This window comes from Cornus florida, unplaced genomic scaffold (assembly GCF_030987335.1).
Source record: "Cornus florida cultivar Cherokee Brave unplaced genomic scaffold, ASM3098733v1 CherokeeBrave_3.0.0_Hap2_Chr05, whole genome shotgun sequence".
In the NCBI taxonomy this organism is placed as follows: domain Eukaryota; kingdom Viridiplantae; phylum Streptophyta; class Magnoliopsida; order Cornales; family Cornaceae; genus Cornus; species Cornus florida.
The window spans coordinates 52,784,610-52,856,698 of record NW_026775575.1 but is presented as its reverse complement, the minus strand read 5'-3'; the positions used below and the strand labels follow the sequence as shown (position 1 = coordinate 52,856,698).

Here is a 72,089-nt window from a genome sequence, read left to right as displayed (position 1 = left end):
AACCTTAATTCCACTTTGCATCAAAGTAAGAAACAAATAGAAAAATACTTCCCCAATAATTAATTACCAAAAAGATAATTTATAAGTTGACCAAATAATAAAATATTAATTTGATATCTTATTTAACTACCAAATAATAAAAGTAAATCACATGTCCAAATCATATGGCCACAAATATAAAAAAATATCTAACAGTCTCCCATTTGGCCCATATGACAATTTCCGTAGTAATTTAGTAAAATAGTCATTAGTGTGCATCATAAATCAGATTGAATCATTAAGTTGATCATCATAAATACCATGGTAAATAAATTACCAATGCGAGTCATGATGATTGTATACCACTAAATGACATAGTCCCTTCCATGTACCACAATACTAGTAACCTATTCAACATAGTCTATAAATGAGAAGTATTAATAATGATTTAACAATAATATCTTTTCCAAGATTATTCCTATTACCACTTATTAAAGCAATACGTATATATACATTAATTAATAGGAAATATCATAAATTCATTTAATGAACGCATAATATCAAATATATATATATATATATATATATAAGCACTGTTAAGTAATTCACAATTAAAAAATAATCATCATTGGCTACATTCAAGACACATTCTTTCAACATGTCTAAATGTCTTGAGTGATAGTCTATTCGTAAATGGATTGCAATCATAAGTTGTGTATTTATATGTTCAATAGACATTCGTTGTTTCTAAACACATCTTCTTTAATGATAAAGTATTTTAACTTTAGAATACCTATCATTTTTCATACGATAAGAAGATCAACAATTGTAGCATAAAATTTCAGCATTCTGAAAATATTACCCGTAACTCCAAGTCCTGAAATAAATTCTGCAACCATAAATTGTAACCTCAAAGCATGCTACAATTTAAAAATTAATTCATAATAGACAAAGTAATAATAAATTACTTTGCACTTTTTCATAATATTGTTCCTCCAGCCAAAATGAATAAATAATCAATTGTGAATTAATTATTATCCACATATTCATAAAAATATCCTCCTAAGTGTGATCATATAATCTTTTATCCCTTACTAACTTGTATATATATCAAACTCCACAATATATGCGTAAGGAATATTTTTCGTTTCTTTATCTTCTACATAATTCATTCTTTGTGATTGCATTAGGCTGAATTTATCCCCTTTTATGTATGAAACAATACTGGTTGAATAATATTTCATACCAAATCTTTCTAGAACTATTTCAATATATGCTTTCTGAGACAATCCTAAAAATCCACGTGAACTACTATATAATATTTCTATTCTTATCACGTAAGATGCCTCATCCATATCTTTCATTTTAAAGTTCTTAAAGATAACTTTTAGTTTCATATAATAAATTAAGATCACTACTAACAAACAAAATATCATCAATATATATAGAATCAGAAATATAAACTTACTCCCACTAACCTTATAGTATATGCACCGATCAACAGCATTTTCCTTAAAAACAAAATAAATAATGGTATCATTAAACTTAATATACCATTGTCAGGAAGCTTATTTAAGTCCATATATTGACATCTTACGTTTATAGACCATATATTCTTTACCCTCTAATGTGAAGTCTTCAGGTTGTTCCATATGGATTTCATCTTCTAAACTTCCATTCATAAAAGTTGTTTTCACATCCATTTGATATAACTCTAAATCATAATAAGTTACTAATGGTATGATATTTTAAAAGAATCCTTCTTAAATACTGTAGAGAATGTTTCTTTATAATCTCCTCATTCATATCACTAATCCATTTAGTAAAATCATTATTATCAATGGCTTGTGAATATGTAATTGGATCCTTATATATCTCACTATCAAAATCAGATTCTTGCAGATATATCACATAGTCATCCGGAATAGCAGATTTCCTTTCTCTTTGAGATCTTCTTAATATTATTCCTCTGTGGTTCTTCTACAATCTATTTATTAGTGACAATCTCATCTTGGAGTTGTTGATCATTTAATTATTCTTCGTTGTTATACGGTTCAACAATTGAAGAAACAATTATTTCCTTAGAAATTATGGGTAAATGAATTTGTACTCGAACTTCTTGAATGATCACATTCTTATTTTTATCACTCCCACCTACTTCACCATTCTCAATGAATCTAACATTTTCGGTTTCAACAATTCTAGTATTATGTTTAGGATAGTAAAACTTGTAGCTTTTAGATTATGGGTAATAAGAAATTACTTAACATACTCCTAACCATATCCATAAGAATACGATTACGCCTTTTAACTACACGCTTCTACTGTGTCATGCCTAGCATAGTGTATTGAGCATAAATGCCATACATTTCAAGGAGTTTAATAAACGGTTAAAGTATTAACCCTTTTCATCATACTTTCCATAATATTCACCACCTCTATATGACCTTATAATTTTCACTTTTCTATCTAGTTGTTTTTCAACCTCATTTATGTATATTTCAATAATACCCACTGCTTGAGATTTTTCATGCAATAAATAGATATATCCATAACGTAAAAAATCAACTATAAAGACAATAAAATAATTTTCTCCACCAAAAGATGGAACATCAGAAGGTTTACAAATGTCTATATGAATAATTTCAAGAAGTTATGTACTTCTTGTAGCTCATTTCTTTGTGTGTTTGATTTGTTTACCCTTAATACAATCCACACACACACCAAAATTAGTAAAGTTTAGATTCAAAGAATCACATCATTTACTAATTTTCCTAACCTTTCACTAAATATTGTTCTAATCTTTTATGCCATAAGATAAATGAATTTTCATTAATTAAGTTACGCTTAATTCTAACATTATGATGCAAAGTCAAAAGGGTTTTAATAAATAAACTATCAACTTTGAATTTACAGAAATTATCAACAATAATACCATAACTCACAAATTAGAATTTCTTGAATAAATATCATTATCAAACTTAAAAGAAAAATCATTAACATAAAGTTTTGAAATTAAATCAAATTATAAAAAATTGAATAAATACAAAGAGTTTAAAACAATTTAAATAAAATTCATTGTCTAAGATTAAACAAAATGTCTCAATAATTTCAACAAAACTTTTTTCCAATTTTCATAAATAAGAAATTCTCATTTGAATTTGTGGTTTAGGCCATAAGTAATCCTTGCATCTATTAAAAACATAAACATTAGTACTTAAGTCAACTTATCATGTATTAGAAAGAATTTTAATAAGTAATTTGAAATATACAAAAGCCAAAAGCCTAATATTCTTTTTCGAATCATACTTTATGTTTCATGTAATCTTTCTAAAAGTGTTCAATACATAAATAAAACTTTTACATTATTACATTCCTTTCTTTTAATAGATTGACCAGAGTGTTTTTTTTTTTAATTTTGGGTGTTGCTCACTTAATACCTTTTCAGGCTTATTCCCAAATTTTTTTTCTAACTTCTTGAGTCATCAGATGAATATAATGATTACCGTATTACTTAAGCCTTGTCTCCTCTCAAATTAACGTAATGGTCAATTTCTTTCACTTTTCATTTGTCTTAATAGTGTTAATTTGAAATGACCCATACTGAGTAGACAAAAAATTGAAAATAAATTGAACGAGAAAATTCTCATCCACAATCATTCCTAAAGTTCTTAATTTTGCAGCAATATTAGTCATCTCAAAATTATATTCATACATGATACAAGTACCAACAAAAATGCATAGCAGTGATATCAATTAATAATTTTCGTTTTAGATATTTATTTACAATATGAAAACATTCTTATAGTCAATTATTTCTTAGTACTATCACTATGGGGAACAATTATTCGCATAACCAAAATGCTTAATCTGTTTGATCTCTTCCAAGCTTTATGGAGAATCTTTTCTTCTTCATTGTCTTTATCAGTAATAGCAGTAGGTTTCTCAATTTAAAATGCTAAATCAAGATTTAACACATCTAAATTTTGAACTTAACTTGCTTATTCCATTATAAAAAGTTAGTCCTATTAAGAATCAGAACAGATGTAACATGCAAATTAAGGGATGTAATAAAACAAACATAATAAGATAAAATATTCACAACATTAATGTTTTGAGTTAATAACACGTATATATAACTTAAAATATAAATACAATGTATAACTATAGTACCCCTTTGGGTGGTAACTATAAAATACTAATAATGATGTTTATTTGTATTTATATGTATACCTTTTTATTGATGATACATTATTTAATTAAACAGATAAGTTATATTTGGATATTCTATATCTACCTAATTAAAAAATACATTCAACCCCTTAATTTTCATTTAATCAGTTGAAAATTAATTCCCATTGGGCAATTATTTCTCATAATTAAATAAACTCAATATTCATGAATATCACAAATAATCATACACATCGTAATTCATGAAATATTGCAATTATGTCTACCGCTAAAATTAATATCCATCAACCATTATGATTGGGCCACTTTGGCAGCTACCAACCTTTACATAATATGAATATTAAATTAGCTAGTGATTAATTCATTTTAATTATATTTACAACTAAAATTAATATTCATCAATCATTATGGTTAGGCCACTTTGGTAACTACTAACTCTCATATAACATGAATATTAAATTAGCTAGTTACTAATTCATTATTAATTTACCCATTTAACATTATACACACATATTCATACTGATCGATCCAAATTTAGATAGGTTCAATCTCAGAAACTTAATAGTCCAAAATTCAATAAAATATCCTTTTACTTTATATACATAATAAAATATATTATTTTTATTTTCGGACTTGAAGATCATAATTGAATCAATCTAAAATTGATTCTTCATTATGTATGTATGTATAGGTACAAATACAATAATTTATTTATATGTCCAATAAAATCAAATTTATAGATTCACATTTTATTCTAAAAATTTTAATAATAAAATAAATAAATACATATACTTTATGTATTTAATAATTTATTAACTTTTAAATAATTAAAATAGAATCTTTGTATTCATTAGACATCAATTAATATAATAATAAGTTTCGTCAGAACAATAGTAAACATAATTCTATTAAAACTTTCCAATTCAATAAATTATTTCAGTGATGCACAAATATCAAGAAATTAACGCATATCTTGTTTCTTTATTAGTTTACCATTGCATTGCTCACGAAAATCAATAAATAAATAAGAGTACAATCCAAATCCAATTTCATCGTAATCCGCTAACCGTACATGATCTAATAAATAAATAAATTATATAATTATAATTTTTACTTACACATATTATTTATGTAATCTTTAGTGGAAAATAATGAGTCCCTAAACCATAAACTCTAATACCACATGTAAACTTTAATTATTCATGCAAATCATTAATCACAAATAAACATGAATCCTAAATCTTGGAACTTCATTATTCTCACATAACTATAATGCATAAATAAATAGTTAGATATAAATACTTCAATTCATGATAGTAAACCTTGTTGAGATCAAGTCCAATGTCGGGATCCTTTAACAACGAATTAAGCCGCAACTCTGAACAATAGGCAAAGCGTGAAAATTGATTTATCTCTTTTGACTTTTTGCACATATAAAACTTTATACATATTATTTTATTAGCGTACATAATTGATGGGATATATACATTTTTTTTATAAAGTCAGAGAGAGTATCAGTTTTCCTTTAATAATCTTAATTCCACTTTCCATCAAAGTAAGGAACAAATAGGAACACACTTCCTCAATAATTAATTACCAAAAAGATAATTTATAAGTTGACCAAATAATATAATATTAATATGATAATTATTTCACATGTTCAAATTATGTGGGTCATAAATATAAAAAAATATCTAACACCATAACATAACATAGCCAATAGATGGTTTTATATTACTAAGCGGTAAATTTATTACAAGGTAATTCTCAATTCATCATGTGCGTACAGGATATACTCTTAACTTCTTTCTAGTTTGTGCCCCATAACAAGTGGAACCATTAAAAAATTTCCCAGTAGTACTTCGCTCACCTATGCTACTATGTTACATGGACTTTTCAATGGTAGTGAAGTACTCGTGTCGGATATATATTATTTGGACATAGGTATAGAATATGTGTCCGATATTTTTGATTGGACATGTACTTAAAAAGAATATCAAATTATTCAAATGACTGCAACTACAGCCGAATAATAATAAAAAGAAGAAATGACTGATTTAATGCGTTCAACTCTTCCTGCCAAAGAAAGACTAAAGGCATTCCAAGCTTGCAGTTTAGAGGAGCCTATATATATTTATTTATGTATTATTGCATGAATGCATGTTTTCTAAGGTTTTAGATGTTTTGTTATCACAACTCCTCTGTAGCAAGATCTCACATAGAATGCAAATCATGTTGAAGTTATATATTTTTATTTTCATGCACCATTTTCTTTTCAGAAGCATTTAGTTTTCAGAAAAGATTTAAATTTTAATTTCCTTTATCTGGAAAATAGTTTGTTGGCAATTTTGGCACCGATATAAAAAACTGCCATCATGTTGCAAGTTCTGACTGCCCCTTTGTTGATGTGTTTACACGAAAGACTTGTAGTACTTTTCGGTCAGAAACAATATTAGTGAACATTAAAATTTATCCGCGGTTCGTATTATATCCGAAGGGTCAGCTCAACAATGACAAAGATGGTTAGTTTTGGTTGTTTGTAGAAGACCACAAAGAGCAGCGGCAGCTCGAGCTTTGTATGGATTCAAGAAGGCTGTGTTAATTGTGATTGAGGTTTGAACCTGGCCTTAGATCAATTGAAATTGTTCTAATGAATTGAATTCAGACCTTGCTGTTAAACGTAATAGAAGTTGGTGTAGATCACTAGCAGATAGTCACTTAGATAACATTTGATGACTGATTGTATATTTAAGTTAATAATAAATGATTGTATATTATGAAATTTGATGTCCTCCCCTATTTTCAATTCCACCATGGATAACCTAGGAAAGCTATTTTTTTTATTATAAATATCTTGACAAACTATGGGAGGGGGACTCGAACACGGGCACACCCGTTCGGGAAGCTGAGCGTTCTACCAATTAGGCTACTGGGTGATGTCCAAGAAAGCTGCCCAGTTATGTTCTGGTATATTTAGGTATAAAATTTGCAGATAAACTAAAGTTATTTTATAATGGCATTTGTAACTATTATCTGTCTATTGGACAATACTTCATTCCAAAATAAATGTCTCTTTAAATTTTGGATTATTTAAAAACAATTGTAGGCTTCTGAACAGTCAATTTTAAACAATCTCTCCTCCCTAAATTAAATGCATATATTTTAACTAAATTATTAGAGGGTTGGTTTTGCAATATCAAAATGTGGCATGCATTAATCAGTTGCATATGTTTTCCTAAAAGGTTGGAGTGCCATGTAGGGCATAGTATGAAGACAATTGCGTATTTGCATGCTTCTCAATTTCAAAAAGAAACCAAGAGAAATTAATGAATTGATTGCAATAAAGTTGAAAGAAAACTAACAATTACGAAATTACAAAAATAAATCCATTCATTTTGAACAAAAAGGGCACTTAATCAATTCAGACAATGCTATTTCCAATAAGCCTAATACTAATTAGAAGAAAATTGTTTAAATTTTTTATTAAATTTTCTCGAATTTAATTTTTAAAGCAGTGACTTGACTCATGCTCTTAAATACAACACAAAGTGTTTGTTATATTTATTCCAATGATCAATAAGGTGGTATAAAGTGATTGCTTTCAGAATTTGAACCTATATTTTTAAGTTTGTGAACCTAAATCCAAGGATTTGTCCTAACAATATATATATATATATATATATATATATATATATATATATATATATATATATATATAGTTTTAATCAGATGGAAACTATCAAAACGTATTGTAAAAATGGAGGAAGATGCCATATATTAACTTGGGGAATGGGTATGATGGTCATTATAAAATTTCAGCCATGAGTATAATGGAGTAAGTAACAAGTAGAACCATAATAGTCCATGCATCATTTGATGATCACACTAGATAATTTCTTATGCAAGCATTCCACTTTTATTTCTATCACTGTCATTAATACAATCCAGAGTTGCCATTAATTTATTTAATTTGATTTAATACGGTGCCTGGTTGCTGTAGAATGTAGGTTGACATTTCATACAGTTCATATCTAATGCAAATATGTTTTACTTTCAAAATAAATTAGAACAATTCGTTCAAATGGAATGGATATCTTAAAAATGGTTATTTCAGGTAAGTATTTTGAAAGAGTCTTTATATAAATTTGTTAAGTTATTGAGTAACGTGAAAAAAAATAACGAGCTTTTTATATTATATTTAACGACTCAATTGAGATAGTTTTTCTTATATACATAGAAATTTAAATGAATTATTTAATATATTTTTTATAGTTAAAATAAAGAGCTCATGGTAAGCGGGGATGGATTTAGGAGGGGGGTAAGATATTGAGGAGGCCCCGGACGACATGGGCCAGATCCGACTCGCAAACACAACATTCAGTTCGTACAGCTGGGTCAGCCCATATAAAGACACTGCCATATGGGCCGAACGGGAGTAAGCCCATCAAAGGTGACCAGGGCTTATGGAGGAATAGGCCCAGATCCAGCAATCAGTAAATATCTTGTAAATATCTTGTAAATATCTATAAATAGGATATGGAATGGAAAGGAGAGGGGTTTTTTTTTTGGGTTGAGGTGTAAGAATTCTAGAGAGAGAAAGAAAAGAAGGAGATTCTTGCATCTTCAATTGGCGCCGTCTGTGGGAAACGCATGGAAGTTTGGTTGATCAATGAGGAATATCGAATGGATTCAAACCAATTCGGTTGATCGAGACTCGATCTTTGGGATTTGAATCCAGATCTGAGCGATTGTGACCTGCTCTGGAGGAATCACAATTCTTGAAGTTTTGGCAGGAGTGACTTCAGATCTACGCAACAACGAGTTGTTCGATTGTGGCAGGATCTGACGGATTTAGAGTTCAGACAATTCAGATCTCGTAAACAGTGAGCATAATTCGGAGAATTAGAAGCCAGATCTAAAAATTCCTACTCACGAAGCTCGGATCTACTCGCGAACTTGAGATTAATGCCTTTACTCCGTTCGGGAATAATGATAGGTGAAAGCTCCAATCCGATGGAGACTGTCCAGCAAACAAAGCTTGAGGAATTGATGAACTTGATCGACGCTCTCAAAAAAGAGAATGCAGAATTGAAAGCTGGACTGCAACATCGGCAAATACCTGCGGTTTCGCATCCACTTCCAGTCGGAGAAGGAGGTGTTCAATCTAATATCGCGCATCAAGGCGAACAGGACGAGAACAATCAGTCAGCTCACCACCGTGATGAAAGGATGATGGACAATTTGCCGCCAAATGTTCGTCGAGTTGAAGATCACGAAGGATCGACTCACGTTGATCCGCAGCGGGAAAGGTTCGACCGAGAGGAAGTGATGGAGGCTGATCGCCGTCGAATAGCGTCGCCTTGGCAAAGAGAGTTCATAGAGGAACGGTCGTTCGATCCGTCTTACCGGCCCTCCATGGTTACTATCACTCATCACGGTTCGGAGGGCAGAACCGTAACTCACAGAGCTACCGCTGGACTCCAGAGAGAGAATGAAGCTCTCCGATCCGCGGCTCGGACGGTGGATTCACCATTCACCGACGAGATCTTGAATGCCCCGCATCCAAGGAAGTTTGCTATGCCAGTCTTTATTCTGTTCGACGGAACGACCGATCCGATCGATCATGTGTATCATATCCAGTTGAAAATGGCCCTGAATACGGAAAATGACTCTTTAATGTGCAAATGTTTCCCTACAAGCCTGGCCGGACCGGCGCTCAGCTGGTTCAAAAACTTGCCTAGGAGCTCCATTGGTAGTTTCAGAGACCTGTGCGATCGGTTCATAAGCCAGTACTATGGGAACAAACGCCCGCCGAAGGACATCTCGAGCCTATTCACGATGAGGCAGCACAAGGATGAACGTCTCCAGGCCTTTCTTACCAGGTTTAATCTCACTAAGAGTATGGTGATCGAATGCCACCCTTCTACGGCAGTTCAAGCCTTCAAGTTAGCCATGACACGCGGAACTCCGTTTCACACCAGTCTGGTAGTGAACACGCCGACTACTATGGATGAACTCAATGAGAGAGCCGATGGCTTTGTGCGCCTAGAAGAAGAGGAGGCAGCTAATGCTCGGACAACGTCGCTGGTGTCGACCGAGGAAAAGTCCAAGGCAAAGATCAGGCAGAAGCAGGCTCAGCCGCAACGTCAGACCTCTTGGAAGGCAGAAAAAAGGTCCAGGGAGGAAGAGTTGATTACTCCGCTGAAGGTCACTCTGGCAAGGCTGTATCAGGAGAACAAAGACAAGTTTCATCCACCACTGCCAATTCGGCAACCCCTCGAACAGAGGGATCAAACTAAACATTGTGCTTTTCATTCTGATTTCGGTCATCAGACTAACGAATGCAGGAACCTGAGGAGGCAAGTGGAGATGTTGATAGCTAGAGGGGAGTTCGCGAGTTATGTTCAAGGTTCGGCGATGGAGCAGAATCGACCGGTGGAACAAATAAAAAGGAGTCATAAACAAAGCTCCCACAATTCACAACCAGTTCGTATAATCAATGCTATCCATGGTCGACCCGAGCCTAGTGAAGAGTCAGATGAGCTGCTCCGGGTGCGCCTGCGGCAGGCGCAGATGAAGAAAAGGGTCGGCAATGTGACTACTCTACACTAGCAGAGCCCGTCGATGCAGATAAAGTTCGACTGGACAGACCTGCAGCGTGTTCAACTGCCTCATGACGACCCGTTGGTAGTCAGTTTGACAGTGGCAGATTGCCTGGTGCGCAGAGTTCTGATCGATCCTGGGAGCAGTGCGAATGTCATGCCGAGGGACACATTTGACAGGCTCGACATTAAACCAGAGAGGCTCAAGCCCACCGGAAATCCCTTGTTAGGGTTCGATGGGAAGAGGGTGGAACCCGTCGGGATGGTGGAAGTGGAAGTTCAAGCTGCAGAACGAGCTCTTATGGAAACTTTTGTGGTTGTGGAAATTCACCCCTCGTATAATCTCCTGATGGGAAGAGGATGGATTCACAGAGTCCGAGGTGTACCCTCAACTCTGCATCAGGTCATGAGGTGCCTCGGGCCCGATGGAGATAAAGTGATAGACATTCGGGGGGATCAGGTCGCAGCCAAAGAGTGTTATTCCGTCACACTAAAGCATGCTGGGAAAGGAAAGGCGCCCGTCCGTTCGGCAAGCCCCAGATAGCAATTACAGGAACCTTCGTTCGAGCAGAATAGGGTGGAGGAGTCAGTCGACTTGACCGAAGAGCCCCTTCTAGATGTGCAGATCGATCAGTCCAGGCCAGAACGAACTACCAGAGTAGGTATAAGACTGACCAGAGAAGAGCAGCAAAAGCTAGTGGATTTCTTGTCCCACAATGCCGACGTATTTGCATGGAGTCACCTAGACATGCCTGGAATTAGTCCCTCTGTATCCTGGCATTCCCTGAATGTCAATCCCAATTTCAAACCAGTGAAACAGAAGCAGCGAAGATTTGCTCCAGAACGTAATCAGATCATAGCGGAAGAAGTCGATAGGCTGCTTGATGCGGGATTTATCAGAGAGGTGCACTACCCTGAGTGGTTGTCCAACGTCGTTGTTGTGCAGAAGAAGAATGGGAAATGGCGAGTATGCATTGATTTCACCAATTTGAACAAAGCCTGTCCGAAGGATAGCTTCCCGTTGCCTAAGATTGATCAAATGGTGGATGCCACCACTGGGTATGAGCGTTTAACCTTTTTGGACGCATATTCAGGTTATAATCAGATTCCTATGGACCCCGCAGATGAAGAAAAAACTTCTTTTGTCACCGAGCGAGGAACATACTGCTACAAAGTTATGCCTTTCGGGCTAAAGAATGCGGGAGCAACTTATCAAAGACTTGTTAGCAAAGTTTTTAAGAATCAAATGGGTAAGATTGTGGAAGCCTATATTGATGATATGGTGGTAAAGAGTAGGAAAAAGGATGATCATCTGAAGCATCTGCAAGATGTATTTGATGTACTAAAGCGATATGGGATGAGGCTCAATCCGACCAAGTGCTCGTTCGGTGTGAGTTCCGGACAGTTTCTGGGACACGTGGTCAACCGCAGGGGCATCGAAGTTAGCCCCGCTCAAGCAGAGGCTTTGATTAAGAATGCCGAGCCAAAGACGATCAGAGAGGTACAAGCCCTCACAGGACGAATAGCTGCATTAAGTCGATTTATTTCAAAATTGTCAGATCACTGCAAACCATTCTTTGACACGATTCGGAACCATGGAAGGCAGGTCTGGGGGGATGAGCAACGACAAGCATTGACTCATTTGAAGGAATATATGCAGAATCCACCAGTCCTGTCAGCCCCAGAACCGGAAGAAAAGTTATTTCTATATCTTGGAGTATCTGGTGTCGCGACGAGTGCCGTTCTGATTCGTTGCAAGGAAGGGGTGCAATACCCGGTATTTTATGTAAGCAAAACACTGACGGAGGCAGAAAAAAGATACTCAAAGGCCGAACGGGTGGTACTTGCCCTTGTAAATGCAAAAAGAAAGTTGAGGCATTATTTCGAATCCCACCCCATAACTGTTCTAACAACTTTCCCAATCAGAACGCTTATGCACAAGCCAGAGCTCTCGGGCAGAATGACAAAGTGGGCCATAGAGTTGAGTTCATTTGACATAACGTATGAGCCGAGAACAGCTGTTAAGGGGCAAGCAGTAGCCGATTTCCTACTAGAATGTAACACCGAAGATACGGAAGAGGACCTTAGATGCGGCTCTTGGAAACTTTTTGTGGATGGCTCCTCTAACCAGATGGGGGCTGGGATTGGGATCAAACTGCAAACCCCAGAGGGTACTTCCTTGAGCCAAGCACTCAGACTTGAGTTCCGAGCCACCAATAATGAAGCGGAATACGAGGCGTTGCTAAATGGATTAAAGTTGGCCAGAGAGCTACAGATCAAAAGTTTGACAGTGTATAGTGACTCGCAGCTGATTGTTCGACAGGTAAACGGTGAGTACGCGACCAAGGATGACACGATGGGGGCATATCGTTCTGCCGTTCTGCATAGAGCCAAGGACTTTGCAAAGATTGAATTCATACAGCTGCCGAGGGAACAGAATGCAGATGCAGACCGTTTAGCATGCAGTGCTTCGAGTTGCGGTGAAATATTGGCGAGGGTGATTCCAGTAGGAATAGTGACCCAGCCATCTATTTTCGAAGAACCGTTGGACTCTGACCCTTGGCAAGTCAACGTCATACCGTATGAACCGAGTTGGATTGACCCCATCATTACCTATATTCGAGATGGCGTTTTGCCTATGCAAAGGGATGAAGCTAGGAGACTCAAAAAGAATGCTACCAAGTACGCCATCGTGCGGAACCAGCTGTACAGAAGGTCCTACTCTGGCCCATACTTGAAATGTGTCACCCCCGCGGAGTCGCAGCAGGTATTGCGAGCTATTCATGAGGGTGTGTGTGGCAATCATTCTGGGGGGCGATCGTTAGCGCATAAAGCAATGACACAAGGGTATTTCTGGCCAAACATGTCAAGAGATGCGGAGGAGTTCTCTCGAAGGTGCGATAAATGCCAACGATATGGACCATTGATCCACCAACCACCTGAGGAATTGCACGTAATGGCCTCGCCATGGCCTTTCGCGCAATGGGGGATGGATGTGGTCGGTCCTCTGCCAACTGCAAGAGCTCAGAACAAGTATGTGTTACTGGCCACGGATTACTTCACTAAATGGGTGGAGGCAGAACCGTATCCTAGCGTGACTCAGACTCATGTGAGACGATTTATTTGGAACAATATTATCTGCCGTTTCGGTGTTCCCAGATCAATAGTCATGGACAATGGCACAAACCTCGACAGCGGGCAAGTAAGAGAGCTGCTGGAGGAGTATGGAATCAACCAGAAGTTGGCTGCAGTAAGTCATCCTCAGGCCAACGGACAAGCAGAAATCACAAACAGAACCATTTTCGCCTGCATTAAGAAGAAGCTGGAAGATCATAAGGGGAAGTGGTTGGATGAACTCCCGAACGTTCTATGGGCTTACAGAACCACCCCAAGGCGGCCGACTCGAGAGAGCCCGTTCGCAATGGCGTATGGTACCGAGGCAGTTATACCGGTTGAGCATTTAGTCCCCACTATCAGAAGCTTAGCATGGAGTCGAGATCAGAACGACAAGATGTTAAGATTGAACCTCGATATGATAGACGAAAGGAGGGACGCAGCGGCTATAAGGCTAGCATCGTATCAGCAAGTGCTGGCGAATAGTCACAACAAGAGAGTAAAACACAGGGATTTTGCCCCTGGCGATCTGGTTCTGAAAAGAAAGGTGGGGATGGTCAAAAAAATGATGCCACCCTGGGAAGGCCCATACAGAATTGCAGAAGTCATTGGCAAGGGGGCATATACGTTGGAAACCATGGCGGGAAGGTTGGTCAGCAAGCCCTGGAACGCCACGTCTCTGAAGAGGTACTACCAGTAAAAGCTAAGTTCCGGCTTCAATTGGATGTTGTTTGTTGTCAATCAAATACATATGAATGAGCAAGTTACTGAAATTTACAAAAAAAGAATTTTCTTTTCCAACGATCTACTATAAAAACTTAAAGCCAAGTGGCAAGTGGCATTCTAGCCGAGCGCCAGGCACTTAAGCAAGATAAGTGGCAGCTGGCACTATAAGCCGAACGCCAGACACTTGCTAAAAACTTAAAGCCAAGTGGCAAGTGGCATTCTAGCCGAGCGTCAGGCACTTAAGCAAGATAAGTGGCAGCTGGCACTATAAGCCGAACGCCAGACACTTGCTAAAAACTTAAAGCCAAGTGGCAAGTGGCATTCTAGACGAGCGCCAGGCACTTAAGCAAGATAAGTGGCAGCTGGCACTATAAGCCGAACGCCAGACACTTGTTAAAAACTTAAAGCCAAGTGGCAAGTGGCATTCTAGCCGAGCGCCAAGCACTTAAGCAAGATAAGTGGCAACTGGCACTATAAGCCGAACGCCAGACACTTGCTAAAAGCTTAAAGCCAAGTGGCAAGTGGCATTCTAGCCGAGCGCCAGGCACTTAAGCTAAATAAGTGGCAGCTGGCACTATAAGCCGAACGCCAGACACTTGCTAAAAACTTAAAGCCAAGTGGCAAGTGGCATTCTAGCCGAGCGCCAGGCACTTAAGCAAGATAAGTGGCAGCTGGCATTATAAGCCGAACGCCAGACACTTGCTAAAAACTTAAAGCCAAGTGGCAAGTGGCATTCTAGCCGAGCGCCAGGCACTTAAGCAAGATAAGTGGCAGCTGGCACTATAAGCCGAACGCCAGACACTTGCTAAAAACTTAAAGCCAAGTGGCAAGTGGCATTCTAGCCGAGCGCCAGGCACTTAAGCAAGATAAGTGGCAGCTGGCACTATAAGCCGAACGCCAGACACTTGCTAAAAACTTAAAGCCAAGTGGCAAGTGGCATTCTAGCCGAGCGCCAGGCACTTAAGCAAGATAAGTGGCAGCTGGCACTATAAGCCGAACGTCAGACACTTGCTAAAAGCTTAAAGCCAAGTGGCAAGTGACATTCTAGCCGAGCGCCAGGCACTTAAGCTAAATAAGTGGCAGCTGGCACTATAAGCCGAACGCCAGACACTTGCTAAAAACTTAAAGCCAAGTGGCAAGTGGCATTCTAGCTGAGCGCCAGGCACTTAAGCAGGCACTTGCCATAAACAAACACACGGCAAAGCTAATATCAAAGAAAAAGAGAGAAGAGATATGTATGTATTGAAGATAAGTCGAATAGAGCACAACACATAGGGAAAAAGAGTTCTGTCGTTTCATTAATATTGAGCATTGAGTTTACAAAAGAGAGATGTCCATCATTACAAAAAGATATGGAATGGAAGAATTCAAAGGAGCCCTAGCTAGACGCCTCAGTACCAACAGCATCCTGGTCGTGCCGACTCGCTTCCTCGGCCCCATCAGCCGTCTCACCTTCATGAGGTGGGGAATCAAGGTGAATGACTGAATCGTTCGGCTGGGGTTCAGCGTCAGCAGTGGCTATGGAAGGAACCACGGTTGACGATTGAGGAGCGGTCAATGGCAGAGCGGTAGGAGGAGCTGTGATGATCCTGGAGGAAGCAATGTCCTGGCACTCATCAAATATACGCTCCGCTTCGGTGGGTTCTGGGTCGACATAGACCCCCAGAGGTTCGATCCCCAGATCCTTGTCTACCTCATCCGGAGTGGAGCTGGTCTGTCCCTCATCCGGAACCCGGTCGGCGAAACCTTCCCGGAATCCTTGAGCATACCTAAGAGCACCGACCCTTGAGAACCGAGCGTGAAGGGCCAGCATCCCACCACCCACTCTGCTGATCGCGTCGATCAGAGCGGTACGCTCGTCCAGAGCTCTTTTTTCAAAGGCCATCCGAGCAGACTGTTCATCAGCTAGAAGGCGCTGGAGTTCTGCCTTCTCTTCTCTAATTGATTCCCGCTCGGTCTGCCAGACGCTCTTCTCAAGCTGGAGGGCGTCCTTCTCATCCTGAAGGGAATCATTCTCCTTCTTCAGGACATCTCTCTCCTGCTCGGTTTTGTCAAGCCGAGCCAGTACCTCGGTATTCTTCATGGCGAGGAGGTCGTTTTCTTTATTAGCCACCTCCAGGCTGTCAGAAAACTTACGGGCCCTGGCGTTCCCCATCTCCACCTGCTTCTGCATGGCCATCATTCCGAACAATGTCTGCATAGGTGCACATTAAAAACGGTTAAGCCAATAGTCAGGTCGGGCGAAGGCAAGACCAAATAATATGAGAGAATGCATGAGTTAGAAAATAAAAGTCACCTCCATAGCAGATTGGGGAAAGCGGCTGAACACATCCTTCTGGGAAAGGCCCTTTGCCGCCTCAAGGTCCTTCGGAGTCCACATGCTCCTGTAGTAGGCCATAGCGGTCTGGCCATCCTTCAGCATGGTCTCGTTCGGTTTCACGAACGTCCCATCCGTTCGGGTGTACCGAGGGGCCCATGGCGGTAAGGTGGGGATAGAAGAGGGGCCTGAAGCAGAAGCAGAGCCACCTGCTGCAGCAGGCCCAGAGGGAGCAGGAGCTCTGACCGCTCGGTGCAAGAGAGCACCCGGCCCGGAGACCCGGGTCCTTCTAATGAGAGGCTCCTCCTCAGGATCGACTTCACTATCAGGATGAGGCCTTTTGCCTCGTTCTTTGTCCCGACCGCCCCCCGCAGCAGCAGGAGCTATGGTAGCTGGGGGGGACGCGTTCTGGTTGGCAGCAGGGGCGCTGACAACAGGGTTAATAGCCACTGCGCTCGGGACAGTGTCAGATATGGTGGCTGAGGAGGAAGCTGACGCTGGAGAGGAGGTCGCCCCAGCAGCAGGAGTGGCTGCGGGAGTATTCTTCTTCCTGCCAAAAGAAGGAATCTGAAGTCTGCTCATGTTGTAGCCGAGTGATGAGAGCGCTAAGAGGTTGTCTGAAGTGAGGAGATCTGAGCAGGAAGGAATATCGTTCAGAACGTATTTCTTCAAGTAGTTACTCCTATCCCTGCAAACACTATAGCTCAAGTCATCACAAGGTATTCCCAAGGAACGGCATAAGAAAGTGCAAAAACGAGGAACGCATGTTTCGCAGGGGCAGTCATGTTTATGAGATTTGAATTTTTTATAGGAGGAGACAGAACAGACACCAAAGGCGCTCGGGATTGGGTAATCCTCTGCAGCCGGCGAAGACCAAGCCCCACTAATGCCCACTATGCTATCCCTCCAACCCTTCTCAGATTTTATTGTGTCAGTACATATGGACATCTTCTCGAACGGGTAGAGGTGGTAGAAGGGTTTGTTAGTACGGATCTTACTGACCTTATAGCACAGAAGGAGGTCTATGAGGTCGAGGTCCAGATTTCTGTCACGCATCAACAAGAGCATAACAGATATGATTCTAAAGAAGTTGGGGTTGACCTGCAGAGGGGATATCCCCAATCTATTGAAGACATAACTAAAGAAAGGGTGCAGAGGGAACCTAACAACATTCAATTGAAGGTTCGTGAATAAGACTTCGCCGGGCAGGAGGCCGGCGCCGGTCATAATGTTAACATCCTGGGGGCAAACCCTAACTTCGATGTTGTCAGGAAGTCTAAGTCTCATACGAAGAACATCCAGATCTACAACCATGGTGGAAGTGCTAGAAGAATCTAAAAGGGGGTAAATGGAAGCCTGACGAAAGTAAAAAAAAACGAAACTAACCTCGGAGGACTGCAAGATCGCTGGAAGAATGACTCTTGAAGGATTTCACCAGAAAAAGCTTAGCACTGTTCTAGAAAGAGAGAGACTTGGCTGATGATGGAGACGGTAAAGGGAAGTGAAGTGGAATTCTAGAGCATTATAAAGGCGAGGGGGCCCGAGGGCCGAAGCGTCGGGAAGGCGAGAAATTCCTCGAGCCCCGGAACATTGATTCTGGATCTGACCGTCCGCTCCCCCACGTGGTTATCTCGAGCCGTCAACATCATGATGAGACGCCATCAATAATTACCCCTTATTAAATAGGGGGCAATTATGGGGGCAGTTGAGGAGGCCCCGGACGACATGGGCCAGATCCGACTCGCAAACACAACATTCAGTTCGTACAGCTGGGTCAGCCCATATAAAGACACTGCCATATGGGCCGAACGGGAGTAAGCCCATCAAAGGTGACTAGGGCTTATGGAGGAATAGGCCCAGATCCAGCAATCAGTAAATATCTTGTAAATATCTTGTAAATATCTATAAATAGGATATGGAATGGAAAGGAGAGGGGTTTTTTTTTTTTGGTTGAGGTGTAAGAATTCTAGAGAGAGAAAGAAAAGAAGGAGATTCTTGCATCTTTAGATATAGAGGGGTTTTTTCATAATTTCAGTAGAGGCAATTTCATAATTTTATGGGTATAAGTGCAAAAATATATAAATTTAGGGGTAAAAAAATGCAATAATAAAAATTTTCATGAGTTAAGTCACAAAAAGCGGTGAGGGAATTCGAGAGAGGGAGCATGAGCAGGTTAAAAAAAAGAATTCTTAAAGTTAAAAAAATTCTTAAATTCAAGAGAAGGGGCGGGTTACTATGTAATTAAAGTTTTTTAAAAAAAAATTATACATTAATTATAAAAATTCTTAAATTTGAACTTTTAAAAATATATTTAAAAGTGTCCAAGTTGAAAAATTACTAAATTTCAAGGAGATACAAATTAAATTTATTTTCAAATTCTTTATTTTGGGTCAATATATAAGTGTTTTGAAAAAAAAAAAATGAGGGGGCCAGTTGAAATTTTTAATGAATTTTAGGGACGAAACCTACAAATTAATTAATATTTAGGGGTATAAATAAAGACTTTAAGAAAGTTTGGGAGGCCATGGCCACCCTTAGCTCTGCTCCTATGAAAATAATATAATTAAATCATAAATAGTGACAATTTAAATAAAAACACACACGAAACATGAAAATGAGAGTGCACTTAAAACATTAATCTCACGTGACGTCGTGAACCCTTTCTTCACCTTCCCAATCAATTGCATAGAAGCATTTTTAAGCTTCTTGATGAATCCTACACCTATGGGTTGGGTGTTAGATTAATTGTATCTGCATTGGGCCAACTTTTGGACAACATGGATTTTGGGCCCAAAATGTGGGCGCTTTGTTTGATTTTTTCCTGGCATTTGGGCTAATGGCCCATGATGCTATCCCTTGTATACATGTAAATAATTTTCAATTAATTTTAGTCTTCTTACTTATAAAAAAAAAATTAAAAAATAAATAAAAAGCATTTAATCTTACAAACGGGTTAGAAATGAAAAGAAAAAAAAATATAGCAGTAACCTTTATTCATGTTTGGATAAATTATGAAAAAAATTAAAAAAAAAAAAATAATATTATTCTTATTTGAAAAAGATAGTGGAGAGAAAAGAAAAAAATATTAATAAGAATTAAATTGTTTTCATAACTTTTTTATAAAATCTTATAAGATGAAAGTTAAATATTATATGAGAATAGTTTTGAAATTATAAAAATATTATTTATTCACTATTCTTTTCCTCCAAATCTTCTTATTTTTGGAAGGAGCTATCCTCCAAATCTCTTTTAATCCTTTAGTTTCCCTCTACTAAAAAAGTATCCAAACTTAATTTTCTGTCTATCCAAATCTGTCCCAATCCTTTCGTTTCTCTCTACTAAAAAGGTATCCAAACATACTTTTCTGTCCCTTCAAATCTCTCGCAATCTTTTCTTTCCTCTGTGCTAAAATAAAGTATCCAAACATAATTTTTACTGCCTTTCTTTTGCCTTCCAAATCCTTTTATCCAAACGATGCCAAAAGGTGATGCTAACACCCATGTATTTCGAATTACTTCTAACACCTAGCCAAATGCTTCCAAACGCCGGTACAGGGGATTAGTCTTAACCTTGTCATAAGCACCGAACCCTATATGGCCGTTGGCCAAATTTCTTTGGTTTTCACATTTCCAACGTCTCTTATGTGTGCTTCCCAGCTTTGTGAACTCCGCTAACTTCAGCACACACACGCACACCACAAATATATACACAAACACACTTTCTATGCATGCCCTCTTCCATCTTCCACCGATTACGATTCAATCCCTATTCCTCTCTCTTCCTGACTCTCTCCCCACCGTCTGATTCGATCACCACAATGACTTCTTCACTCTCACTCCCTTCCATTTCTGCCAAGAGGGTCGTATTCAACACTCCAGAGTCCTCCAGGAGCTCAAATCTATTGGGTGTCAAGCATGGAATTCGAAGCTTTAGACCCAGAAATTTGGACAAATGTAGGGTTTATATGGGCGTTTCTGTTGGATCTCGAGCCTCTGTCGATGATGCCTTGTTCTCCGATTATAAGCCAAGCTGTGCTTTTCTCTTCCCTGGCCAGGTAAGAGTTGATCATCTCTAATTCTGATTCCAATGCTTTTGATTTATGATTAATAGAGGAGAATTGTGGCTACTGTGCTTTGTATTGATTCAATTGGCTTTTTGATATGAATTGCTGCATAATCAGTGAAGAAAGATAGCAATTTTGATTTAATTTTAAAAAAATCCGAGTTTTTGCTAGGATTATCAAATAATTGATGCATTTAGTTTGCCTACCGAGGGAAAGCAAAAGAATGAGTTAATTAAGTAATGCTACTAGTAATTATTAAATAATTGATGCATTTAGTTTTTTTACTGAGGGAAAGTAAAAGAATGAGTAAATTAAAATTTGATTTTTGATATGAATTTCTGCATTATCTGTGAAGGGAGATTGCACTTTGATTTTTCTTTTATATATATATATTTGAGTTCTGCTAGAATTTTTAAATAATTGATGCATTGTTTGCCTACCTAGGGAAAGTAAAAGAATGAGGTAATTAAGTAATGCTGCTTAGTAGTAGACTGAAAACTAAATCATATAAAATCAGCTTGCTTTGATTTGTAGATGCTTAGTTAAAAAAAAAAAAAAAAATTTGGTAAATTGCTTTGCATGTTTAGATTGGCATACATGGCATAAGTAAAATTAGATAAATTCATTTCAAATTTTATGTATAGTGCAATTTGATGATGTATGAATCTGACGTTTAAAAGTAATTTCTTTTAGGAATTTTTTAATGTTATACTTATACTTTAAATATTAATTTCCTTGGTCACACCATTAGGACCATCATATGTGTCTTTGTTGCATTAGTAAGCATCATATGGAGACAACGGCCTTCACTAAATTGTTTAACTCTCCCCATACTAGTAGCCTCCCCAGCCATCGGTACTCAGAAACAGATGAATGTGGTCTACCTAGAATTTTTACCAGCAAGTTACTTGGTTTCTTTGGTATCCTTTTTTTTTTTTTTAACAGCTTATCATCATAATGCTGTGATTTGCTAAACCATGATTGTCACTATGTATAAATGCCATCATGCTAATAATTGTGACACATCATTACGATTGACATTTCATCATGATATCTTACCATCATTATTGTCAATGTTTCCACTACTTACAAATTTGAGATCATCAACATGACTTCCCCCGTTACTGGTCAATGGTCCTTAACAACAAATATAATTGTACTATCATCCAATAATACTAGTTATTACCAAGACAATCACATTTTGTAACGCGTCCATGATCAATGTTGCAATTTCTCTATGCAAGAGCGGGAAAAGAAGTATTGTCTCAGATCCTAATATTGTAGAATGTCTTCATGCAAATAAGTAAATTTTCTTCATTAGGTTGTGTCATTGAATCTTTTTCTCCAAATCCACAAGGGACTTCTACAGTCCCCATACGGTACTTGTTTTAGTAGTTCATTCAGATAGAAATTTCAACCATTTGTTTAATACAAGTAAGTTCATAGCTGTTGAGCTGTAAAACACAGATTATATGCATTGAAAAAGTGAATTTGTAAGCTTCCCTAGACTATGAATTTGTAGAATGGCAGATTCTTTAAGTGTTAGACTAATCTTCAATTAGTTTATTTGTATAACAAGTAATTAAATGGCTATAGATTCCCAAAATATGCAAGTAACCTAATTGCATTTAGTAATTGAATCTTGCTAATCCTCTGTTTCTTCAGAGGATCTGTATCTTTGACATAAAATCATTTGATGATGCTTCTGGCTATCAATTCTGGATTATGCTTACTTATATATATATATATATATATATATATATGTTGTTGTTGTGTTGTAGGGTGCACAAGCTGTTGGAATGGGTAAGGAAGCTCAAAATGTGCCTGCTGCTGCAAACTTGTTTATGAAAGCAAATGACATTCTTGGGTAGGCTCAATATATATTTGTGTCATTTTGACGCCTTCTATTATACATGTTGATTCTGACTAGAATGCCAACTTTATGCTCAGCTTGGCATTATCTTTTTAAGCTCGACTTGTGCCCAGAAGCTTATATAAGTAACATAATGCTTCTCTTTAATGAAGGTTTGACCTTTTGGATGTGTGCATTAATGGACCAAAAGAAAAGTTAGACTCAACAGTTTTGAGTCAGGTATGGTGCTGTAATACTGTTTCTGAGTTATTTGTTTCTTCTTTTTCTTTCTTTTGGCGGGCTATTGCTTTCACTTTTTCTTATTTTGGTAATTCTTTTTGCTGCTGCTGTTGTTGTTGTTGTTTCACTTCTAAAGCGGGACAAGTTGTTGAAGTATCATACATTTGATTGTAGATTCTATTTATCAATACTAAAGGCCCCACTTGTCATAATAGCCAGTTGGTTTATTTTTGGAATTCCATAATGTAACTCTATTTAGATGGTCCAGGAAGCTTTTCTTGTTTAAGATGGAGACCAAACAACATAAGTAATTAGTTTCCTTTTCTTCTTTACTCCTTTTGTTATTACTATTATTTTTATTTTTTCCCCACTGCTCCAAATTAATGTTTGTCCATGTTTGTCTTTCATGGAGTAAAAGGATGGTTTTGACCTAGTTGAGTCATAGACGCAGCCAAACGTTATTAATGATGTAGCATTGTGCAATTGTTGTTACATTGTTTGTATTCTATGAAATTTCCAGACTAGTATTCAGTTCTGCATTTTTGCAGCCGGCAATCTATGTCACAAGCCTAGCTGCAGTTGAGGTACTTCGTGCTCACGATGGTGGACAGCAGATAATTGATACTGTAGATGTCACATGTGGTCTAAGCTTGGGAGAATATACTGCTCTTGCATTCGCTGGAGCTTTTAGGTGAGACATATTTTAGTGACATCAGTTTTGTTGTTTGTTTTGGTGGTGTTGATGATGGCAGCATATGGGGACTTTGACAAAGTTGCGCCTTTGAACTTTACATAATCATGAGAACATGCTTCTTTTCTGTACCATAATTTTCAACTTCCTTTTGAGCCCAACACTTGATAAGTGGACTAAGGCTGCTAGATAGTTTGAATGGAGAACTTACAAGGGCATGCAAGCTACCTATGAGCTTCCCCTGAAGTTAAATCCTTTTTTACAGCTAAGGACTAGGGTCAAAGGATGTATCTGTAACCCATTCCGCTTTGGCTGGTTTAGCACCAACACTAAACCAGACCTATTGGTCCAATTCATTATACAGCACTGGAACCAAAATGAAACTAACACATGGGAAGTTTGGTCTGGTTTGGGTTGGTTCAATTTAGGAAGAGGTTTTTTTTCCTTCATATAAGTTATTTTTTATAAATATTGTGGAAAGTTCACAAGCCTATTCCTTTTTTTTTTTTTTTCCAATTTTTCCTTCTTGGTGGATCACTCAACTAAGCAATGGAAATGAGTAAGACAAGTCCAGCAAAATATTAATATCTTCGTTCTGTAACAAGTGTCGCCCCTTCAATTTTATAAAATTAATCCAAAAAAAAATAAAAAATTACTCTATAAGGACAATTTGTAGAATTTGAAAGAAAAGTGGATATTTGGAACATAAAAAAAATATAATAATAAAATAAAAAATAATAGGATTAAGTGCAAAAAAAACCCCTCACTATATATCAGATGTGCAAAAAAAACCCTATTAGAAAAAAAGTGCATATAACTCCCTGTACTATCCATCGTCTGAGCAAATTGCCCCCGATCATCAATTTTGACCAATTCTTTTTATAAAAATCCCAAAATACCCTATGTTGTCTCTATCCACATTCTCTCTCTACAATAACTCTAGTGACGGCTAGCTAACGTGTCATCCATCTTCTCTGGGTTGAACTTCAGACCCATCATCACGACCAAGAAGTTTCAAGCGCCTGCGAAACCAAGTTCATACATCCCGGCAAGCTTCACTTCGGCGACATCAAGCTCACGCCAGCGAAACCTAGTTCAAGCTTCACTTCGGCAAGCTTCACCGTTCTATTTGGCAACCATCAACTCCGGTGAGCCAACTTCACACCCAGCAGCTCCGAGAAAGCTTCAACTACACGAGCCACATTCATCCGTTCTGGTGAGTTTTTAACAAACCCATTTTGAAGCTGTCCAAGCCTTTTCAAAGCAATGAATGGTAGCAAGCAGAGAAGATTCTCTACTTGCTGGTTCCTACCACTTCACTGCTTGTTACTTCTCTCTAGCACATGTTCAAGCTTGGTTTCCTATAATATTCACAGCCTAGAGAAATACTCTTCTATGTGTGTGTGTATGAATGTATCACTTAGATATATGAATGATCAGCTCTCTGTGATTCTTTTAGATGGAATACGCACTAGCTCCCACTCTTTTTCTTCATACACACATCACTCACCAGTTGAGCATGTCGGTTGGGTGAAGTGATACAACTCTGTTCTCGGCTTGTGTCTCTCATTTTGGGTCTGTCTGAAGGCTATATATGTATATCTTTATAATTGTATCACTGAACCATTTTTCAGTCATGGTTCAGTCAAAGGTTACCGGAACCATTTTTGAATCAAGCATCATCAGTTGGGTCTTCATTGCGTCACCAATATGACCAGAGGTGGAGCTTGCCGTCGGGTGTATCACAGCTTACCGGGCGTGGAGTTTGCCGTCAGGTTAGACCAAGCTCACCGAAATCATGCATGGATGAACGGAAAAAATGTTGCTGGGAAGAGCAGGATCAGAAAATGAAACGGGGGAGAAATGGAGGAGAGAGAAAAAAACATTTTGTTTATTAATTATTATTTTTTATTTCTTTTACGGGGGTATTTTAGATATTTCAATTGCGAAATTGACCTAATGCCCTTTTTTGCACAAATTAAAACAATAGGGGGTTTCTTGCACATCTTTGTATATAATGAGGGAGTTTTTTGCACTTAACCCAAAACAATAATAAGGAAAGAAAGAAAGAAAGCAGCGACAGCTATTGTGGGATGGGGGGAGTACTTCTAAGATTACATATTTAATTTGATAGAACACCTTCTGGCAATGTGACATACATCATGTTTTTAAATAATTTGCCAAGTTAGAATGATACACCCTCATACTTATCCAAAAAATAAATAAATAAAATAAATAAATAAATAAAAAGAATGATACACCCTCATCCTTTGAATGACATGCAAAGGCCCTAAAGTTATTTTATTTATCTAATCATCTCTTTAGTTTTAGGGTGCCAGCAGCATTGTTTTTTATTTAAAGTTATAATTTCATGTTTGAGCCAATCATTAGTATTATTCATGAGGAGTAAAGTTCTATTTACTAGCTTTTTAAGGTCTTATGCTTTACATTTTTATATAAACATATAACGTTGGATCACCATGCTCACTTCCTTGTATGCTCTCCACCACACTTTTATGGACTCGGGGTTGAAATGTGTTGAAATTGATTCAATGCTGTACAAAAGTATGTGATACAAATATTTACCCCCAAAAAATAATTGTGATACAAATGTGGATATATTCATTTTGCATACCTTTTGGGGTTGGTTTGGTAAAGGCATCGCCTTTACTCAAAACCAGAATCAATTGGTTTTCCTTTTTCTTGAACCAAGATCAAAATTAAACCAATAGTGATAAATGCTTTGTTTAATTCTTGTTTTGCACCAAAGCAACGTGCACCTCTACCAGGCGTTTTAACTAACTGCCCAAATGTACTTTGCAACGGTATTTGGGTGATGTTTGGAGATGCAGCCTTAGAATTAGCCCACTAATTGCACCTTTTAGATATTACCTTCCATGTTTAGTGCATGGATCAGAGGAGGCATCACCTGGTGCACCATAACCACCACCACCACCACCACCACCACCGCCACCATCATCATTATTTCATTATTCAGATTTCGGAGTTACAATTGGTGATTTAATATGTATAGTCTATATGTTATGTGATGGTAATTCTTGTTCCTGATGTTTTTAATTCTTTGTCATTCACTATTTCCTTGTTTTGATATATATTATTTGTATTCCTTTTATTAGCTTTGAAGATGGACTCAAGCTGGTCAAACTTAGGGGTGAAGCCATGCAGGTAACAGCCCATATTTGGCTTATGGTTTTCTTAGCTATATGTCCTTTGGAAACTAAAATTTTGGTAACTATTTTTCTATTGCCTGCAGGAAGCTGCCGATGCTGCTAAAAGTGCCATGGTCAGTATCATAGGATTGGATTCAGAGAAGGTCCAACTGCTGTGTGATGCAGCCAATGAAGATGTTGATGAAGCTAATAAAGTTCAGATTGCAAATTTCCTATGCCCTGTACGGTTCCTGCAAATGTCATTTTTATTCAGTAAACTTTGCATGTCATTTCCTAATTTGATTACCTTGAAAAAAAAAAAAAAAAAATCTATATATATATTTAACCTTGACATGGAAAAAATATTTCTTCTTTGTTAGGGTAATTATGCAGTCTCTGGAGGTGTGAAAGGAGTGGAAGCAGTAGAAGCAAAGGCAAAATCATTCAAGGCTCGAATGACGGTAATGTTCTCCATAATTTTCACTTGTCTGATTCCATGTTTACACCTTCTTTTGACATTCTTTTTGCTTCTCAGGTCCGTCTAGCGGTTGCTGGCGCTTTCCACACTAGTTTCATGGAACCAGCTGTGTCAAGATTGGAAGCTGCATTGGCAGCAACAGAAATCAGAACTCCAAGAATACCAGTTATATCCAATGTTGATGCGCAACCACATGCGGATCCTGACAGAATCAAACAAATATTGGCACGCCAGGTAAGCTAACTCCTGTTTTCCGTTATGAGTAGGAAAATATTATTTGAAAACATTAACCTTGAAATCACAGGTGACTTCTCCTGTTCAATGGGAGACGACAATAAAGACTCTCCTAACCAAAGGGCTGAAGAAAAGCTATGAATTAGGACCTGGAAAGGTAAAATTTACTAAAATTTTCGGATATTCTCTTGCTTAACCTGCAACACAGAAAAGCTAGTCGTAGTCTTATAACTTAGGTTTGTAAGCTTTTTCATCCATCCTGCTGTTGTTATTGATTATATATCAGGTTATAGCTGGCATTGTCAAGAGAATGGACAAAACTGCTGAGCTTGAGAATATCAGTGCTTAAAAGGGGGGAGAGTTAACAGACGTTGCTTCACCAGTGCCGTCCCAGTGAACCCTTTGTTGCATGGTGCAGGGACAATCATTTAGAACTTGATTTTTAAGGGTTAATGACTAGTTGAAGAGTTGTTCATCTGTATTGCAAACTTAAATTTTGAAAATAAAGGTCGTTAATTTGTATCAATTATTATATTTGAATTGATGTTATGCATAAGAGTTTCTAAGATTGTTCTCAGATCTGGTGCCAACATTTTTAGATTGCTGCATTGTGTGAAATTCAAAGCAGATTACTTCTCACTTGCCGTGAGTTGTTGGCTCATGTACTTGTGTTCTCGATTTAAAGTTGGTGTATTAACTAAGTTATTGCGTTGATTTAAAAGTGGTTGCGTTGTCGATTTACACGCAATGGATGACATGACCTAGTTCTACACCTATCAAAGTGCATCTTGTTATGATCAGTTGTGATATTTGAGGTGTTGCAAGAAAAAAAATTCTCTTAAACTATATTTTTATTGTATTTAACCCCAACAGGTTGACCATGTTTACACTGATTAAAAGTACTCCGTTTTGAACTTGATACATTAATTTGCTGACGTGGAGAGTGAAACTTGATACATTAATTTGCTGACGTGGAAAGTGGAAGGTTACTTTTATTAATATAATGAGAATTTAGTCGGATCCAACAAGAAATCAGACCCATGAATTTATGTGACTTGTGTAGTGATGTATAATTTATTCATGAAAGTTTTTCTCTAACCAGTTTGAACCCCTAACCTCGGAGCTTGCAATTGATTTTCGAGGGTTTCGAGTGGGACAACATAAATTTGAGAGAGAAGTGAGAGATAGCAGATAGAGATATAGAGAGAGAGAGAGCTTGTAGAGAATGTGTGTGCGCAACTTGAACAAATAAATGGGTCTGGCTTAAGGAGTGAGAAGGCTCAATCCACTGCTCAGTCTTCCTCTGTCTCTACATTCTTTCTCTAGTACAGGGGTTGAAGCGACGTCACTTTCTGGTACTGAATTGAAGTGATTTTAGGGTCTAGACTTTGATTTCTTATGATTTGAAGGAATCAAAGAAAGAGCTGATTTCTTATTTTTTGTATACCAATGTTTGAAAAAAATTCTCGTGAAAACCTGGTTGATCAGAGGGGAGAGATACAGATACATTTTTATACGTACATACATATATATAATTATATATATACATACCAGACTATCCAATACATGAGCAAGGTATATAATATATAAACAGAGAGAGGAGATGCAGAGCCAATCCATGACACTGGAAATCGTTCACCTGAACACCGATTTCACAAACTCCCACCTTGACCATGACTCATGAAAAGGTCTACGGTATACCAGCGGCGACACGGAGGATGAGAGGCGTCGGGGTTGTTGGGGGTTAAAGAACAAAATATATATGTGTGTGTGTGTGTGTGTGTGTGTTTATGTGTGTTTATATGCGTAAGGTGGTGGCGATGTTGGTGGCGGGAGTGGGGTGGTGGCAGTGGGTTTGACCGTGTATGGTTTAGTATTAATTGTTTGAGTTTAGAGAAGGCTGTGTACGTGGTTGTTGGGGTTGTGGTGATGGTGGTGGCGGAAGTGGGTGGTGGCAGTGGGTTTGTGGGACGGTTGGTTTGGTGGTGTGAGGTCTGGCCGGCGTTGCCGCTCACGGCGGAGAGAGACGTCCTGGTTCAGTCGCCAAGAGATTATGCGTGTTAGGGCGTGTTTGGTTATGTGGTACAAGTGTATTATTGTCTTTTAACATTTTAAAGGCCATTATTGTCCAATAATTTTATATTGTAAGTCATGTGACACTCACGTTCTTTAATTCCGGTTATATTTGAATGGGTAAAGCGATATGTGTGTGTATATATATATATATATATAATTAATTATGTTTGAGTTTACAAATAACCATTTTAAACTATAAGATTATATATTATATTTCATTAAATGATCATAATGTCCATTCTTATTGAATTACATTTCATATATATTTTTTTATCTAAATAAATTATGAAAAAATTCATACTAATTTGATAAAATATTTTCTATTAAATTTGTATTTTAATTAATTATTTAAATTAAAAAATTAATTTTTTAATTTTTAATAAATATATTACATGAAAAGAAGGTATTTTTTTCAAAAGGATTTTATTAGTTTTTCATCAATATATTGTATGAAAAATATGATTTTTTTTTTTTTTTACAATAAAAATATTTAAATTGGTTATGATATGTTTTATTATAAATAATAAAATTTTAATTATAAGTTAATCAATTTAAAAAATGGTTGTTACAAATCTATTTATCTATTTTTTATGATAAAATAAAATTAAGGTAAATAGTATAATTAATATTTACATAAAAAAAAAAAAAGATAATAAAAATAATTTAATAAGAAGTGAGAATTTTAATAAGAAAGAGTAAAATAATCTTTTGTGATGAATTTGTTCTTAATTATAATAAATTAATAATTTAGGGAACGATTTTTAATTCAAAGATTATTTACAAAAAAGCAATAATTTAGCCAAATTTTTTACACTTAACCCTATTCGAAAGGAAGTTAGCCGGATGAGTGCAACAAAAAAACACATATAAAAATGTTTTTTCAACTTTTGAGGTTTCTTGCACGTACCTCAATAGTTGCATTTTACTTTACTTTTGTTTTACTAGGCACACGTGCACACGTCTGCCTATCTATCTATCTATCTATCACCACAAAGAGATTAGGACAAAGAGAATTTAAGTGCAAAAATACGTCTGACTTAGAAAAGTCAAAGAAGTCCAATTGAATTAGGACTATGTATTGCTTGTCCCTCAAATTTATACCGATACAATTGAATTAGAAATATAATTAGGACTACGGTTCCTTCTCCATGCTGAATTATGGTTGATCACGGGCCGGGTTGCGTGCATGATGATGGGCCGGTATGTGCAAATGTGTCCAAGAATTCCCCAACCGCACCGGACCACTGTCATACTATACTGGGCCTTGGTGTTTGGCCTTGGCTTAGCGGTCATTTGAGTATTCAATTCCTTCTTTTGTGGTCCTACGCTCTGATAGGGCATGCTTCTATTGAAGGGAGGATTTTTACCTCCACACAAACTTATCAAATTGGTGATTGACTAAATACCTTTTCATTGAATTTATTTACAAGGTGCCTCCACCGCATGTTGAAGGCGACAAAAATTTTATTCTCCGTTTCAAATGAGTCACAGTTGTCAAAGTACTGAATATTTTAGGACGAAATGAATGATTGATAAGAGAGAGGACCTTGCTTGTTGGAAGAATTCCAGAGGTACCGGGACCCTCTTCCCTCTTGATATCTTTCCCCTGCTTCATGCAGATTGAAAAATCATTCTAAATATTCTTTTCAAAATGTTCCATCAATAAGAAAAAGAAATTTAACTTCACCACCTTAATCCATTAACACTAGCAAAACAAAGGAGGATTTTCTGTTGTAATGAATTTCAATATCATCTCGGAACCCCCAGGAGGATTTCATACATGGAGAAATGGTTTGGGAAAGTTTTTACAAAATTATAAGCATAGAAACTGCTAGCATTCAGTAATTAGATTATTAAAATTGTCAACAATTCCAAATGAATGAATAAACTCCAACAGTACTTACAATAAATATTCCTAGTCCTCAAAATTCTAGTAACAGATCAAAAATTTCCGATACAAATTATAACCCCATATCATCATGAAACCCCGAAACAGAAGTCCAAATGCATGAGGATGGTCGGACAAGGGTTTCATGAAACACATTCCGGAAATTCTAAAAAATAAAAATAATACTACAATACATATAACTTGATTCTACTCTGACCGACGAGTTTGCATCCTCAAGCCGATCAGAAACTGCTGTTGCAGCCTTAAAAGATGCTTGATCCGTCTTTCTCACTCTCCTGTCGCGTATAAATTTCTCATCAATCATAGAGTCATCCCTCAATACAACAGTGGAAAATTGGGTGTCCTTTTCTTCATTACCCCTCAAGTCACTGTGCTACTGTCGCTACCACTGTTTAGCTCTTGGAAGAAGGATTTTGCAGCTTCATATGTTGACCAACAGATTGCAGCGGCAGGAGCATGGAAGAGCATCCGTGGCTTCCATCCTCTCATAAGCCCGATATATCCATCCTTTTTCACAATAGTTCGAATAACGTCCCTAATTGAACTGTTTTGAAATCTGTCACATCCACAGACACCCTGTAAAGCTAATAGATTAGAAACAAATATATGATCAAATAGCACAATCAAAAAATAAGACATACAAAAATGAAAAAGAAACCACTGCTAATAGTGTTCTATAACTTTAAAAAGAATTCAGATGTAAGATACAATTGAACAAGTTTGGTGCAAATGTTAAATTTAGTTGTTGGAATATAACGTTCAATTAAAACATCATATTGACTGTATAATGCAGAATAAGACATATCTCTAGCCAACAAGAGCAATAATGTACTTTTGAATTGAATTTTAAACCAGTGTGGCACTGCTGGATGCTTCTGATCAATAGAAATGGAAGAGTCCAAAAAAAAAAAAAAAAAGGGAAGATAAAAGAAGAAGAATTAGACACAAGGGACGAAAAATAGGTGGGCACGAAGCATATAGCTCTTCATGACAAAGTTTCTCTTCTTGCTAACCCTAAAGGTGTGACCTTAATTTCATAACACTGGCAAATCAAGCTATTCCACAATTCTCATCTTGTGCATTCTCATTTAAAGTCCATGCTTGGCAAACACAAGATATGACAAACAAGCACCTCCATCTGATTTCCTTACAATGACAAATTACATTAGACTTCCAATTTATTTATCTAGTGAATTTGAAGTAGAAGGCCCAGCTTACTGTTACCCCTAAGAATTCCATATGTCGATTTACCTCTGACGACATACTTACGCTTGGAACAACTTTGGACCACAAAGACATTTGCTGTTCCCATTAACTAACCACTCCTTGCAATCTGCCTAATTCAACATTGACAACAGAAACTCCAATCCATCAGCAAGGTTATTTGTTGCAATTGACATACCATAAATGTACAGATTATACACGTGTAGGTAGTTTAGGTTATTTGTTCCAACTCTAAATGATTAGGATTTTTTTTATACGCTATGTACAGAATATATATGTGTAGAACTTTGAACTAGGGTTGTAAAGAGGCAACAAAAATTTTTGGTTGAGGAAGAAAAACCAGCCGACCACCACTCTATCTTATTTCTTGCTCATCTTGGCTCTGTAATCACTAAAGCTTCAAAGATTATCTTGCAACCTTCCTCCTGGAATTCCACTTCTCATTCTCATTCTACATTTCCTCTTCTCCTTTCTCTGTTCTGTGACTTCTTTTAAAGAAAGCCTATAGGAGTTCAGCATCAATTTTGGTCATAGAGCACGTTCTTACGTTCAAGAGAAAAACTTACTTTATCATCTACATGGAGGAGACATTATATCTTTTGTTAAAAAAGTTGAAATCCAAAAGTTGGGAAAAATATTCTGGAGACTATCCGCCATAATTGATAAATATTGAAAGAACATATATTTAGTCAAAATCCTAGAGAGAATCATTAAGATTGATTGTTAAGACAACTGAAGTGGCCAAGGAGGTATCTAAAAATGCACGCAATAAATCTCCAACTTATATTTAATCAAAACCCTTGTGCAAATCATGAATATTGATTGTTAAGACAACTTAAGTGACTGAGGAGGTATCTGAAAAGGCACGTACTAACTTCAACTTGATGACATTCTATAAAGTAGTAGTTAATACATATTTGGTTCAATTTTCAGACCGAGTTACTTCATGTTTCCAGTAACAATTGAAAAAAAAAAAAAAAAAAAAAAATCCAAACTACATATTTTAAGAACCTATTAGCATCTTTGACTAAAAACAAAAAAACTGAGAATAAAAAACATCATTATAATGTTTTAAGAAGTTCAAAATAGTTTTCAAGCATAACAAACTAAAAAATATATTTAAACTTGTGCTCAAGAACTGGATAGTATTTTCAAAGAGCTGCACATAATATGTGTTTTTCTTTCAGTAACATTTTAATCTAGGAGCTTTCATTTACATTTTTATGCTTTTGAATATTTTCAGGGTATCTCTTTATAGAAATTTCCACAGTAGCTAACGTCCAATTTAGAAGGTACCAAGTCCTAAGGTGATCCAATGTAACTATGGCTCGGGGTCTCTTTTTCTTTCGGAGGAAAACAAAAGTTATTGAATCCTTAATCCCTATCCATCCTTTTAAAAGCAATGCTCACCATTCTGCCGCAGTCCTGAAACAGCTTTGGCAGTATTAGGTGTTATCAATATGTTAAAATATATTTAGCATTGAGACTTATCAATATATATATATATATATATATATATATATATATATATATATATTTAGCATTGAGAAATAAGCCCATACAAGGGTGACAAGTTACCCGCTCCCTCCCTCATATTCATCTTATAACCAAGAGGCCTAGAAGGCCTCCCTCCCACCAATAAATTCCCTTTCATGGGAGGGAGGGATGTCTTCTAGGTTCTCTCTCTCTGTCTCTGTCTCTGTCTCTCTCCCCTCTTGTAACCAAGAGGCCTAGAAGATATCCCTCCCTCCCATTGATTCCCTCTTTTTCTTAATAAATTATTCACCAATTTTTTTGATAATTAACCCTCAACAAGGACTAATAGATACAGAATCCGCCTTCTCTTTAATAAAGTCACATTTTATATTTCCAAAAACAAAAGACAGGCTGTGAAGAAGCTCCTTCAGAATTTGAACCATACTATTTAGAACAAGGCCATAAATGACCAAAATCTTCTAATAAGTAAATCATATACTAACCAAGTTCATATCATTTTCTATAAAGACCCAAGCCTGAAAGGTCCATAGTATCAAAGACTTCCTAGAAGAAACAACGGTTAACAAATTTCTTAATCAGCTTCACGCCACAATATGTCATCTGTTGCAACCAGTATGTGGTCTATTAAATTCTATATTCTTATCATTCTGAAATAAAAAAGGACGTAATATTATTCCAGCAAATGGATGAGTATTTCTAAGGACTTTGCTGCACATCCTTCCATTAGAATAGAAGGGACTTCAAAGCAGGGATACATAACACAAATATGACACAATATGGATATGTTGAAAGGTTATCCTCAAAATATTAGGACAAAGGCACGATGAGGATGGAACAAATGACTCACATGTGAGTCAAAGTTTCCAAAAAGAGACATTTTTTTTGGTACAGGGAGAGTATATAATTACATATATGATATGTTAGTATGGAGCATGGTTGGCAAATTTCCAACACAAACTTAGGGTTGTAAGTTTGAACAAAATGTCTTGCTACCATAAAAAGAAAAAAAGAAGATGATGGAGATGAAGAACAACAAAGAACAAATAAAAAATCTCCTAAGCTTAACCAGACATCTAGATTAAGGTAAGATGAGATCTCAATGACCATCTATGACACAGGTTTGATCTTTAGAAGGTTTAACCGGCTAAGACCAAAAACATTGATCAAAATTATAGGGATCTCCCTTGTGTATTTAGAAATTACACTGCATTCCCGTGTCAGAGCTTGTAGGTTAATTACGTAGATGAAATTTTTTAATTTACCGTTTAACCCTCGCATTTAGATATCGTATTTTAGGTTGTTTAAGCACACTTTGTGAAATGATTCCTTCACCCCCTCATTAATCCAAATTTTCTTTGGTGTACCCTGTATATAACCCTAGAGGTACGTAACATATTATATATATAAAGACAAATATATCAGTCAATACACCCAAATCTTGAAAACCCATTAACCACCTTCCCCTCTATCTACTATCACCGCCACTATGATAGCCATTTGCCGCCAGCACTAAGCCACCACCGGCACCTAATACAGATTAAAGCACTCCAATCCCTCAACATCCCAATCTCAAAAGACCGCCCTCAATGTCCCAAATTCCAAAGACGGTTTCACTCAATTTTCTGTCCAGAAAACCAACATTTGTGGTGCCTCAAAATCCTTCTGCCACCTCCTATCCCTCCGCCTCAAAAACTGTTTTGATGACATTGAGATATCTACCACTAAAATTCTCTTTTAGCCGTCACCAGTCTCAAGTTCATCGTCCCATCACCCCTGTCCACTTCCCCTCCTAACTCACCTTAAATATCCTCTCCTGCACATGCATCAACAGAGAAACATCCAGAACTTGAGTATTAGATATAGCTAGCCACTATTAGTGGTTCACTTCTTTGTTAATGTGGGTATATATACTAAGTATAGCAAATGTTCATATCAGTGGTTCACTTCCTTGATGTGGAAATAAAATTATTGATAACAATGTCTACATTTTTGTATATTATATATATTCATATATACATACACACATATACGCATGTGTATCTAAGGATGCCTAAATGAAGAAAGAGATGCTTTACCTACACATAAAATATTAATGATACTTATCAAAAAAGACAAAGAAAAAAAAAAAAAAAAAAAAAAAAAAAAAAAAAAAAAAGATAAATTTATTTCTTATTGCAAATTAGTGAAGTTGTTAAATTTTTATTTTATTTTTTTGCAATTTATAATTTTTTATATATATAAGAGAGACAAAGAGTAAGTAACAGAAAATAAAAATCAAATACATATTTACTTGTGAAATGTAATGAAATCAAAATATAATGAAAATTCAAATGAAATTAACATTTTAGAAAATTGGTAAAGGTGTAGGGTAAAGAAATAGATATTATCAAGGACAATTTTTAGTTGAAGGGTGGAATTTTGTCCTATAATGAAAAGCTTGGGCACTTATAAAAAAACTAATAATAATAATAAAAAGCTTGAGCAGTGCTTAATCTTTTTACTTCTTCCTAGGGAAAAACAGGCATGCTAAATTGTTTGGATGTTGACAGTCAAACCATTTGGCCATCACGGTGGGGGTAAGTGTAAAACTTTATGGGATGACGGTGTAATTTTTTAAAACACAGGAATATGTTGTATTTTAAGAGTTTGGGAGGGGAGGCCAGTGTAATTATTCCAATTTTTTATAAAAGTCTCTAAAAACATAATTTTAAAATGTTTTATTTTCCTATTCCACATAGGACATTTATGTTAGCTATAGATATGGAGTTATAGTCAGTCGAAGGTATCTCTTGCTCTCTACACATTATTGAGAGAATTCACATCTTCCAGAGAGAAAACTTTAAGGGTTTTCATAGTACACCATACTCAAAGCAAGGAGCACATAAGAGACTATTAAATAAAGAATTGACCAAAATGATTTGTAAAGAACAAGGATTTGAACAACCATAGGGAGCCAGCTTGTGGGTGATCAAGTTTATTGACCAACAGTGGAAGAGATCGTGGAAAAAAGTCTATTGTGAGTCTGGATCAGAGTAATTGGGGGATTATTGGAGTTAAAGAGTATGGTAACCTAATTGTAAACCATTCTCTATAGTGAACTATTCATGAACTAATGGACGCAAAGGATGGCTTTGGATAAAAGAGTGGGTTCCTCTATTCGGAACATCTAGCAAATTAGATAGAATTTTAATCTGTCAACATGATAATATTTTCATTTCATAGTAAAAAAAAAAAAAGTTATTACTTTAATGTTTTCCCTCTTCTTCTTTTAAATTACATAACCCCCCACGTGTCACTCACATGCCCTCCAGGGCCTCCACATGTCCAACATGATTCTGATTCAAATTAACAAAAAAAGACTGGACACATTTTGCGCTTGTCTGATATATATTAGTATGTTTAGTTTGTGTCTTAACACTTACCCAAACAAGATTTTGTGCTCTGCTCATATCGGACACCACTACTACTACTACTACATAGGCATGTCAATGCTTCCTATACTACCATGATCTAAGCCAAGTAAAATAAAATAAGCTGCCATAGAGCAGTAAGCCAATGTAATGGATATTTTCTGAAATTTTAAGGCCGCCATTTAAATTGTATATATATTCATTCTTTACAATACAAACAATGAAGCCACAGTAATACTGCCGGATTCAATAAATCATGGTGGAACAGATGCACTTGAAGTATGTTTACTTTGCAGATAACAATGGGGTTGTCCTTGTAAAGTTCAGAACTTGATTTGGTCAAACCAGTCCATTTAAGATATAAATTTTTTTAATTTCATTCTGAAATCAAAGATGTCAATCAAGACTAGATCCATATCCATTCTTATTAGCCTAAACAATAGGCTGTGACACAAAAATCAACTGCAAGAGCAGCTGCTAGAGGGGTCCCTAGTGCCTGCTTGACGCCAGTCTCCTGCATATCCTAGTCATTCCAACACTAGAATTTTGTTTCAGGAAGGTAAAGCAAAGATTTTGAACAACTAACGAAAACAAATTCATACACTCCACTGTTTAGGACTGCACCAATGATGAATTCCATAAAAGATATCACTTTTAAAGTAGCCAACCTATGTTCAGTTAGTATTTAATTTCACAACATTCAAATTCCAACTGCAGACTTACACCAAAAAAATATAAATAAATAAATAAATTTGTAACTGTAGACAAAGTACTAAAATAATTTGACAAAGACGTTGGATAATTCCCACTTCAAATTTTGACCAAAATATGTCTTCTGCAAACATGTTTATTATTTACACAGTTTTCCTATAATAATATATAGTTTGCAATTTACCTTCCGAAAAAAATATATATATAGTTTGCAATTTGCAAGTTAGCAATTGAATATAAAATTATACCTGACATTGCAGCTGAGTCTTGACGACATCGAGTGGCGTTGTCAAAGCAGCTGCCAACGCCCCAGCAGCAGCTCCAGCAGTGGCATGAACAATCAATCGCTCATCATTTGCACTATCTGGCGACACCTCCATCAACCCCCTCTTCACCGCCTCATACGTCGCGAAATGCACCGCCGTGAATGGCGCATTCATCAGCACCGTGGTCCTATACGATGCGTAAAATGCTCCAACTCCCTCTTCCCTCATCACTATCCTAAAGCAATCCATCACCCCCTTGTACGGACTACTCCCCAATTGCAGCCTCTGCTTCACTACATCCATCGGCGTGAACACCGCATCGCTCGCCACCGTAGCAAACACCCCCGACACCGCGTGGGCGGCCGAATTGTTAGGGTTTCCGCCGGAAAACGCCTTCTTGCACATTTCGTACACGGAGAAGTACACGGCGTGGGCCGGACCGGCGCCAAGACCCATCGCGCCGATGCCACGGTAGAGACCGGCAGGGCCTTCGGATTTGAGGATGGAGCGGACGGCGTGACGGAGACCCACTTGCTGAATAGGGCAGGAGACTAGGGCTTGCATGCGGGTCTTGACGGTGTCGACAGGGAACATGGCCATGTGTTCGACCGAACCGGCAATTGAACCAGCGATCATGAACTGCCAGAATTGGAGGCCGTCGTGGGACGGCGAGACGATGATCTCCGGGTGAAAATCGGGGGGTTGTGGGACGGGTAGGAGTTCAGATTTTTGGAATTTGGTGGTTGCTTCGGTGGCCATTGACGCTGCGAAGTTAGGATTCATAAATTAGGTATTCGAGATGGTGTTTGGGTGGAGTTGAGATGGGTTGTTACCATACATGTTATTGGGGTGAGGATAGATATAGAGAAGCATATGATGGAGAGAGGGGGTAGGATTTTGTTGTGTTTTGAAGTTTCTAACTGGTCAAAAAGAAACAAATGTAGAAGAAGTTTCTGTGATGGTGATTGGGGTTCTAGGGTTTGAACAAGGTATGGATTCCAAAAATTAAGGGGATTTACAGAAATAAAGGTTGAAGAATATGGAAAAAAAAAAAAACTTCCTGTAATAATTAATATTAGCGCCTAATTCGTATTTTTATTAGAGAAGGTGAGAGTAAAAGGAAGAATTTTTATATTTTTTTGCAAGGCAATAATGCTAGGGGGTCAGGGGAAGCACTTGTAAACAAAATTTTAAAAAATTATAATAAATAGGTAATTTGAGAAACATTTTTAAACACTTTACATTAATTTAAAAAATAAAAAATTATAATAAATAAATAAATAGATAATTTGAGTTAGATTTTTATAGTAACTCTTTTAAAAAAAATTTATATATCAATTAATAAATAAATACCAAAGTATTAAAATTCTTTACACTTTTAATAATAGTATAGATATTATATACTATTATATTACGATACACATATAGTAGTATATTTATCATAATTTAATGTTATATATAATATGTACCATTAAATATTATATTATATTTGCTTTTCCATCCAACTTTCATATTTATATAAATCTTGATTTTTTTAAAAAAATTATCTCCTAATTTTTTATTTTTAGAATTATATTGTGCATTCATTTATTTGGTTTTCATTAATTTTCATTTTATACAGATTTATTAAAGGGATTTATCTTCTACCACTATGAGAAATAATGTCTAATTTTTTTTTTTCTTTTTTTAATTATTTATGCCTAAATGTTTTTCTTCTTCTTCTTTTTATAAAAAAATATATTCATTTCATGCAACTAATGTGAACTTGGTGATCATCATGAAATTATTATGGAATTGTTTAACATATGCTTCTACAACACAAAATGTTAGAATTTGTGAATGAAAATTGTTTTATCAGTCATCAACAGATGCTTTGGACTGAACATGTGTGATTACTAGTTGATTGTGGGATGAAAAGATGCAATTCAAAATCAATAGACATAACATATTCAATATGGACCATTGTAACATATTGTAGTGAGTGTGTCTAGTTATGAACAGATACATATAAATAGTTATATCTAGTGATGAAGAGACACATATAAATGATTGTATCCACTGATGAAGAGATACATCCAATCCGAAAAAGCACTTCTATTTCTATAAATACCCCATTGGGCTGCCATAATTCGATCGTTCAATTCATTTTCTTCTCTCTCCCTCTTTAGACTTGAACCCAAGCCAAGTGAATTTAAACCATAGGTCAAGTGGTCCAAGCTATTTAAACCCTAATCCAATTTCGTCGAGCCATATTAAGATTGGCACAAACCATTTGGTTCGGATTGCACCCAATTTAGTATTTATATAGTATAGATACATTTTCTAGTCAGAGATAGTATTATACAGAGGAGGTTCACCGTATTCACGAGTTTATAGTGCTGCTACTTGTAAATGTAAACCATTGCATCCTGGGAGACAAGCGCCACAGAGTACGTCATGTAATGACACGGTCATTTTCCTTCCTTTTCTTTTCTCAGATTTTCACGGATATTTTTTTTCCGTTGATCTTTTCCTTTCTGAGTTTGGTTTCTCGCCACTTGGTGTCATCTTGAGTGCTCGGGAATAGTTTCCGAGACTCTTTTCCTTGGATTGACGACCTTTTGTAACACTATTCATTTTTCGTCTTTTTCCCGTTTGTCACTTTGTTGGCACAACCTCACTTTTTGTGTTCGGATTTATTTCCGGTTTTTACATGCATCCACGATATTTAAATTCTATGCCATGTGTATTTTTACTTTCTTAGAAAAGCATGCTAAGTGTATACTTTTCTTGTAAAGGATATGGATGCATAACTTTTTGTAATATTCTTAACTTGTGGAGTTTTAGTGTAATTAAATAAAGTAATTATTTTTCATCTTAGGGACCATTTTGTAATTTAATTTGGAAGATATTTTCAAAAGGGACCTTTTTATAATTTTTGAAAAGTGTGACAAATGTCACACTCTCATTGGTCCACTTGTTGACATTTGTGTAGAGACACTTTGATACCTTGGATGATGACATGTGGAGGGTGGAGATTCAACCATTTATTGACCTAGGATAGGTGTACTTGTTGGCTTGGATGGTTGACAAGTGTAGGCTTAGAATTAAGCCTACAATGGATGTTTGGATGACTGACAAGTGTATGCTCCAAATTAAGTCTTGCAATTATTTTTGGGCCACTTTGGAATTATGTTGTTAAGGAAGGGTTTTTGTACAATTGACCAAACTTGTGTGTGTTGACTTTGGTGTAAGACCACATAGTGAGTGGAGGAATTCTATTTCCTCCACTCACATTCTTTCACACCTGATTTCATCATCCCCCTCTCTTGTAACGAAAACCCTAGCCTCTATGGATGAAGCTTTATAACTTGCTTTTGTATGAAATATAAGTTGTATGCATGTCTTTAGTTAATTTGAGAAATTAATGATTTATCTTAGCTTATACATAACTCATTTTAGACTTGATATATGACATGACCGTGACTTGATCTTTGTTATATATTAATTTAAGATGATTTAAATGAGATTTCAAATCTAGAGATTTAATGAATTTAATTTAATTTAAATTCTAGTTAATTGTGTTTTACTTGTATTTCATTTTAGACTTTATATATGGTATGACCATGATTTAGTACTTGATATATATTAATTTGAGATTATCTAAACAACTTTTGAAATCTAGAGATTTAATTGATTTAAATTAATTAAATTCTATATGATGATATTTTGCTTATCTTGCACTTTTGATTGGATATATGTAATGACCATGCTAAGTTGTTTAACATATATTAATTTGAGGTTATTTGGAATTGATTTGAAATTTAGAGAATTTAATTATTTTGTTTAATTAGATTCTATCTATTGGCTCCATGGATCTATTTGTGTTTTAGAAGTTGTTTCTATATTCAAATCATGGAGTTGGACTTGTTGTGTATTCACTTGGTTGTATCTTGGGCATTTGATAACATTGTTGTTATATTTATATTCATGAGAAAAGAGCATGTGTTTAAAAAAAAAAAATGAAAAATTTCAGCATGAAAAGAAAAGAAAAATCAAAAGAATGCTGAAAATCTTTGCTAAGGAAAAGGCTACCTATTGAGACTAGTTTGAAAGCTCCTACTAGACTTTGAAGATGAGCTATTTGCGTAAAAAGAAAGGAGGAGACAAGTCGAAATAAGGAATTGCTGTCTACTCTTTAAAGTTTGCTTAGAAAAGTTTTCTCAAAACAATCTTATCTTAATGCTTTTCGATCAATATGGTTTGGATAGTTGATCAATATGATTTGATTGGACTTGATAAGATTGGATTGCACACACACACACATATGAATTTGTTAGGCAAATTCTAAATTTTTATAAAAATTGCAAGTTGAATTTCATGTTGTGATTGTATGTTTGAGAATTGATTTGATTGGATAATTTGTGGTGTCTAAAAAATTTCGTGTTTTTAAATTCTCTTAAATTCTTCAGAAATTTTTAGATCTCATGTATGCTTGAAATTCATGGAAATTGCTATCTCATATTTTTTTTGTTCAAATATCAGAAAAAATAAAAAAATAAAAAAAATTGAAAAATGAAAAAAAATCCAAAAAGATTTTCCTTTTAGTTTTCATTAAGAATTTTTTTTTTTTTTTGATGGAGACATCATGTGTGTGATTTTGAGCATATTTGGTCTTATTAATCTTGTGAATGGAGCATGTGTTATCTTGGACACTTGCTATGGTTCCATTGCTACTATATATCATCATGTTTTTTTGCTTATTCCAATATCTTATGCATGGATGATTGCTCCTACATTATTTCTTTTCCTTCTTTGTTGAGCTTTATTTGTCAATTTGTAACAAAAAGGGGGAGAAGTGTGCATCTTTGAGGAGGAGAGTTTCTAGAATTGAGGGGGAGATATATATATATATATATATATATATATATATTCATATATTGATATATGTTGATTGTTTATCTTTCTTGATTAAGCTTCACGGGTAGTTTTGTTGAGCTAATGTGCAGATTACAGGTTGCTACATGTGTTGAAACTTCATGATGTTTAAGAAGAGTTCCGTTTTATTTCTTTGACAATCATTGTAATTTGTTTTTTCTGCTTGGATAGATTACACGTTATTTTTAGCATTTTGTTACGAAATTGCCAAAGGGGTAGATTGTAAGATATATATTTTGGGAAGATTGTAAAAAGTATATATTCTGTAATTGGCAACTTTCAATGTCAAAACAAGTCTTAATCGAGTTGTAAATTCAAATTACTATATCGGGATCGACAATGACTGTGGAATTAGAAGGTTGTTCAAAGTTACCATAATTGAGATCATTCGAAAAAGGTAAGAACAACACTTTAGGAAGGAATCTAAAAAGGTTAGGATACATTTCATACTTGGTATATTTTTAGAAATTTCCAAAACAGGATTTTTACTAAGTTCAGGCTGAAAATTCAAGTCTGCTAGACTTGAACCGGTTAAGCCCCATTGAACCGGTTCAAGGCCTTCAAGATTGGTTTCAAAATCTCACTCCCAATCTTGAACCAGTTCAACACCCTTAAACTGGTTCAAGATGTCCTGACAACAATACAACTTATAGTTTCTTGTTTCAGAATTCTTTCCTATTTGGTCTAGAATTGTACCAAGTCCTATACACGAATTTTTTTATATTTTCAGAGGGACTAGGACATTTTTAAACTCTATATAAACCTTGTTATACATATAGATTTAGTCACGGCTTTTGCATAAAAAAATTCATATATATTAGAGAGCCATCTTTGAGTGATATTTTTATTCAGAAAATCAATCTGATTTTTCTGATTTTATTTTTGAGAGCACACACATAAACACAAGAGTGATTTAGTAGTGTTTTTCTCTATCTCATCGAAATTGGAGCATAATCGAAGATTCAGAAATTCCGGAAAAGCAAAATTAATTCATTCTTCGTCAAATTCAGATCTAGAAGAAAATGGGTGAAGCGATCACACTTTGAAAGGGTCAGAGCATTCGTAGAGTGTTGTCTGATCTACCTGCAACTCATCTACAAAGATCAAGAGTAAGTCTGAGGTCGAGAGCTGTTGGACGGGGGAGTCGTAAAGTCAGGGATCGTCAACAATTGATTTTTCGTAGAAAGATAGAGTGTGAGACTGAGTTAAAGTTCAGTATACTTTGCTTCAAACATAGTGGATCATTTATCTCAGGACTGCAAAGTTCAACGAGGTTTTTTCCTGTTACAATTGGTTTATTCTACCTATTAAGGTTTCCTCGCTAAAATCCTAGTGTCATTTTTCAAACTATATTTACTTTACTTGCACTTTAGTTTTGTTTTGTGGTTTGATTTTAGTTTTATTTCGGTAAAATTAAAATAAGTAAAAATTAGATAAAAAAGTAAGTTAAATCTATTCACCATCCTCTCCAGGTTATCTATCCATATTATATTCCACAACCATTTCGTTGCGTACAAACTCTCTACACTTTGACTTGTGAAAAGAGGATTCTAGGGAACTTGATGTAACAAATAGTTGTTTCAAATTTTCTATTTGTTTTTTGGAAAAAGAAAATTTATATATATATATATATATATATATATATATATTATGGGTTTAATTATGAAGGGTTTTTTTTTTCTTCACACACACACACACATATATATTTGTTGATTTGATATTTTTCCACTAAAATTAACCCTAATTGCATCTTTAATGATTAAACTTTTGATAAGAATAAAAATCAAATTATTGTTAATAACTGAGCATTATTCTAAGTATAAACATTCATCATATTCCAAAATTATGATTATTAGTATAATATGATTGTATTTAGTTTTTTTATTTTCTTTATTTAGCTTTGTTTGTTGAATAAATCTTTCTTTGATGAGGATTTATTTATTTATTATTATTATTATTTTTTTTTTGGTAATAGTAATGACATAGTCACATAAGATTTAAAATGTAGGTATATATATAGCATATATAGCATACAAGAATGTTTTATTATATTTTTGTTTTTTGAAAACTGTTTTAAAAATTTTCCTAAATAGCTTGAATGGAAAGGTTTGTTTGGTTTTTTTTTTTTTTTTTTTTAAGTTAAAGCTCACATATTGATGGAAGGAAGATTTGAACCTAAGTCTTTCACCACAAACATCACACGTCTTACCACTTTTTATTTTAGCCCAAAATTTGCTTGAACACCCTAGTTTCAAAACTAGTTTCATACAGAAGTAAGATGAGCTAGCCCAATTAGATTGTGTAATTCGAGAATGACGCCTGAAGCTATTTTCAAGAGCAACAAATGCATTGTTTTTGTATAATTGGGAAGAGAAGATATATATCATTAGCAATTTAGCATGAAAAAAAAAAAAAAAAAAAAACAAAAAAAATAGAAGACAGAAAAAGGAGAGAACAAAAATCATGAAAAACAATGCACACCAAATCATGAGATTGAATACTTACATGAAACAAAGGAGTTTGATGACAAATACCAAACAAGGTATCTAGAAATGAGCTCAGCTAAATCATGAATTCTCACATTTCACATATTAGTGAATCATTTGACAACATATGAACTAGTCTCCACTCAGACCAAAATATAGCAACCTGCTTAATGTTTCTGGCATTGCGAAATGTCCTTGATGAAAGCATCAATGTTTGTTTCCGCGGATCCACCTTTTGCAACAGCTTGCTGACAGATCTCTTTAAGTTCACTGGCTCTTCTCCTCATCTCTTTCGCTTCATCGCTTTCCAAATCCATAAACCTCTGCAAAATGCCGGCAATCTCTTCTCGGGTCACCACACTGCTGTCTCCCACCTCTCTCCTCACCCTCCAACCAATCTTCCAGTCTTCTGCAATTCTCTTACTATTCGGAATTTGATCCGAAAATATGGGGTATGTAAGAAATGGCAGACCAGCAAAAAGGCCTTCTTTAGTGGAATTCCACCCACAATGTGACCAAAACCCCCCTATTGAAGGATGGCACAATACCTTCAATTGGTCACACCAAGGCACTACTAGCCCCTTATCACCGCAACCCTCTTTCAGTTGAGAAACCTCGCCACGAGCCACCCACAAGAAGCTGACACCACTATCGCGAACCCCGGCAATGATTTCATCCATTTGGGCACTCGAAACCGAAAGGAAGCTCCCCTGTGAAATGTACAAGACAGAACCTCTAGGTTGAGAATCTAACCATTGTACATGGTGGGAATCATTGTGGGCAGTACTTGTTGAGGAATGTTCTGCAAGTCTGAAGTAAGGTATGGCAGGACCAATAGCGTAAACGGGGATGGATAACTCTGCTTTCAGAGCATCAATGTTCTCAGCTTCGAGCTCGTAGGTGGAAGTGAAGAGAAGATACTGTGCTTTCTGCACCCATGAAATGGCTTCCAGGACTCGCTGCAACACTTTCCGAGCATCGTCATAGTAAACTGTGGTTAGATCTTTTATGCGCGTAGGAGGCACTCCGGGTATGTAGTCTACTATCTCATTTCCTCGTTCTAACACACGAACACACAAAATCCATACGACAAGTTCCATCATTATTTGGACATGAAACACAAGCAAACAAATGAAATAAGGAACATTTTTCATTCTCTAGTGTACTCAAATAATTTTTTTTTTATTTTTTCACATTTGTTTACTATGAAACAAGATTCATTTCTTAACTCTAATTGCTTATATGTTTCAATTATTTAATTTCTTAAATTAAAGGACTCAAAAGCAGTGGCTTAGTTTTTGGAAGGTTTAATTTCATAAACATACGTCACAATAACTGTTAAGTTGCCTCCATAAAATTTGCTTCCCTTTAGAAAGGGATTGTGAAATCCATACTCCATTTTATTTTTTAGTAAATGAAATGACATAATTATTCTTCAAAAATGGAACATAGCAGTATTTTTTGTGTTAAAGGGTGTGAGTGCTTCTTTTTTCCTAATTAATGGGTTGATTGCTTCTCGAAAACATTTTTTTTCTCTTAATCTAATTTTGGAAATAAGATCAGACAAAGCCATCTCAACACAAGTATTTACTATGTCCCAACGAGGAAAAGGTATTGGGTGCGCCCTGCGCACTATGCACGGATTTCATTCAAGCCGTATGTGTAATGCACAACACGCTTGTACGACTCAAATGAGTTGATGCCTGTGCACCTGGCGCATAGAATATCTATTCCGGAACGAAGATTTCAAATGACTCAAGGAATAAGTGAGGAGATACCACTTGACAGTTTTGGAGTGCATTATTGAATTGTTAAAAAAATTGACCGTGTGAATTTTTTTAAAAATTCATGATTTACACTTTACCACATTTATTGATGGTGGCTTGAAATATATAATTTCTTAAATCATGTTAAAAGGAGTCTAAAAGCTCACCTTACCATAATGTAGGTAAACAATTAACTTTTAGAGATTCTTGCTACATGTCATAATTCAAAGAATATTTTAGAGGGGGTATAAAGGTACTTTTGATTAAATTATTTTATAAAGAAGAAGTGATAAATTTGATTTTGCCATCATCAAAGTATAATAATAACAATATAACTTTGTTTTTCTTTATAAATAAAAATTAAAAAGAGACTATTTACAACTAAATGTACTAACATTATTTAACATAGCCCTTCTCTCTGTGAGAGTGAAGGACTCTTCAATGGTGAGGAAAGCAATAATTGATTGGGGACTTCCTGGTGCCTCCATCAGACCTCCAGCAGAGCCACCGGATTGATTAAGGAGGCGCCGTGCGGCGCTTGCTTCACGATGCCTCTGCTTTGTAACCGGATTGTCTTGCTGATTTAGACGAGCTTAGAGTCTGTTTAATTTTCTAATTCAGTATTGAATGCAAAACAGGGTAGGTGAATTTTAAAAAGGAAAATGATATTTGGGCCAATGAGGCAAATTTCTTAGGCAGAAATACGTGGCTGTCCACATGGCAGTAAAGTTGTACGTCCCTCAATTTCTCTCTCCTCTCTCCTCTCTCTCTCTTTCTTTCTAACAAGCCCATTTTTTCCGTATCAGTTGGGTCTGTGAGATCGGCGGGACAAGGTTGCTGCACAGAGGCCGGCAAGGACGAAGACGGAATGGACCAGTGAGCAAAGATGGTGTAGAGAGCACGGAACGGCAGTGCAGTGGCGGTGACGGGATCGGATGTGGAGAACTCGACCGGTGGAGTGCTTGGCTGAGGATGATCTGACCGGCGGTGGCGATGGGCTGGCTGTGATGGAACGATGTCTCTTCACCGTTTGTGATTCTCAGACACGACCAGGTCACGAGAGCTTTGGAACCCTTCGTGTTCTTTGATACCCTTTTCCTCTTTCTTGGCTGTATTGACTGATTTTTCTATTTCATTTCTATTTTCTTCTTCAATTGATACACATAAAGGAATATCATAGCGAGAATGCCAATTCCTGCTAAATCCCCAACTACAATCCCTGCAATTGTCCCTGGATTTAGCCCCCTCTGTTGTTGATTAGGAGAATTCGAAGACCCATTTGCTGAATTTGTTACCGAAGTGGAGTCAATTGTTCTGGGTATGACCGCAATTGCCGAAGAAGTGTTGTTTGTTATGACATTAGACAGAGTTGAGAGCTTTGAAGGGATTATACAAAGCTTCTTGAGTGGTTTGCTGCAGAAATCCGTGTCTCCGAGAAATCCGTGTCTCCGACGAACTCTGTTTTCTAATTATCTAAGGCCATGGATTGTGGGATTTCGCCGATGAGATTGTTGAAGGAGAGATCAATTGTAGCGTTCGCCGGGATATTATTCACGGATTGCGGTGAAAGTGACCCAAAAAGCTTGTTGTAAGATAGATTCAAATATCTCAAACTCTGCCCACCGAAATCAACAGCCAATGACTCATTAAACATATTGGAAGATAGATCTAACGCTTCATCGAAATCAAACCCACCCGGAATGTAACTGGAAAAATAGTTACTTCTCAACGAAACAACAGTGAGATTCTTCAAAGAGGTCAGATTTTCCATGAACTGCTGACTGATGTGTTCTGTTTATGTGTGAGAGAGAGAAACAGATTGAGAGGAAGACTTGTCTCTGATCTCTGGGCAATTGAATGAGAGAGAAGGTTGTGTTGAGACTTGAGAGAGAGAGAGAGAGAGAAGAGACACCGAGAGAATGTTTGTCAGGGCGTGTATTATTTCCATTTTTTTTTTTATTTATTAAAGTTACTTACCTGTACTGCCAAAACAATCGGCCAAAGTCTCATCTATCACGATCCTTTTAAAAATAAATTTTTTTGATAAAATTTTTAAATATAGCTTAACATGGTAAATACATTTTAAGCGCCGGTTGTGTTTAAAAAATAACTTTTTAATAATTACTCATTTATATTAATTCACTGTAAAAAACAATTATTTATATAACACAATCCTATTCAATTTCACTAATATTATGTAATTATTTATATAATAGAATTATAATATCAAAGAAGAATTATCTTTCACGGACTTTCTTAACACTCTTTTCAATACCTTACCATGTAATCTAAAACCCATATATTTTAAATTTTACTTTTTTAAATATTTTGTAACATTCTTTTTAATATCTAAAACCTATATATTTTAAATTTTCATTAATTATTTATGATGGATGTATAATTTAAATATCCATAATTAAGGGAAGATTACTAAATTAACGCACTATTGAGATAGGCTCTACAGATTACGATAAGGATTACAGATTGAGATAGGCTTTACAGATTACGATAAGGATTAAAGATTGTGATAAGGATTAAAGATTACGATGAGGATTAAGTCTACATAATTCTACGTGACATCTTAACCTAAGCCCTATAAAAAAGGCGGGGGAATCAACGTTTTGAGATACGCAAAAAACCTTAACTCAAGTTCTTGATTTCTCTTAAGAGATTAGTTCGCACACTGACTTATTCGTTGGAGCCTACTCCACCGATAACACACCGGTGCTTGTAGGATCACCTTTTCTTCTCTCTGTCCAGGAAGTTAGATCAGATCCGGGTTGCGCAGAATCCATCATCAACAGTTGGCGCCGTTTGTGGGAAAGATTTTAGTTCTCTAAATAAAGTATGGTTCGATTGCGATCTGGTCTGGTTGCTGGCGAATACGAAGCGTTGCAAACTTCTGATCAAAGGGACTCGATGAGGCAACCCCCCGCCGTCCCAAACGATCAGGAACGCGTCACAGCGTTGGAACAATAGGTTTAACCTTAAATAAGGGAATGAACCAATTAGTCCAGAAAAATTCAATGATTCTACAACGCTTAGCCGACCTTAATGAGGTGGAGAATAATGAAGTACCCAATAATGACTCCCGTAGGATTGACAACGACGCTGAGCTTAGTCAAATAGGGGGTCAACAGAGAAGCCATCACCATCGGTCTCTTGAACGGAATAATACCAAGCTCCGTGTAGGTACCTCTGGTTGTGTTGGTGACAAGACTAAAGACGTCACTTATTTCAATCTGTAGATGCAAGATCTGAGAACTAGGGTCAAAGACGTCATGCAAGCAATGAAAGGGAAGGGCCAGGCCACAGTGAACGATTTGGTACAGAAGACCAACCTAGCATTTAGCCTCGCTGTTATGTTATGAGTTGTCCTATACCTAGCAAATTTAATATGCTAACTCTTGAGAGCTTCGTTGGGACGCGGGACCCTCTCGATCATTTGGAGACCTACAAAGCTCTTATGTATTTGCAAGTCGTACCGGATGAGATTATGTGCAGGGCTTTCCCTACCACACTAAAGGGTTGGGCTCGTCCTTGGTTCAATAAATTAAAGTTAGGCTCCATTGAAATCTTTAATGAGTTGAGCAAACAATTCATTGGACACTTCATCGCTGGGCAGAGGCATAGGAGATAGCAACACACTTATTGAATGTGAAATAGCAGAAGGGAAAGCCTCTCCGTGGTTACATAAGTCGTTTTAACGCTGATATGCTGCAGGTAGAAGAGGAGGACGACAAGGTTGCCCTCACAGCCTTTATGGGAGGACTACAGACTTCTAAGTTCCTATTTTCCTTATCAAAAGAAGCCCCTACAAGCATGACAGAGTTGATGGTTAGAGCATGAAAGCACATGAACACTGAGGATGCTATGAATGCACGAAAAAACAAAGATGGTGAAGATAAGAGGTCGGAGAAGAAGAGGCCAGCACCTAACACTAAGGAGGAAAAGGAATCGAAGTACAAGAAATTCTCAAACAACCAGGCTGACAGATCGTCTCGCCGCCCAGTGAGCCCAGGCAGGTATAATAACTATACCCCCTAAATACATCTGTAGATCAAGTCTTTCTGCAGATTCAAGATGACGCATCATTGAAATGGCCGCCAAAGCTAAAAGCTGATCCAACAAAGAAGTCTCTAGGTAAATACTGTAGGTTTCACCGGGAGCATGGACATAACACAGAAGATTGTTTCGACCTCAAAAACCAGATCAAGAACCTTGTTCGTAAAGGTCATTTACGTAAATTCACAACTGGAAATGGAAAAGGAGGCTCCAACCCAGCTCGGGAGGGCCGAGATGATCGCCCTCCTCAACACCAACCAATGGGTGAGATCAAAGTTATATCGGGTGGCTTCGCTGGTGGTGGTGAGACGAGTTCGGCTCGGAGGGCTTATGCTAGGAGTATTCGGAGTTTTTCAGAGGTGAATGAAGTTGGAATGACAAGTCCTCCAACAAAATTACCTCGAGTTGAGGAGCCGGTCATAACCTTTTCTGAAGAAGATGACAAGGGAATTCACCAGCCCTATGATGACCCCCTGGGCATACGAGAAATTGAAAATTGGCCGAGAGAAGCTCCGACACATGAAATCACCACTGGTGGGATTTTCAGGTGATAAAGTACATCCACTGGGGGCAGTTACCATTCCAGTTATTGCAGGAGCCAATCCAAAGCAGGTCACTGTAATGGTGGACTTTGTAGTGGTGGACTGCCCATCATCATACAATATTATCCTGGGGAGGACAACATTGAATGCCATGAAAGCAATCACGTCCACTTACCATCTCCTGATGCGCTTCCCAACTGAATATGGTATGGGAGAGCTAAGAGGGGACCAAACAATGGCTCGCGAATGTTATGTCGCCTCTCTTAGAAAAACAAAATCGTAAGAGGCATTTATGATTGAAGGGCTCGAAGGGATAGATAGACCAGACTTTCATAGAGCGGAACCTACAGAGGAGCTAGAAGAGGTCATCCTTGGTGACGGTGAGCCCGAGAAAAAAGTGAGTATAGGGTCTTTACTCCCCCCAGGTATCAAAGATAAACTTACTCAATTCCTTAGGAAGAATCCAGACGTATTTACATGGGTCCATAAAGACATGCCGGGTATAGACCCCACTATCATGGAGCACCGCTTAAATGTAAATCCTGACTTTAAACCTGTTAGACAAAAGAGGAGGACTTTCGTTCCAGAAAGGAATCAGGCTATATCAGAAGAGGTGGAAAAGCTCTTAAAAGTCGACTTTATTCAAGAGGTGTACTACCCCGACTGGCTGGAAAATGTGGTCTTAGTGAAGAAGGCAAATGGAAAGTGGAGGCTATGTGTGGATTTCACCGACCTTAACAAAGCTTGCCCGAATGACAGCTTTCCTCTCCCAAGAATCGATATGCTCGTTGAGGGAACGGCTGGACACGAACTATTAAGTTTCATGGATGCATATTCTGGATAAAACCAGATATCTATGTATACCTCAGATAGAGAAAAAATGGCCTTCATCACTGATAGAGGTTTTTACTGTTACAAAGTAATGCCGTTTGGGCTCAAGAACGCTGGTGCAACATACCCAAGGCTAATAAATGCAATGTTTAAGTATCAAATTGGTAGAAACATGGAGGTATATGTTGATGACATGTTGGTGAAAAGCTTAAAAGCTGAAGACCATTTGACTGACCTGCGGGAGACCTTCGAGGTACTTAGGAGGCATAAGATGAAACTCAACCCCAGCAAGTGTGCCTTTGGGGTTTCCTCAGGAAAGTTCTTGGGATATATGGTAAGCAGAAGAGGAATTGAGGCCAATCCAGAGAAGATCCGAGCAGTCATTGACATGAGATCGACAAGATCAACCAAGGATCTACAATGACTAACAGGGAAGATTGCTGCCTTGAGTAGGCTAATCTCTCGGTCAATTGACAGGTGTCTACCTTTCTTTCGTGTGCTAAGGAATGTGTTTGAATGGACCCCAGAGTGTGAGTAGGCGTTCAAAGAACTAAAGCAATACCTTAGTTCTCCCCCACTACTGTCTCGAACTATACCGGGAGAGGAACTATATATATACCTTGCAGTCTCCACGACAACTGTCAGTTCAGCTCTGATACGAGAAGAAGAAGGGGTCCAAAGGCCAGTATACTTCGTGAGCAGAGCACTTAGGGGTGCGGAGGAAAGATATCCAAGGATGGAATAGTTGGCCTTTGCTTTAATTGTGTCCGTCAGGAAACTGAGACCATACTTTCAAGCGCATACGATAGTGGTCCTAACAGATCAATCCCTTCGACAGGTCCTACACAAGCCAGAAAGCTCTGGTCGACTGATGAAGTGGTCAGTAGAGTTAGAAGAGTTCGACATTCAGTATAAGCCAAGAACAGCAGTAAAGGCTCAGGTGTTGGCTGATTTCTTAGCTGAGTTTACCCCTCCAGAAGAGGAGAAACAACCCCAATTTTCGACAGAACCAGGTTTAAGTGAGCAGATGGGCCCAGAAGTAGTCTGGGACTTGTTCGTGGATGGGTCATCTAATGTTCAGGTTAGCGGAGCCGGGCTTGTTCTTGTCTCCCCAGAGGGAGAAAGTATACAGTACGCACTTCGGTTTGGTTTCAAAGCAACCAACAACAAAGCAGAGTACGAAGCCTTGATAGCAGGATTAAAAGGGGCAAATGCCCTAGGGGTTGAGCAATTAAATATGTACACCGACTCCGAGCTGGTCGCTGGACAAGTTCAAGTGGAATATGAGGCACGAGACGAGAAGATGAAGAGTTACCTACAAAAGGTCACTTCCAAAGATTCTCAATTCATTAAATACCACGAGAAGAGAATGGGAAAGCAGACACTTTAGCCCGGCTAGCTATTGCATTGAACCTGAGATCAATAAGAATATACCACTGGAATATTTGGAAGAACCATCTATATCTCAGGAGAGACAAATTGAAGTGCAACAAGCGATATTGAGTGTGGAATGGGCAGATCCTATCATCAGATATATCAAGGATGGGGTGCTACCAACAGACCGAACAAAAGCTCGAAAGGTCAAGATGCGGGCAGCTAGGTATACGCTTATCAAAGGGGTGCTCAACAAGAGAAACTTCTCCATGCCGTATTTACGATGCGTTTCTAGCGAGGAAGCTGACTACATTTTAAGGGAGATCCACCTAGGAGTTTGTGGAAACCATGCTGGGGGTAGGTCACTTGCTAACAAGGCCATCCGACTGGGATACTATTGGCCCACCATGCAGAAAGATGCACTTGACTTCGTTCAAAAGTGCGACAAATGTCAACGATTTGCCAACATCTCGAGACAACCATCAGAGGAGATGACTCCCATGTTAAGACCATACATCTTTCCCCCTTAAAAGAATGAAGGGTTAGCTTCATCTTCTTCCCTTAATAAAAAAATGAGGAGTTAACTACTTCCCTTGTTAAAGGGTGAGTTGAGTGAAGCTCGTATTAATCTACTTCCCCTGTTAAAGGGTGACCTGGGTGAAGCTCGTATTAATCTACTTCCCTTGTTAAAGGGTGAGATAAGTGAAGCTCATAGTAATCTACTTCCATCGTAAAAAGACGAGGGGTTAACTACTTCCTTTATTAAAGGGTGAGCTGAGTGAAGCTCATAGTAATCTACTTCCCTCGTAAAAAGATGAGGGGTTAACTACTTTCCTTGTTAAAGGGTGAGCTGAGTAAAGCTCATAATAATCTACTTCCCCTGTTAAAGGGTGACCTGGGTGAAGCTCGTATTAATCTATTTCCCCTGTTAAAGGGTGACCTGGGTGAAGCTCGTATTAATCTACTTCCCTTGTTAAAGGGTGAGATGAGTGAAACTCATAGTAATCTACTTCCCTCGTTAAAAGGTGAGCTGGGTGAAGCTCATAGTAATCTACTTCCCCTGTTAAAGGGTGAGCTGAGTGAAGCTCATATTCATCTCCTTACCTTATTACGAGTTACGTGAAACTCGTCTTAATCTGCTTTCCTTATTAAAGGGACGAGCCGACTAAAGATGTCAATAAAATCAAGTATAAAATAACGGTAGCATGCCAGCAGGGCAGCTTGCCAAATAATGGGAGCATGCCAACAGGGCAGCTTGCCAAATAAAGGCAGCATGCCAGCAGAGCAGCTTGCCAAATAACGGCAGCATGCCAGTAGGACAGCTTACCAAATAAAAGCAGTATGCCAGCAGGGCAGCTTGCCAAATAAAAGCAGTATGCCAGCAGGGCAGCTTGCCAAATAAAGGCAGCATGCCAGCAGAGCAGCTTGCCAAATAACAGCAGCATGCCAGTAGGACAGCTTACCAAATAAAGGCAGCATGCCAGCAGGGCAGCTTGCCAAATAAAGGCAGCATGCCAGCAAGGCAGCTTGCCAAATAAAAGCAACATGTCTGCCAGGGCAACTTGACAAATAACGGCAGCATGCCAGCAGGACAGCTTGCCACGGCAGCATGGCAGCTTGCCACATAACGGTAGACTACCAGCATGGTAGCTTGCCACATATACGAGCTGCCAATGTGGCACTACGACAAATATACAAGCTTGCCAATATACGACAAATATACGAGCTTGCCACATATACGAGCTGCCAATGTGATACTATGACCCCCGACTGTATTCGCAAAATGACAATATAAGTCAGGCTAATGGACAAGGCTCTGCAATTCTAACTATATATTATTGTGTGATATTTTGGAATTAACGTTCCGGTGGTTTGACAAGCAATCCTCCGAAACGGGGGGCAACTGATGGATGTATAATTTAAATATCCATAATTAAGGGAAGATTACTAAATTAACGCACTATTGAGATAGGCTCTGCAGATTACAATAAGGATTACAGATTGAGATAGGCTTTACAGATTACGATAAGGATTAAAGATTGTGATAAGGATTAAAGATTACGATGAGTATTAAGTCTACAGATTACAATAAGGTAATTCTACGTGACATCTTAACCTAAGCCCTATAAAAAAGGCGGGGGAATCAACGTTTTGAGGTACACAAAAAACCCTAACTCAAGTTCTTGATTTCTCTTAAGAGATTAGTTCGCACACTGACTTATTCGTCGAAGCCTACTCCACCGGTAACACACCGGTACTTGTAGGATCATCTTTTCTTCTCTCTGTCCAGGAAGTTAGATCAGATCTGGGTTGCGCAGAATCCATCATCAACAATTTATATAATAGAATTATTATTATTATTATTATTTTGGTAATCGTGAGTGTCCCGGCCAGCTTGCGCTCACCTTGAATAATTCCACGAGGTTCTGAAAATATATAATAGAATTATGTTCCTAGATAAAAATTCTTTTTCACTTTCCTTAATTTTTGTAACACATTTTTTAATACCTTATATAAATATTATGTAATTCAAAACACATATATTTTAAATATTACTTTCTTTAATTTCTGTAACACCATACCTACATAAATATTATGTAATCCAAAACCCATAGATTTAGGCCTGTTTGGGGGAGCTTCCAGTTTTTAAAATTCCTTCCATTAAATTGGCTTTGGAGAATGTATTTTGATGAAAGGAATTTAAAACAAAAAAGTTGTTTGGTAGATGAATTTTTTGAAGTTCTTTTAATTATCAACATAATTTAACTCGACAATTATACCTTTAATAATTCATGAATAATAGCATAGAGTTGACTTAAGATGTATACATAGGAGAAGGAAAAAAAATAAAAAATTAAAGTGATGGAGTGAAATTGCGTATAATGCATACACAGTGATGATCAAGGTATACAAATTTATCCAATCTATATGATAGAAGTTTTTATATATATATATAATAAAATTTGAAAGAGATCGTGGAAAAAGAAAATGAAAGAAAAATAAAACGAAAGAAAGAGATAGCAACAAAAATATCCTATTTTTGTTCTTATTTATAGCTATAAATTACTTTAATAGTAGAATGGTAGCCTTAAAAGAAAAATTATATATTCATATATATATATATATATATATATATATATATATATTGTGAGAAAGAAAAGTTATTTAGAATTCTACATAGGGTTAAATTTTAGATGATAGTTCATAAATCCTTGAACTCTTTAGGCTTTGAAGTTAAATGGGAGTCGATAGTTCCTGCAACTCCTCGATGTCATTATTTTTCCTTTGTTGAATGGTTTTTCAAAAATATTTTTTTTTAGTAAAGATCTGTGAAATTTTGCTTAAAATTTTAAAATTTATTTTTATTTTTTATTTTTGGATAAAGAACAAATGAAGAAGATGATACAGAAAGAGAAAGAGAGAAAAAAAAAGTTTGCAATGGAATTCAGAAATAGAAATTGAAATTGAAATAGGTTAAATAATGGACAATATAGGAATTTTATATTTATTACTTAAAAAAAAAAGTGTATAACTTGCGTAAAGTCGATCAGGAAGTATGTTTTATTGATTTTGGTCAATCGGGCTTCTAAATCACTGAGATTTTTTAAAAGTCCGTTTTAAAAAATTTTACCAAACGCTCTTTATTATTGGCAAAGGACTTTCTGGACTTAGAAGCTCATTTCGAGGCTACAAAAAGCCCAGCCAAACAGACCCTTAAAATTTCCATCAATTATTTATATAATAAAATTTTATTACTAAATAAGAATTCTTTTTCAAGTATTTTCTTTAATCTTTGTAACACCTTTTCAATACCCTATCTAAATATTATTCAATCCAAAACTCATATATTTTACTTTCTTTAATATTTGTAACACCCTTTTCATACCATACATAAATATTATGTAATACAAAAGTCATATATTTTAAATTTTCATATTTATTTATTTTATTGAGTGAATGTGGTTGTTTTATTGATATTTTTGTATTATAAATATAAAACTGTTATGAGTATTAGATATTGAGGGCAAAAATGTAATATGTACAATTTTTAAATTTTAGCTTTTGTGTATAACAAACAATCTTAAAAAATTCAGCACTTAAAATTAAAATGTTATCAAACAAATTTTCAAATTAATATATTCAGCACTTAAAATTTCCACGCTTAAAATGCAGTACTTGAAATTTTTAGTGCTTAATTTTCAGTTTTATAAAATAGTACCTTAGTCTAAGGTTTGTTAGACTATTATTCGTCTTTGTTTCAGCTTTGATGGACTTGGGCCATTTGTTTTGACAGCTTTTGGGCTGGTCTGGTGTAATGGGCTTTGCCCTGCCTATATCTTGTACATTATACAATCAATACAGCTTAACTTCCGAAAAACAAAAATTTGTATTACTTAATAATTTCTTAAGCTTTGTTTATTTTGACATAAAATATCTTACTTGGAAAAAATATATATATTTTTAGATAAAATATATTTTTATTTTTATTTTATTTTAAGTTGTTTCACAAAGGTCTAGTGTCTAAAATAAGTCAAAAATCAATTGCTACGTTAATTTTGATATTAATAGGTTTTAATATTTATTTTCTTTATAAACATTTTAACCAAACATTAATAAATAAATAAAAAAAAAGAAAGAAAAAAAAAAGGGAAAACAATATACACGTCCGCAGATTCATGTTTATCATACTGTCAAGTTCTATATTAAGTTCTTCTCTTATAATAGTTATTAAATCTCTCCTTCTTTGTTTCGTTTTTTTAAACAATATTTCTTATCATCTTTAACTTGAAGAGAGAAAAAAAATTTAAAAAAATTTCGTATCATGATATATGATATTTCGTATCATATATCATATTTTTATATATATCTATATATATTGTATCATATGCGTAATTTTTTTTTTTTTTTGGGAAGGTAAATATTTGTATGGTACTTCACAGTCTTTAACAAAATTTCAAAGAGATAAATTGAAGTATATGTATTTTATATATGTATTTGATCAGTGGTTTGAGATGGATTTATTTTATTTTTTTAAAAAAAATAAACCCACTTTTTACTTCTTTTCCTGTGAGTGAGATGTTAGACTATTAAAGAGAAAAATAAAATGACAAAAAGAAAGAAAGGAGAGAGAAGAAATGAGAGAGAAATAAATAAAATGAGAAAAAGAAAGAAAGGAGAGAGAAGAGATGAGAGAGAAAGAGATGAAATGCCAAATTGGAGAGGCTACATACTTCAATTGTAATATCATTTTCCTACCAATGAATACGCACCTGACACATCAGCCCGAAAATGGCCGTTCTGCACTAGGAGATCGAAGTGATGGAAAAACGAGAACACCGACGCCGCCATCGTGAAAAACGAAGCCACCGGAATATTTCGCCGATTCCCAACGCCGACCACCCATTTAAGATACGTGTCGTAAATGATAACAGACGGCCGCGGCGGCTCAAGCAGATCCAGAAACCTCTCGAACGGATCCTCCAATTTTGTCAGAGTGGCTTCGTAAAAGCCCAGGAAGTCCTTGCCCCGACCCACCTCCGACGGCACGACATTGGGTATGGAACCGAATCGGAAGTTAGCCGGCTTGGTTTCAGAACCGAGGAAGCCGAGCCACTCCTCCGTGACGACGCAGGTGATGAGAATATCATCTCTTTTCGAAGCCAGCAACCTGCAGAGGTTCAGCATCGGATTAATGTGTACCCTCCTCGGATAAGGCATCGCAACCACCTGGCACCCCATGATTCGTTCCTCCTCCACCAGATCCATGTATATAATTATTAACTATATGTATATATATATATCATATATGTATATAATCTGAAACTGAAGATGAATGTGGTTGAGAGAGAAGCAGATGAGTGACTCAGTGAGTGTGCTTGAAGAGTTTGTAAATTGAAAATTGAAATGAAGAAAGCTATGGGTTTTTTGTCTGTTTTAGAACCGACACATCGTTAATATCAAAAGTTGTTCCGGCCTTAACCGGAATGAGTCCACTTTTGTTGTTCCGTGTGGTGGTGGTTGTGCTTGTGCGGTACACAACCTTTGCTCAATTTAATCATTAAATATTACGGTATTCCAATCTTTGTAAAATAAATTCATTTTGAAAACTTATTTCTTAACCATATTTTAAATCGGTAGCTTTGTAATGTAATTTTAGAGTTGGCAAGTTAAGGACTGAAATCCTCTGCGTTCACCTGAGTGTATTTTACTGGAGATGTAAACTCCAACACGACTCAATCTAATTTATTAATATAATTTTACAATTTTAGTTAAACGTGTTGAACTCTTCAACTCTAACACGATAAGATTAATTAAACAAGTTAATCGTGTCAATTCATTTTATGTCAAATTTTATCACCCCAAACAAATAACACGTTTGGAGTTGTTTTTGAATTCTTCAAAGTTTTACCCGGTTAGATAGAGATTAATTTGTGAAAAAGTGGGAAATTAATCCATGATACATTAAATTAACTTAATATTAACTAGGCTATAATATTAAAAAAAATTAATATTAAATAAACTTAATATTAACTTAATTGTTAACATAACTGGACTATGATGTTAATTTAATATTAATCGTGCAAGTAATGATACTTACACTTAATAGTTGTAATGAATTGCCTAACCAAATATTTTTGATTGGTTATTTATGTCCAATACAAGCAAGTGAAATGGCCACTATTTTATTTATTGCATAAAGGACCAATTAAAAATAGTAGGTTTGACAATTCGGTGTAATAAGTTAAAAATCATTTTCCGAGGGCTATAAAATAATTTATTTAGTTTCAATGTTAAGTGGGTTACAATATTAAAAATTTCTATTTAACTAGGCTACTAAGTGAACTTTTGTCTAATTAAGTTTAACTTAGTTCAAGAGATATGATTAATATTAAACAGAAAATTTAACTTAAATGAATTAGAAGCGGAAGTTGGGTGGATCCAATCCGAATCCAACAAGTGATTGGATCAACAAGGGCTAACCCAATCCTGACCCAGTCTCAGGTTTAGATTTTTAGCCCGAACTTGGAAATTTCATTGTTAAGTGGGTTGATGGGTTGGCCTGCTATATATATATTCTTTTTTGAGTTGTCTATATATATATATATATATATATTATGGCGTGTGGTACACACAAGCAGATAAGTTAGATGACGACACAACCACAGGTCCACAACTGATTTTCGGTTGATATATATATATATATATATAGATACAGAGGGATGATGGATGATATATTGAGAACCGAAGTCTATGGTTTTTCTTAAAGTTCAATGTACAAATTCCAAACTCAAATCCCTTGGTTCATATGTATAATTTGTGAGTTATGTAGTGGAATAAGTCATGAAAAGTTTGAGTTTTAAATTTGTTTTGAGAGAGGAATTAATCACTGTGTTTTTTTAATTCAATTTACTTTACTAAAGTTATTGGTTATTTAAACAATGGAATATCTTGAGGATTTGTGCACTATCCTAAACGTAAAAAGATCCGCTATGTATGAAGTAAAGTACACCGAACTTAATTTGATTAAGACTCAAATCCCTTTGTTCTACCAACACTCAATCCGCTGAACGACCCTGACTTTGCGATTTCCCGTCTAACAGTTATCGGCTTCAGACTTATGCTTCGAATCTTATAAAAGGATTACTGGCAGATCAACAGCACTCCGCAAGCGACTTGATCCCTTCAAAGTGTGATCGAACATTCTTCTTCTTCAAATCTGATTTAGAACCAACATATCGTTAATGTCTATGAAAGTTATTCCAGCTTTTTTCGTAAGGAGTCAGTTTTGTTGTTCTGTGGTAGTTGGGCAAAGATTCAGTGCCTATGGTAGTTGTCGTGCTTGTGTGGTCCACAACACTTTGCTCAATTTATAATCATTAAATATTAATGTTACAATCTTTTTTGGTTTTAATTCCTTTAGATCCCATGTGGTTTGTCCGACCTCTCCACGTTGTTGGGTTTGTGACTCAAAATTATGCAGAAAAATTAATTTTCTTTTCTGTTTTGATCTGTTGAAATTTGTGAAGGAAATTATGTCTCATTAAATTTCTATTTTAGAGTCGGAATTAATATGATAACTGTTTGTAAGCAAGTTGGGAATGATTATCCAACAACAAATTGAGTTCTGAAGACTCTATAAATAGAAATGGGTATAAGAGGTTTAGTGAGAGAGTAGAGAGATAAGATGTAAGAAGTTTAAGGGTGAATGTTATGAGGAGAGGGGATAAATATGTAATTCTCGAGTGTATACATGTAGCCTCAATAGAGATGATAAGTGAATGAGTGAGGTTTTGACATGTGGTTGTACATTCTCTTCTTTGATACATAATAGTGAAATATCTCTCTCCCATGGACGTAACCCTAAAGTTGGTTGAACTATGTAAAATATTGTGTTGTGCGTGGATATGTGTAATTGTTATCTCCATATATGCTTGTGTTGATGTGATGTGATAATACTTCTGCTGTGTGTGATGAATGAGGAATTTAACTCTCAATAATAACTGATCGTTGAGTAGGTTGGATAGAGTTAATTGTTACTCCAACAAGTGGTATCAGAGCCGATGGTGGGTCAAAGCCTGTGATTGGTCTTGAAGATAAGTAGCAGGAGATTGGTATTTTCAATCACATTTACATTAAAATCTCACCACTGCAAGTTTATAATAAATTTTATTAAAATTCAGGGTACAAATAGGGATGACAACAAAACGATTTCGAGAGGGGAACGTGTAATACCCCTAATTTTAAAAGTATAGTCTCGATATTTATTTAAATTGTTTTATTGTATTTTAATTAAATTAATTGATTATTTGATTTTATGGCTATTTTTGTATGTGATTTTATATGTTTAATTGTTGTGTTAATTTTTGTGTTTAAATGGTGTACTAATTATGTGTTTAATTGTGGTATTAATTTTGTGTTTAAATGGCATATTAATTATATGTTTAATTGTTGTATTGATTTTATGGTTTATAAGTTGTATGTTTAAATGTTATATTAATTAAGTGTTTAATGGTTGTATTAATTATATGTTCAAATGTTATATTAATTAAGTGTTTAATAGTTGTATTAATGGTATATTTAAATGTTGTATTAATTATGTGTTTATTAGGGGTATTTAATTTAATTAAATACTATTAGTCAGTGGATTCATATATGTGTATAATTCTATATATATATATATAATATATAATATAATTTAAACTAAATTACGTATTATCAGATTTAGGTATATATGTATATATAGTATATTTATTTTCCTTTTTCATTTAATTAATTTAAAGTAATTAGAATTGGGAAGGGAAAGGGATTATAAGATATTAGTATATATATATAAGTTGTACGTCCGTGAAAGGTTTGAAAATCCTATTCATGCAGACACTAAGGGAGGTAGGAAAACAGAGGGTTTGAGAGGGAATAAATAGAAGGGTTGACAAGAAAGAAAGGTTGAACCAAGGAGGGATCTAAGGGGTTGCTCTTAGGCTATACTAAGAGCAACAAAAGGTCGCCAAGGCAACCAAAGGGGTCGTCAGTTTAGAGAATAAATGAAGGAGGAGATTTGGGGTTTTAAATCTAAAAATCCAAAGGTAAGTTCTATTTCTTCTCTTCCTTTTTGACTTGTGTTTTATACAGACTTAGATCAATTCCAGGAAAATTACTTAGATTAAAACAAACTTTTTACATGTTTAAAGTCTAAAGTTACAATGTAAATATGAATGTAATGGGTTTGTATATTTTGTTTATGATTTGATAAATTGATGCATGATTTGTGTTCTGGATTGTTTAAAATATGTTCATATGATGTATGTTGGGTATTGGGACATTCTAGGAAGAGAAATCAAAACTTTGAATCTCCAACAATGGAGGTTTGAAGAAGAACCCGTAGAAGAAGACGATGAGCAGTGCCGTTTCGACCGACCGAAGAAAGGGTTTCAGCCGACCGAAGAAACGATTCGGTTAACCGACATGTCGTAGGATTGGGAATTCTTACTATTCTTTATACTATTCATGTTAATAGTTGTTTGGATTTGTTTTAATTATTTTAAATTGTTAAAATAAATTCATGGAGGTTATGGAATGCATGATTATAATTAATATGCTAAGATATTAAACATGAAATTTTAAATGGAGTTGCATATTGTTAATGGAGAGTATAATTGCTTAAATTTAATTTAGCAATTTAATATGGTATATATATGATTTAGTCATATATCGTTAGTATAATATGATCCCATATATGTCTGATTTATATTATGCTCATCTCTGGATTTAATTAATGTAGTATTATATTTATTTCATCAATTGTGGATTGTGTAATGTAATGCACCAGAATGAGATGGTGGCATTCTAGAGACGGATTAACTTATCAGTTTAGTTCTACCTATTTTTATGTAAAGGGATGGATTAACCAAAAGAATGTTAAGTCCTACCTATATTTAAGTCAAGTCAGCTGAACAAGTTGAATGATTTATAGAGGATTACTTTATACTGGATATGATGGTTATTGGATTATATATATATAATTATGTGCCATGATATAAGCTTGAATCTTATGATCTATGATTAGGGCGCGTATATTGCCAGGGATGTGTAGCTAAATATAGTGTAGATGTGTACCCTGGTAGGTCTAGGTATTCATACCCACTATATGTGTTTTTTTGCATGTTGCCTACTATTCAGGTTAAGATAACCCTATAGTCTAGTGAGATTCCTCTAGTATGTATATACATATATACGGACTATATAGTTATTGTTGAATTGACTAGGATGTATACGTGTATCGGGTCTCTATTTGGGATGTAATAGATTAGAACTTGTTCGTGGGCCTGACCCACTATTATTTTTCAAGTGTTCGTCAGATCCAGCCATAGAGGTGGTTCGTGCTGAGCAGAGACTATCCATTCACTCTTCCGATTCGACGTAGGAGTTTTCCTTATGTTTTAGTTTTGGTTTCATTTATATTTCATTATTTAGTTTCACTTGGATTATGGTTAGGGGTCCACATGATGGATTCCCGAGTTGTAATGATATCAGATATTTTGGATATTGTTAATTGGAGGATTATTTAATTAATTATTTATTTAAGGAGTTATTATTTAGTTTTTTTTTTTTTTTTCCTTTCCTCTTATTTATTTATTCTTAATTCTTTTTGTACTCAATACTTGTTTAAATATTAATTGTTTGATATGTTTGACATCCTTCGATTCTGTATTCGGACTTTATCACCCATGACTCTAGAATCGAGGGGTATCACAAAACGTCATCCCCATCGCCGTTTAGCATAACTATTTCCATACTTCCCCCCAAAACCATTTATAAGGGTAGGGTGTGTTGGTAAAAATATATGTTTCATGTGATATGTAAGATATAACAACCCTTATACTAATATGCTATGAGATAATTAACAATTTGCTAAGAAATGATTAATTAAATATGCAAATATATATTTAATTAAATATGAAAAATAAAGTAATAAATAATAAATAAAGAATCTGGACCGAGGCTAGTATTGAATACTATGTCCTTAAGACAGATTCGCCCCGCTATGGTGCTAACGGACTCAGTGGCGTCTATCTCTCAGGATACAACGGTCTACATCCACCAGTAGCAGCACTACAAACTCGTGGATACGGCGAACCTTCTTCATATAATACTCTCTCTGACTCAAAAATGCATCTATAATATATAAATGCTGAATTGGATGCAATCCGAATCCAATGGTTCAGACCAATCTTAATATGGCTCGATGAAATTAGATTAGGGTCGAAGTGGTTCGGACCACTTAACCTATGGTTTGAACCCACTTGGGTTGGGTTCAAGTCTAGAGAGGGAGATAGAAGAAAATGAAAAATGAACCACTTGTAAATGATCCAAAGGGGGGTATTATAGAAACAGAAATGTCTTTTCGGATTGGGTATATCTCTTTATTATTGGACACAACCATTGCAATAGGTTGCAATGGTTCACATGGTGTCTGTTCATCACTAGACACATCTATTCCAATAGGTTGCAATGGTTCACATGGTGTCTGTTTACTAATAGACACATCCATTTCAATAGGTTGCAATGTGCCTTTTCGAGTGGGTGCAACCATGGGTTATGATGGTTCGGAAAAAGGTGTAACCCTTTGAAAAAACTAAAAAGTGGTTTTTTAATTTAAAAGGTGTAACCCTTTAGAAAAACTAAAATATGGTTTTTTAATTTAAAAGGTGTAACCTTTTAGAAAAACTAAAAAATAGTTTTTTAATTCAAAAAACCAACAACCCAAAAAACCCACCCATTTATGAAACCCATTTAAATAAGCCTAGCCCAAAATTAGGCCCAATCCAAAATTCCAAAAAAGAATAATCTGGACTTTACAATTAGGTCCAAGCCCAAGCCCCAATCCTAAACTCAGCTTATTTAAATTTTAATTTGTTTCAACATTTTTTTCATGTGGGACAAACACTTCCCACATTTTGCATACCCATTTAGGCTTATCAAAACACCATACTTTGGAGCTAATTTCTCATTCACCCGGAAACGAATTTGAGAAAGTAAATATATCACGTTCATCTCCTTGTAGAAAGAAACGCGCTCGTCTATAGATCCGTAAAAAATTATTAGCGGAATCTATCCCAAATCTCATCCAAAGTTTATGTTTTTAATGTCTCGTTTCCAACAATCCCCCACATGAATGGAAATTTCCATAAAATGTAAAAGATGATCATACAGACACTAGAGAGAGTATAGTCGAAAATTTACTGCATCAGGATAGGTAGCTTTTGGCTTTGAACCTTCCCTAGTGTATTGCTATCGGATTTACTGGCTAACCAGTGAACGCGATGTCTTGAATTGTTCAGCCGTTTGTGTAAACCAAGATAATAACAAACACACAATTCCTTTCCTTACAAAGTTGGTTCTCATTGTTGTGTTCATTTTGGCCCTGAACAACTCCTGGTATTCATGAGTGCTCTAAAAAACTTAGCCTTTATAGTTCTCATAAAGTGGCCCTACTTCACACTCATATAGGTGACTTCTTATTAAAAGTATCCTACCATACCCCATTTGAATTTTCAAGGTATAAAAGTCATTAAAAGCGTAGCTTATCCTAATCATCGTTGTAGGTAGCACTGTCTCATTATAGAAATGGGTAGAAGATTTATATCTTCCCAGTGCTTCTGGTGAGTCACTCAGAATTTCTGTTATCCCTTTGAACCTAGATATTGGGATCTCCAGTCAACTAGGTTGGGTTTCCATTAAGGTGACTCGTTAGCTTTCGGCTAATCTTTGTCAATTATTGATCATTATTGTTATATTAGATTATATTATTGTTATAATCGATCCCCTCTTCTCTTTTGGTATCAGAGCCATGATGGCTTAACTTTTTATTGTTAATGCTTATCAGGTACTGGTAGCATGATTATTATCGTAATTATGTAATGACCAATAAGACTACTTTTCTGTCTAACTTATGTTTAAACCAGATTCAATTATGGGTCGTCCAAAAGTCGCATTAGAATGTTTAACCCGCTTTTTGCATTAAATTGCTGCACAGGGTATTGTTTCCAGTAAATCGTTGACAGACGAGTAATAGAATCTCTCTTAAGCAGAACGACGACAGAATAGTAACTTACTGTTCACTATATAATATTATAATATTTATACTATGCAGACCTCAAAGCATTAACAATATTTAACAGATATGTTAAAACCATCTTCCTCCTCTTCAGGAGTACAGGAAAATCAGGATTCAGAATTGGTAAAAAATACTGAATTAGTGGAATGGACCAATGTTCAAAATAAATTGAACAGATGGACTATCCCTCCAGTAAGTGCTAAGAGCATTTACAAAATCGGAATGCTTAATCTCACTGATCTATGGACTGTCAAAACCATGGAACAGACTATGCAATTAAGCACTCAAGACACAATAATTAACTTGTTGTCTTCCCGTGACCTTCAGAGGCACATGCACAAATATAAGTACATCCATATAGGGTTAATTCAAATTGTTTTTAATCCTTTAACCTTGCTAGGTATGGATGCTTGTATTCAAGCAACCCTTCGGGATGTTAGATGCCTAAAATTTCACCCTTCTTTGATGGGTGCATTGGAAACCAGTTTATGTCATGGACCGGTTTATTTTAATGTCTATCCTAGTCTGAATTTATCTTTAACAGATAAAAATATTCATGAGGTAGTTAGTCTTCGTGTTCAGACCTATGGGTATGATTATTTACCTGGATCGGAAGTGATAAGTGTTATTTATCGCATCCATTACAAAGTACTTGATACTTTGTGTCCAAATGCCATACGCAAAGACTCTAAAGGAGTAACCGCGTTATGGGATACCAATATGTTCACATCAAATGTTGCCACAAAAAGGATGATTCCTTGGAGTGAAATAACATTTCCTGAACATTGGACAATTTCTAATGCAGTGCCAGCAAAGCCCATTGCTAACCATAGCTTGGACTGTGTTATCCAGGACCAGGATGGTGATGTTTTTCTGAATTTCAGAAAATCATTAGATCTACCCAGATCTACATCATCTAAAGGAAGTCATCTTCCTTATCATGTTTCTTGTCATCCTTCTCGCCATTCGATATCGTCGGATTACCGAAAGGAAGATCTCCCTGAAGTAGTTGGTTCCAATCACCTCAAGCTAAAAGGAATACAGCAATCTCATAATCAAATTCCAAGAGGAGTCTACGAGAAAGCACCAATAGGTATGTCTCGTCGCCAATTTGGAATTGAATTCAGCCCAACTCCATCAGAAATGGGAATCGGAAATGAATCTGTCAAGGATCAATTTGACGATCCTACCGACATAAATGACCCTTATGAATATTAGTTTTAATGGATTTTATCCCAGATCGAATTGCCATTAATACTGAATTTCAACAGGATCAATATAAAGAATTCAGAAATTGGTATTTTAAAGCTTTTGACCAAAATCAATTACAGCTTTTTAAAACTCAATTTTATGACTTTCTACAAGAACGCAAAATGGTTATACCTTTTGTTTCTTGATTTTTTATGACAAATCATTCTCTTGTTAATATAAACATATTGGATGATTTTCTCAAACCATGGACTACAACTGAAGATAAGGTTTATCACTCTGTCCATCCTCCCACTGAATATTTAATTCTGAAAAGAATTAACCCTGACAGTGGTGTAAAAGTGGAAACCAAGGCTTATAGCCAACCTAAAATAATTGATCAGTCCTGTAATGCTACTAAAAAAGACATTTCTCATGTTTACAGGCAGAACAATTATACTAATGTTTGTATGCAAACGATAGGGTCTCAGCTTGGGAGAATTGAAGTTGGAATAGACACGGTATTAAATACAATTAATACTAAGTGTATTACTGATAAGTCTTCTCCTCCAGAAGCTTCCTTATCCAAAGCATTGGTAAAACCTGCAATTGAAGTTAAAGGCTTCAATCTTACACATCCTAAGAAGAATGAAGAATTTCTTACTCTTCTTACTCAGAAAATTCAAGGACTTAAAATTCAGACTTTATCCCATGATAAATCTGATATAGGTTCTGATTCTGATGTGTTACCTCCTATTGAGGCTTTTCAAACTGATTTCACTCAGATACCTGAGTTAAACAGAATTGTCTATGATAAGAATATCCACTCCAATACAACACCTGATCCGAGTCGATATTATTATCCCAGACCCACACCTCAAGATATCTTGTACGAAGAAGATTATTTTCATACACAGAAATCTTTTCATGGTAAGACGATTTATGAATGGAACATAGATGGCAAATCTGATTATCAGATTTACGAGGTTATTCATCAAATGTTGATGTATAGCCAAGTCTGTAAAATTAACAACAACACTGACCCAACCATTGCTAAATTTGTCGTTGCTGGTTTTACAGGCATCCTTAAAGGATGGTGGGATAATGTTCTCACTGACATTCAGAAAGCCGAAATCTTTTCTGCTACCAAGATAGTTAAAGATGAAGCTACTCAACAACCAGGACCTGCTCCCGATGCGGTTTACACCCTCATCACCACTATTATCCAACATTTTGTTGGCCCAGAAGGCGCTAATAGTGAACGGAGTCGTGAACTTCTACAGAATTTAAGATGTCCATCTTTAACTCATTTCCGGTGGTATAAAGATGTATTCTTGGCAAAAGTTCTCCAACTCAATGATGCAAATCATGAGCACTGGAAGGCTAAAGTTATGGATGGTTTACCAACCTTTTTTGCTGAAAGAATCAGGAAAAAGCTTAGAAATATGCATAATGGTATCTCTATCCCTTACAGAAACTATACCTATGGTGGATTAGTCAATATTGTAATCCAGTAAGGTCTAACTCTCTGTAATGATCTGAAGTTACAGTCCCAGTTAAAAGCACAAAGATTAACTAGTAGAAACGAAGTAGGTGAATAGAAAATAATAAAGTTAATTGAAATATGTGGTCCGCGTTTTGGAATATAGTGCATCTCCTCTATTTACAATTCTTTGTACTTCCTTTGCCAACACGTCACTTCCTTCTTTAAATTGGTCAATTCATAATCCTTGATTATAGCAGCTCTTTACGTAATACATCACCATTCATAGTCCTTGATTATAACAACTCCTTACATAACCTGGCAGCGAGTAATCAAAGTCACTAATGCTATATTAATGACACTTGTCACAATTTGATTGTCCACATTTTCGCTGAATGACTGCCAAGTTTTGATGCCAAAACCTACCTAAAATTTTGGAAAATTATGTGCTGATGGTATCATAGTTTACACATTCCTATATATATATATATGCACACCAAGTGTTTCCAAGATTCTGATGCGGGACCAACTTTTTATTTTAGCCCAAAATTTGCTTGAACACTATAGTTTCCAACAGGAGTAAGATGAGCCCAACTAGATTGTGTAATTCGAGAATGACGCCTGAACTTGCTGATCAAGGGTTATATGGAAAAACCATTTTCAAGAGCAACAAATGCATTGTTTTTTATAATTGGGAGTGTACATACATGAAGAGAAGATATATAATATCATTAGCATGGGGGGGGGGGGGGGGGGGAACACAAAACATGAAAAACAATACACACCAAATCATGAGATTGAATAGTTACAAGAAACAAAGGAGTTCGATGACAATAATAAACAAGATATCTAGAAATGACAGCTCAATCATGAATTCTCACATTTCACAAATTAGTGAATCATTTGACAACATATGAACTAGTCTCCACTAAGACCAAAATATAGAAACCTGGTTAATGTTTCTGGCATTGCGAAATGTCCTTGATGAAAGAATCAATGTTTGTTTCCGCGGATCCACCTTTTGCAACAGCTTGCTGACAGATCTCTTTAAATTCACCGGCCCTTCTCCTCA

The 72,089-nt window shown here is 36.1% G+C and overlaps 5 protein-coding genes across 5 annotated transcripts in view; 1 reads left to right on the top strand and 4 right to left on the bottom strand.

Annotated features, from left to right (window-relative positions):
* Positions 1 to 15,892: 15,892 nt before the first annotated feature.
* LOC132309277 (uncharacterized) lies at positions 15,893 to 20,430 on the bottom strand. Its single transcript, XM_059807594.1, has 3 exons — positions 20,366 to 20,430; positions 16,909 to 17,479; positions 15,893 to 16,806 (listed from the first exon to the last, which is right to left on the bottom strand). Exons 1-3 carry the CDS (start codon positions 20,428 to 20,430, stop codon positions 15,991 to 15,993), a joined length of 1,452 nt encoding a protein of 483 aa, XP_059663577.1. The 3' UTR covers positions 15,893 to 15,990.
* LOC132306470 (uncharacterized) lies at positions 20,359 to 28,234 on the top strand. The gene is made up of 10 exons (XM_059803857.1): positions 20,359 to 20,983; positions 22,774 to 22,859; positions 23,018 to 23,084; positions 23,633 to 23,775; positions 26,913 to 26,961; positions 27,050 to 27,187; positions 27,326 to 27,406; positions 27,481 to 27,657; positions 27,728 to 27,814; positions 27,944 to 28,234. Exons 1-10 carry the CDS (start codon positions 20,657 to 20,659, stop codon positions 28,004 to 28,006), a joined length of 1,218 nt encoding a protein of 405 aa, XP_059659840.1. The 5' UTR covers positions 20,359 to 20,656; the 3' UTR covers positions 28,007 to 28,234.
* Positions 28,235 to 31,546: 3,312 nt separating this feature from the next.
* LOC132306469 (uncharacterized) lies at positions 31,547 to 39,760 on the bottom strand. Its single transcript, XM_059803856.1, has 2 exons — positions 38,733 to 39,760; positions 31,547 to 32,218 (listed from the first exon to the last, which is right to left on the bottom strand). The coding sequence occupies exons 1-2, from the start codon at positions 39,531 to 39,533 to the stop codon at positions 32,003 to 32,005; spliced, it is 1,017 nt and encodes a 338-aa protein (XP_059659839.1). The 5' UTR covers positions 39,534 to 39,760; the 3' UTR covers positions 31,547 to 32,002.
* Positions 39,761 to 46,069: 6,309 nt separating this feature from the next.
* LOC132306468 (UDP-glycosyltransferase 87A2-like) lies at positions 46,070 to 60,740 on the bottom strand. The gene is made up of 2 exons (XM_059803855.1): positions 60,002 to 60,740; positions 46,070 to 47,213 (listed from the first exon to the last, which is right to left on the bottom strand). Exons 1-2 carry the CDS (start codon positions 60,495 to 60,497, stop codon positions 46,321 to 46,323), a joined length of 1,389 nt encoding a protein of 462 aa, XP_059659838.1. The 5' UTR covers positions 60,498 to 60,740; the 3' UTR covers positions 46,070 to 46,320.
* An 11,045-nt stretch (positions 60,741 to 71,785) lies between these two features.
* LOC132306467 (UDP-glycosyltransferase 87A2-like) overlaps positions 71,786 to 72,089 on the bottom strand; it is a 3,173-nt gene continuing 2,869 nt past the window's right edge. Inside the window, exon 2 of the mRNA XM_059803854.1 lies at positions 71,786 to 72,089. This exon is cut by the window's right edge and continues 774 nt beyond it. Coding sequence (XP_059659837.1) covers positions 71,971 to 72,089 — 119 coding nt within the window. The 3' untranslated portion in view covers positions 71,786 to 71,970.

Excerpts from the sequence above, each read along its gene's own strand:
- LOC132309277 (XM_059807594.1), bottom strand. The coding sequence starts at position 20,430 with ATGGGTGTTAGCATCACCTTTTGGCATCGTTTGGATAAAAGGATTTGG. Across the intron at positions 17,480-20,365 it reads TGGAAGGCAAAAGAAAGGCA|GAAGAAGAATACTCCCGCAG; the intron begins GTAAAAATTATG and ends TTCTTTTGGCAG. Across the intron at positions 16,807-16,908 it reads TTCCCCAATCTGCTATGGAG|ACATTGTTCGGAATGATGGC; the intron begins GTGACTTTTATT and ends GCACCTATGCAG.
- LOC132306470 (XM_059803857.1), top strand. The coding sequence starts at position 20,657 with ATGCCCTCTTCCATCTTCCACCGATTACGATTCAATCCCTATTCCTCT. Across the intron at positions 20,984-22,773 it reads CTTTTCTCTTCCCTGGCCAG|GGTGCACAAGCTGTTGGAAT; the intron begins GTAAGAGTTGAT and ends GTTGTGTTGTAG. Across the intron at positions 23,085-23,632 it reads ACTCAACAGTTTTGAGTCAG|CCGGCAATCTATGTCACAAG; the intron begins GTATGGTGCTGT and ends GCATTTTTGCAG.
- LOC132306469 (XM_059803856.1), bottom strand. The coding sequence starts at position 39,533 with ATGAATCCTAACTTCGCAGCGTCAATGGCCACCGAAGCAACCACCAAA. Across the intron at positions 32,219-38,732 it reads AGACTCAGCTGCAATGTCAG|GGTGTCTGTGGATGTGACAG; the intron begins GTATAATTTTAT and ends TTAGCTTTACAG.
- LOC132306468 (XM_059803855.1), bottom strand. The coding sequence starts at position 60,497 with ATGGATCTGGTGGAGGAGGAACGAATCATGGGGTGCCAGGTGGTTGCG. Across the intron at positions 47,214-60,001 it reads TTTTCGGGCTGATGTGTCAG|AACGAGGAAATGAGATAGTA; the intron begins GTGCGTATTCAT and ends TTCGTGTGTTAG.